This window comes from Chinchilla lanigera, unplaced genomic scaffold (genome assembly GCF_000276665.1).
Source record: "Chinchilla lanigera isolate Chin_1 unplaced genomic scaffold, ChiLan1.0 scaffold00016, whole genome shotgun sequence".
Classification (NCBI taxonomy): domain Eukaryota; kingdom Metazoa; phylum Chordata; class Mammalia; order Rodentia; family Chinchillidae; genus Chinchilla; species Chinchilla lanigera.
The window spans coordinates 31,011,812-31,081,561 of record NW_004955417.1 but is presented as its reverse complement, the minus strand read 5'-3'; the positions used below and the strand labels follow the sequence as shown (position 1 = coordinate 31,081,561).

The following is a 69,750-nucleotide window of genomic DNA, read 5'->3' as shown; positions in this document are numbered from 1 at the left end:
GCCACTGAGCTACATCCCTGGCTCAATCTTTTAAAAGACATTTAAGAATACAATTGAATGCCAAATGATAGACTTTAAGGAAAGGAGCCATCTTTTTTCTTTCAGGTATCAGCTACATCGAAACTTCTCAGTAAAATATCTTTACAGGCGACTTTAAAATCCTTAGAGAAAGTGAGGACAGTGAGAGCTGTTTAACTTCAGTCCTACATAATAAGGTGGCTCACTCTCAAAGACAAACACGGCCTTCCCTTGCTGTGACAGCCACACCCGCGGTGACGCCCAGTCACTCCCGGAGCCTCCGCCAGCAGGACGGCAAAGCCACCAGGAAACCTCTCCGTTTGGTCGCTGTGTCTGTCCAGCGCAGTGGATGTTATTTTCGTGATTGTGTTGTGTCTTATTGTATTGATTTCCAAGCCTGATGCAACAATGTGCCACAAATTTGGCTGCTTAAATTTATTTCCTCAAAGTCCTACAGCATCGCAGTCTGAAATCCAGGTGTCTGCAGGCCGTGCTCTCTCTGTGAGCTCGCTGAAGGAGCACGCCCTGCCTTGTCCCAGCAGTCTTTGGTGTTCCCTGGCCCGCAGGAGCCCCGCCGCAAGCTCTGCCTCCACTGCGTGTGGCTGTCTTCCCTGTGTGTGTCGTGTGTCTGCTCCCCTCCTGGGAAGGCCTCCAGCCCTTGGCTTAGGGCCTCCCTGCCACACTGCATTTTACCCTGACTGCCTCTGTAAAGACTGGATTTCCAATTATGGTCGCACTACGACATGAAGGTGGGGGACTGTGGATGCAACTCCGTGCAGTCCTGTGGGGTTCTGCTCGTGCGGACAGAAGGGAAGGGCTCTCCTTGTTGGGTCTGGAGGCACGAAGTCCCAGGGTTGGAGAGGCTTGTGAGTGGACTGGAGAGCAAGGAACTGCAGGCAACTCGGTACCAAGAGCAGGCTTGTGCTGCAGTCACAGGAAACACATTCTGCCAACAAGCTGAGCCTGAAAAAGGAGAAGGAGCAGACAGCAGAAATAAATACATAATCATAACACAGCACACATAGTGAACCCCCAAAATGTGAAGCTGGGGGAGGGGCTGGGGAGGGGAGGAATGATTAAAGTATGCTGTGTGCGTGCATTAATCTGCTGAAATGGAGTCCGTAAATCTGCATAACTACATGCACTAATTAAAAAAATGAGGGAAACCAGAAGTGCATGCAGCCCACTGATACCTTGAGTGTAGCCAGTGAACTCCAAGGGGGGATCAGACTAAACCACAGCTGGGCCTCCCGACCCACAGAAACCATGAGAAAAGAAGTATGTGACCTTCGCGCTGCACAGTTTGTGGTTGTTTGCTGCACAGCGGTAGAAAATTAATGCGACTGGCGTCAGGTTCTAAGGTTCATCTGCTCCACCTCGTTTATGCTTGCCAAAGCCAAGCGCACAAGTGCCCCTTCAGCCCTGAGCCCCAGGCCACGAATGGCTACTCATGGTATCTCCACGGATCCCCGGTGATGACCTAGAAAGAGGAGTGTGGTAGGATCGCAGAACCTTCTTGCTCAGAAGAACCTCCCTGGTCAGACAGCCCGCCTCCCGGTCACACAGATGAAGAAGCAGAGCCCAGGACAGTCGCTGAGTCTGCGCACAGACACAGCGGTGGAAGAGGCCACGCAGTCTTCCACGTGTCTGTCAGTGTTGTAGGCCTTCACTGACACACCGGAACCCTTGAGAGCCCAAATATAAAACAAGCCCTTCAAATAAATCACTTTTAGGAACTGCATATAAGTTACAAGCTCCATAAATGTCAAAGTTCACAATTAACAGTAATGATCTCCTAGAAAATTTCTGGTTCTGCCTAATTTACCAGCTAAATATTTGATAAATAAGAAATTGCTGTCATGCTTTCAGATGCAGTCATGGTCAGGAAACAGAAGACAAAGCCCTTTCCACACGTTCCACGTGTACCTGAGGGCCAGAGCGGGGCTGTGGATCCAGGTGCACCCGAACGTGAGTGTGGACTCAGCTGTGGGACCTCTCCTCAGACTCGCAGCCAGTCTCCCCGTCCGCACGGTCAGGTGGCAGCAGTGACCTCTTCCCGACCTGGTACAGACAGAATGAAAAATGTACAAGGTCTCTCACTCACAGGATGCTCCATAGATATTAGTCCACCTCATTTTCTGATGAATTTGCTTTTAAATGGAAAACAGTGTTTCCACTAGTCAGATGCTTTCCTAAACTGTAATCCTTTCAGAGACACTTGTACAAATATGTTTTAATTCTACCTTTAGCAACATGTTCTTTAAAAACTATTTTCTTTTGTAAGGATTTATTTTCCCTTGGTTTCAACCACTCATCCTTCCTGGCAAAATCAGGATTAAATAAAGACCAGGAAAGAAAGACTTTGTTTGCCTGGGCTGAATTTATTGACACTTAAGAACCAACCAAATAAATAAATAAGCAAGCAACAGCTCAAAGAGTCTCAAATGAATCATGATTAGGGGTTTGCATAAGACAGATATAGTAATCCCAGACTTATTCAAAATAGATGAGAGCAGAAAAGTGATGTGAAAGTCATTACTGTTAAGGTGGTATTCTTCTGATTGCCTATTTATCAGGTAGTATTTCAGATAATTAAATAGAGCTCTGAGTAACATGAAAGATTATACTTGTGAGTCATTTTTGCACAGGTCTCTATTGGGACTTAGAAATCATATGTACGATGAATTGGACAAACTCCAACCTGGACCATGTGAAGGAACCAACAGCTGATGAAAGGGTTTAGTTTACGGGCACTCTCCCGACCACTAGAGAAAAGTGATACATGGGCCTTGCTAAACACGACATCAAAAACTAGCTGTAAACTAATTACAAGTTAATTCAAAATTACTGTCTCGATTCCAAAGCTTGAACAGTCTTCCTGGGGCCATTTTAAGACCACTGTGCAGTTCTTTAATCTCTGCTCAGTATAATTTATTTTCTAGCAGATGTGTCTTATAGCTAAAAAAGCAGACATAACCTAAAATCATTTCCACGAGTTTCAAGCACTTCCACATGTCTTACAAAACAGTCATTTCAATGCTGTTGCAAACCAGGGAAAGGTCACAGGGAGAGGAAGCTGTGAAAACCTTAATCCTGCAAATCTCACCACACACGGCGTGATGCAATGAGGTTGGGAGTCAGAGGCCATGAGTTCAAGCCTCTGCTCTACTAATTACTGACTGGGAGGTTAGGGCAGGGTTTACTCTCCTTTCCAAAGTTCAGGCACCTTCTCCAACTGCAAGTTATGACACCTACTTCCCAGACTGTTGAAAGTGTGTAAGGCCTAAGCCAGTGGTGGTGAGCCTACAGCATGCGTGCTGCAGCAGGCTGCTTGTATCATTGAACACTTTAAAAGGTTCACCATAGCTGCCCTAGCTGATGGCCCACAAGTCCCCGAGGCACCAGGGCCCTGCAGCACATTCACAGGGTGCTACAGCGTGTTTAAAGTACTGAGGGAAACACAGCAGCGTGTGCAGTGGGTCAGCCAGGGCGTGAACTGCTACTCAAGGTAGTTCACAGATTCAGTGTAAGACCACCGGCAGTCCCTCACATCTTCACCGTTCGTTGCTCTTGAATGAAAAGCACGAAAGCACTGAAAATCAGTGTGGAACAGGTATCGAGGACAGTGCTGTCCAGTCTGATTCCAGAGTCGAGGTGCACAGCCGGAGAGGCCCGCACCCCTCATCAGTAACTGTGTAAGCAGTTGTTTTCCTTCCACGTCTGTGTGTGATGTTTTCCAACAGCTGAGAGTGTTAGGATGCAAACACGCTTGATATTGCCTGGACCTGATGTGTTTTAGCCCAGGAGCCTATGCAAACATGCTGAGATGCCAAAGTGCCGTGAGTCGTAGAGATTGGGAGCCGGGCAGGGTGGAGCACGTCTATAATCTGGCTATTTGGAAGCTGCGGAGGGTAGACTGCAAACTAAAGGTCACTATGGGAGGCTTAGCAATGCCCTGTCTCAAAATAAAAACTGACAAGGCCTTGTAAGGTAGCTCGGTGGTAGAGAACCCCTGGGTTTGATCCTCAGTACTGAAAATTTTAAAAAAGGAGCTTCTGCAGAAGGTATTCAATCAACATTGGTTTCCTCCCATGTTTTCTTTCAAGCCTCTGCTCTACTGATTCCCAACCAGGAGGTCAGGGCAGAGTTTACTCTCCTTTTCAAAGTTCAGCTTCCTCACCCAGCTAGCGCAGTTTGAAAGGATTGCATGCTTTCCTCAAAATGTAGATGAATCCCATCTTCTTGTTGGCACTGCCACTACTATTTCAGCCTTTACAGCTGGCAGAGCATGAGATCAGCTCCAGCCACAGGCTCCGAACAGGTTACAAACTCTCCATGCGCTCTGTCCCTCATCCAAAGCGTTCTCAGGAGGAGCCTTGTGGTCACACTGCAGAGGAGAAAAACTCCCGTGGAGTCACCAGACCTCTGAGTTCAGCCAAAGCGGGGGGCTTGCTATGGAGAAAGCACAGGCTCAGCTAAGCTTGACTAATATTTGAATTCGTTCCTTCCCATTGTACTGTCCACCACTCTCAGGACAGTGTCCTCACTACTGCTGTGGCCAGCTCTAAACGATAATTGAATGACAATCAGTACTGTGGAGAATGAGGCTTGAATAACAGGAGTGTGAAGGTAGAAAACTCAAAGAATAATTTTTGCAGCATTAACAAAAACAGCCCAATCACAGTGTGGTGTCCTATATCACAAATCAGGGTCAAGAACACATGCATTCATGTTAAGGGGTGGTACACACTATCTTAAGAGTCAAAAATAAAACTGTAAATATTTTAATAGCATGATGTCTTTTAGTTACAAGGATATATATGTATGGTGACACCATTTTCATAGAAAATGTTGAAACTAAGAGTGTTCAACAAGATATTGGCTGTATTCATAGAAATTTGGCCTTATATCCTAAATGCAAACACAATTCCAACATGTACACATTTCCACATGAGGGAAATGCCTTATTGGACTAGAGGTATGGCAAAAGTCAACCTTCCAGTGTTTGTAATTTTATTTTATTTTATTTTATTTATTTTTGTCTTTTTGAGACAGGGTCTTGCTATGCAGTTCAGGCTGGCCTTGACTCACTTTGTAGCCCAGGCTGGTCTCAAACTAGCAATAATCCTCCTGCCTCAGCCTCCTGAGTGCTGGGATTATAAGCATGTGCCACCATGCCCGGCTTTATAATTTTAAACAAGACCAGAAGGGGCATGATTTAAAAACAAACAAACAAAAAGGAGATATGATTTGAAAGGAAAAAAATGTAAACTTCCTCAACCATTCAGATCTTAAAAGATTAGACCAAGTATGAGAAAATTAGGAAATGAAGGAGAGTTACATTCACTCATTTGTCGATGTCTTTGAGTACCTTTGGATGCATTCCACAAATGGGACAACGCCACTGCACCTAGCATCAGGTGAGCGAGTTGCAGTTGCTGCCGATTCGCAGGTGCAGGCACGAGCAGTTCTGCCCTTTCCCTCTTGGCACTGCAGTCACGAAGGAAAACACAACAAATGCTTTAACCACAGTGGCTTTGACACCGCTTCCCTCCCACAGGGAAGAGACAGACCGGACCGGCTCAGTGTGTGCTGGAATAGCCTCCTACCTGGTCTTCATCTAGTCTTGGCTTCTAAAAATTCTGCCTCTGGATTGTAGATATATATTTTAACAATACAAATCCTATCACGCAATTCCAAGTCAATGAATACATGTTTCTTCTTGCAACTTAAAATGGTTTTTCCCTGTCTGGTTCTACCCCCGCGCCCCTGCATGCCCGCCTGTCCTTCCTCTGTCTCATCACCGCCCTCCACCTGTCTCTGGGCTCCACTCTCCACGTTCCTGACCACTGAGCCCTAGCGTTCAGTCTCAGTGGACAGTGAGTTATTCTTATTCCCCTGGAGCGACACACTGTTCTCTGTGCAACACAAAAGCTCCAAGACCCGTAACTGGAAAGGAATTTATATCTCTTATCACACCAAGAAACAGGCCGTGCGTTTCTCAAACCTCCTTGAACAGCGTCTTGGCTTGATGCAAACAGAAGCGCACACAGGCAGCAGCGGCTTTCCGGCAGTTTCTCCAGGCCAGGCTGCTAACCCTCGCGTAGGACGTGTAAGGCCTTTCTCTGATAACTCCGAACCGCGGTCAGAAAAGAACGTGGACACATTGGCAACATGAACATCCGTTCCTCATCACATCTACCAGTCACACCGACTACGTGTCCTTGGGAAAAGCTTCAGCTTTCTGTGCTTTAATTTTATCGACCATAAAATGGGAGTTGAACTTCGCCTGTCTAGCTCTGACAGATAACTCGCTAAGCACGCTCTCCTTGGTGTTCATCTTAACTTGATTCTAATTGTGTACGCAATTGAAGCGAAAGACATCTTTCCTCTAGGTTGTACAAAGCCCTAGAAAGGAATGACTGTTATCCATTACTTGCTTCCCCTTATCTACCACCTCCAACCTCTAGCTTACACTATTCTGCATTCACATCAGCTACTTCTCAGCTGCTACATCTGAAAAAGAACATGTGGTATTTGTCTTTCTGTAACTTTTTATTGCACTTAAGATGATGGCCCTCAGTTCCATCCATTTTACTGACAGTTGCAGGACTCCACTTTTACAGCTAAGTAATATTCCATTGTGTATATGTACCACACTTTCTTTGTCCATTCATCCATAGGCCCCTGTACGCTAAGTTCTGGTGTTCATAGCACGGTGAGATGACTGTCACTCAGATGAACCTATTCTATATTTTGTGAGGCTCCAGAATCATGAAGCCTCCAAACATAAAAATGGAAATGCCAGTTACCCAAATTGATCAGTGCATGCTATATGCATATACTGAAATAACACATGAACCCCTGTATATACAATTAGCACATATTTATTAATATGCAAATAAATGAGATGGCTAAAAGTAGCCAGCAAGTGGTACAGAAAGACAAGGAAAGGCATGCAGTCATGTACAGTCAAACCCACAGGCCAAACCTAGATGGCTCAAGTGTCTCATGAATTTTAGTGCGTAGGTGACACTCAGGAGGCGTAGTGTGGGTATGCGCACAAACTTCCTACAAAGACAGTCCCCCAAAGTGCAGACAGTCTCCCTGTTTTGCAGAAGGCCTGGCTGGATCAATGCTACAAGAGACAGATTTGACCACAAGCTGCGGGTAGGGGACCCCATGAGGCGGACAGACCCCAGTACTCCCGACACACCACACTAAAATCGCGTTGGAACAGGCATTCACAGCAGGAAAATAACACCAAGGTAGACAGGGAACTCTCCCTCATAATCTTTCTTGCTAGTCTTTCTGATTTTACGGTTTGATATGCTCTGACCCTTTTAGTGAAATGGAGGTTTCTCGTTTTGGCCTGACTGCCGCTAATCTGTTCCAAATGTGAGCACTGCAAGACGGTCTGGTGCTCATTGCTGGTCTGAGCTGATAATAGGAGCAGAGCTGATCACCATCTGGTTCAGTTCAGGGTGCAACCTGCTGCCTCCTGTTGCAGAACTGAAGCTGGAAGTCCCCTGCATTTCATGAATGCCACACACACAAAAAGGAATTTAAACAGCACTCTCCAACGGGCATGCGTCCTTATTTATTGCTGTATAGGTTTGTTAAATATGGACTATCACATTACTGCTTTTGGCAAACTCCAGGGTACATAAACAGGCCAAAACCTCTTAACGTAAATTATACCAGAGCTTCCCAGTGATAATTTACAAAGTCCAGGGTGCTGGCTTTCTAGCATTATGCCGGAAACCATTTTAGAAACAAGAAGCAAAATGTGAGATTGTTTCTTGTGTGCCTGCTGTCCTAGCGCTGCTGCTGCTGTGGATCTATGAAAGTTATTCTACCACATTAGGAGTAAAGTGGAAAATCTGATTTACCTAGAACTACTATTGATTTTTAAAATGGATTCTGGAGTCAAAAAAAAATGTTTCACAAGTCCTTTCCAGTTCCAAAATTCTCTGTTGTACGTTATTACAATAATTCTGGAAACAATCTAGCCTTACACAAAGGACACTTGCTTCTCATTATATTATTAAATTATCACCAGATAGACTGTTGCCCAAGCAGTCTGAGGGTCCCAAAATGTGTGCTTAATGCTAAGGCTGTGCCCGTATTTTCACGGCACTGCCGATGCTCTGAACTGGCCCTGGCACACAGTAGGCGCCTACTTGGTGGAGGAAACCCAGAGGTCTACACGGGAAGTGACAAGGCTTTGGGTAACAACTTCCCACTTGCCTGAAGGTTCTGCTCTTTAGCCAGGGGTGTCATAGAAGGGCATGAAGACGATGTAGTCTCCACACTCACAGCAGGAGTGTGGGAAGCCTTGCCCTGGCTGCATATCCCAACTTCCCCAAGAGTGGGTGCTCATTTCTTTAGGGACCCATGGGCAAAATACAAAAGCGAGGGGACGGCATAATCAAAGAGACTCCCTCCTGACAGACCCCTTCTCTCCCGGTGGGGTTAGTACACAGTTTCCCAAAGCTCCCCCAGACTGCCAGAAAATGAGATTTCTCACTGTATGTCTTTCTCAATTACCAAATGCTTCAGGAATTCTCTTTGAAACATTTACCCTAAAATTCTGATTTTAACTATATTAATGTCTGGGGAACTATGTTTTGACAAGTTAGAGTAACGTGCTGCTGTTAAATACCTGTAGATACCAAAAGGCCAGTTCCCCTGGTTAAATGACCTGAAGCACAGACTCACAGGGCTGGAGTAGAAGTCCTCCCACTCTGCTCTGTGTCCCTTTACAGGCAGATCTCTGCGGAAAGGCATCAAAGAAGACATCAGTTCATCACTCCTATTCCAGAAACCTCCTGACTAATTTTTAAGGGCATCCTCGGAGTTGCCGTCCAAAATCCTTAGACCTGAGCAGCTCTTCAAACTTCATTTCCTATGCTTCCGGCCCGCTTGCCTGCACAGCCAGCAAGACGACGTCTGAACCACGGCTGCCTCCTCCTGGTGTGAGTTCCACGAGAGCTCAGCTGGAGGCCGGAGACTGCACTTCTCTCCTTGTGTTCCTTCCTTTCCCACTTGACCCTCCCTTCTTCTCGGGTTCACTAGTCGGGCCCCCAAGCCCACTGTGCATCTGCTTTGTCACCCATGGGCGCAGCTGCAGAGAGCGCGGGCTGCTTCTTGGCACACGACCACCTGTGCCAGTGAGTCCCCCACAGGAGCAAGCCTCTGTCCCGCGGGGGAGGGCCCGCAGTGCAGCACATGCGCACCTCAGCAGCGACTTCCTGTGCCTCAGGAGCTGAGCAGACGCTGGGCAGGACACAGAGGAGGCGCAGGGCAGGGCTTCCTCTCCCGCCCCCGCGGCCCTCGCCTCACCTTCCAGACGGCCGTCGGCGACCTAAGAGCTTCCCGTGAACTACAAACCCTCACGGGCACGAGTCTCAGGACAGATTTAAGTCTCTTCCAGCTCTAGAAGTCTAAAAGAAGTTTTTGTAATGAAAGTCTGTGTGCACGATGATTGAAAATGGGGCATAAAGCAGGTTACTCTATTCTGCTTAAAGAAGTCAAGCTGAGTGTGTGCATCGCTGGAAATACCCAGAACTCATGTTCTGCATTTTTCTTCCATTATTTTGCCTTCCTGCTCTCCAGTCTGATTGTGTTTTCCCTCCATGCTACCTAAGCAGGTGCTATTTCCTTCTCACAGCTTCACCCGGGTCTAACATTCTTCTGCTTGAAGCCTAATTACTGCAAGCTCACGGAATTATCTCCTGAACATTACACCACACTCCCTACTAGTTAGTTCTGGGCTTAATTTTCCCCGTCTTTCCCCCATGTGTCGGTCCCACCATCCTTGCAAAGACAAAAAGTTTCGAGGTGCAGCACCGGTGCACCTCTCCCACGCCTTACTAGCTGTGAGATTCTTGAACTTTACTGCACCTGAGTCCCCCAACATCAAGCTAACCGCAACACGCTAACCTCTTGTTGGGACACCACAGGTAAAAATACTCACGGGTGGATCAATACTTCCTTAATGGTTTAGAGAGTACTGTTGAGTACTTCAAGATTATTTCTACAAAAATGAGCTCCTGGTGACCAGTATTTTCAAACCTAAATGGAGGACGATCGGGTGACGTGGTGCTGAGCTGAGCCTCAATCTTCCTTTAGATGCTGCTGCTTTAAAGATCCCTTTTAATAGCTGTCCTTGCCTTTTCTCTGCCCTTCTCAAATAAAAGAAAACCAAAGAGAAATATGTCTGGGCTTTCTTGATTCTTTCAAAATAAATCTATCATGCCCCCATTTGTCATGGAATGTATCTGCTGGGAGTCTGTAAGTGACGAGGCAGCTTTCTATGTTTGCCACACGATGGTCACTTTACACAGATCACAGCTCTCTGGATCCTCACAGAAACCCCAGGAGATGGAGACAGCTGTTGCTTTGTGATTAGCATCTCTGGATACAGGACGCAGTCCTGGCATTGGGAGCCCTGCCCGAGCAATCTCACAGGAAGTTGTAGAGGCAAAGTTTGCATCCAGCTCCATAAGCCTCCAACGCCCTGCCCTAGCCCACAAGGAACAACAGGCCCAAGGGTCCAAGGATCATGACGGCCCTTGCGTCAAGTCAGACTTCACTCCATAACAAATACAAAGCAATCAGAGTTATCTAAAGATATTCAGAGCACCAGGAGAAACTGGAGACCAGTTAGGAGCGTAATTCCAAGGCTTAGCAAAGCTGAGTCAAAACACAAAACGTGACAAAATGAGAAATGCACGAGGCCACTCAGGCCCGAAAACGTGGAGTGGGTCGCCGAAGACAGGGCTGCTGCCTTGGCATCTCCACCCGACTTGCTACCTGTCTCCCCGGGGCCTTAAATCTGGCTCAGGTTCCAGCTTGCCCGTGCGGTGGGGCCTGTTAACCACTTGCTCACTTGTTTACCAGCCTTAACTTGACCTAACTTGTCTTACCGCGGTCAAGACTGAGGCTGCCGCGGTAAGAGTAATATTCTGCCAGGTTTGCAGGGGCAGTCACCTGCCAGCTTTCACGACATCCTGCTCAGACCCCGGAGCAGTACCTGGCAGTCCTCAGTCCCTGCCCCCAAGCTGCAATCGCTTTGTGTCTCGGTTGCTTCCCTGTGGCTGAGACACAGTACCCGACACCCAAAGTCAGAGGAGGACAGGTTGATTAGGCTCACAGTTTGTAGCGGTTTCAGTTCACGATAGGCTGGCTCCAAGGCAGGGTGGTGTGGCAGAGGGTCCTGGTGGAGGAGAGTGGCTCAGGGCATGGAGGCAGGGAATCAGAGCGCACAGAGGACCACACCCAGCCTTAGGACCAGACCCCACCGCGTACCAGCCTGTCAGCTAGGAGCCCTGAATCCCGTCACCTCCAAAGCCCCACCTATGAGCACATCAAGGCTCTTGGAGGACATAACCATAACACCTTGGATTCCAGCAACAGGACAGCCCTGCAGAGGTCACCCCAGAATGAGCCCCATCCAGCCTGTGACAAGAATTCAGGCAGTCCCCACTAGGCCATAGCAGTTGTCTCCAGACCGACCACCGCTCAAGCCTTGAGGGCTTCTCTGGAGCCACTCACAGACCAGCCCTAAGATCGTGTCAACAAACCCTGTCGCAGCCCGGCAACCGAGCACAGCCGCCACCCTCATTAACGAGCTGTCCAGCTTTCCCAAGCTGTGGCCCCTTTAGCTCTTTTTCTCAAGCTGAAGTCCTTTACCCATTTTCTCTTCCTTCTCAGTCAAAAGCTTCTCCTGTGACCTTATACTTCTTGGCCTGAATTATAATTTCTCTTATCACTGGATCATTAGGAGACACTGTATAGCGTAGCAGAGGCCTTCCAAAGATACAACTACCAAACTTACTAACCATGAAGAGAGAGGAGTCCAAGGGACATGTTTCAGTAACTAAAATAATAAGTCAATTCACCCACAATGAAACGCAGTTCAGGGGAGAAAAGGTCAGTGTGCTCAGAATGACCTTAGGGTGTGAGCAGCGCACTCCCGTGAACGTGCGTGGCAGGTGCTCGTAGAACAGCATCAGCAAGTGTGGAAAAGGAGGCACACACCGAACCGTGAGCGGGCACCAGGCCGGGAGCAAGAGTGCTGGAGTGCAGCTGAGAACTCACGGTGCCCCGAAGCACAAGCCAAGGACAGCCACACTGAGGGGACAGCAAGAGCCCCTCACTCTACCCACCCACGCTCCCTCAAGCTGGCCCCAGCTCACTGGGCCTTGGTGTCTCCCTCAAGGAGATTATTTCAAATTTTAAAATAAGACCAATGTTTGAGCAATTAAAATAACCCCATGTTCCCCCACTATCGCTAAAGTTTAAGCAAAAAATTAGCTCAACTAAGAAGGGGAGAGATTCAGTTTTTCTCCATCTGCAATGATGGTCATTTTTCACTTGAGATTTCCAAAAAGTCAGAAAGGATAGAAATATCAGTTGAATGACTTCAGATGCCTTTTGTGTATGTCAAGAGAAAAAATGCCTGATGGTCCTCCCCAACTCTTTATGGGTCAGCCACAATTAGTGGTAAGAACAGACTCATTAGGGGTGGTTGATTTGGGGCTCCAGTCCTGCTGTCCCGGGTACTCCTCCCCTCCCCTCCCCTCCCCTCCCCTCTCTCTTCTCTCCATCTCTCCCCACCCCTGCCCACCCTTCCCTTCCCCTCCCCTCTCCTCCCCTCCCCTCCTTTTCTCTACCTTTTCTCCTTTTTTCTGGACACAAGGTTCTTTCTTGGCTCCCCTAAGTCACCCCTCTTTAACACATTATTTCCGAAAGCAACACCAGGCAGAATTTCTTTTTTTTTTTTCAGGTAGAATTTCGAAAACAGCACCCTTGAACATTTAAGAGTCAAGACTATGTTCTCACAAACTTTATGCACCATTTGGAGATGAATTTTCTTTCTTCCGTTACTTACTCTAGTCACTTAGGATCTAGACCAACTAATATAATAATGTCATTTGGCATCTATCATTCATGGCATCGAATTAAGCCATGGCGCTATTATAAAATAATACTATCCAGAAAAAAGTACAAGGTATGGGAAGTAACTACTTCACGTGGCACTGTGAAGCCTTTGAATTCACTGAAGAGACAAGAGGAATGCGTATAGCGCAGTCATCAAGGCCAGGCTGTGGCAGACCTGTGAGTGGAGCCTTGTGTTGGTTAAGGGCTTATTTTGCAAGGGGAACAACATAATACAGGACACAAACTTTATATGATTTTTTTTTGTTTTGTTTTTTTTGTTTGTTTGTTTTTCTCTGGTACCGGGAACCAAACTCATGACCTTGCACTTGCCAGGCAGGAGCTTTGCCACTGAGCTAAATCCCCAGCCCCCTATATGATTATTTATAAGTCACCCAAAGAACAGTATACAGAAGAGTGCAGGGAATCTGTCCACACACTAAGACCAAAGAATCCAGCTGAGGGCCTGGATCCAACAACAATGTCCTACATGAGTTGAGCTGAATACCCCGAGCTCATAACAGTGCCTCCCATGAATCCAACTGGAGGCCCAGAGCCCTTGACAATGTCTCGTGCAGATCTGTTTCACGGATTTGCTGGGAAGGCCCAAAGGTCAGTAGTGGAACCTACAAAGTCTGTGCCAGCAGGAAGAAGGACCTATGCTAGCAGGCTAAGGGATCTGCACTGGAGCCAGGAAGTGATGCACAGAAGAACCAGAGCTCCCCCAAAAGGTACTGCAGCCATCCTCGACAACAGTGAGGTCCCGAGCTCCTCCGATGATCAGGATGGCCGAGTTCCCATCAGGGAAGCCAATGCAGCAAGCTTTTCCTGGAGGCCGGCAGTACACCATCTTCCCCTCCAGGACCAGGAAGCGATGCTCAAAGTGAGGACCAGAGCTCCCCAAAGTGAACTGAAGCCATTCTCAGTGCCAGCGAGGTCCCGAGCTCCTCAGAAGATGAAAACAGCCAAGTTCGTCAGGAAAGCCAGCTCCCCACAGTCTCTCTCAGCTCCCAACAGCCTCTCTCAGTTCCCAACAGCCCGCTTCTTCTCCTCCAGGTCTGCCTCTTATGCTGCTGGCAACAGTCCTCAGGTGGGCCTCCCACACCAGCACCACGCCTACTCAGTTCAGCTGGGGGTTACAAGTTGACCACCAGTTATCAATCCACTACAAGCCTGTACTATGGACTATCAGCAACCCTGACGGGGAGGACTAAATATTCTCCCTGGGGAAGAACGTTTACAGGAGGGGAACAATCGCCACAAAAAAAACAGTCGAAAGAGTTCTTGTGAAAGGTTGTGCAGTGGAGAGAAAACTTTCTCCACTTTTTTTTACCTCACTGGAAACCTCTGAGGAGCTCAGATGGAGCGACTGCGCAAACGAAGTGCGTGTGGAACTTGACACAAAGAAAATGGCCAGCCAGGCTCCACAGGCCACAGTGGGGACCTGAGAAGACTCACAGTCCTGTTCTGAGCCCGAGAGGAACGCTCTGCTGGCCTTGCAGAAGGAACACGAAAGGGGGCCGGGAGGTTGAGTGGAATTCCACTGCCCTCAGCTAGAGGGCAGACAAGGAAGATGTGAGCCAGCTAGTGTCCCTAGGCCCCAGAGAGAAAGCAACATTTAGAACTGCAGAATCATCGTAAGGACTGGAGGCCGCTGGATGTAGATTGCAGGGAGGCTGTGGGGCAACTTGAGGGCCGCTTCAGATGATTTTGGGGTTTGGGATCTGGTTCACCTGGTGAGGCTGCTCTCTGGAAGAACAGAGTAAGTTCCTTTTGGAACAAGTTGAGTTTGCCCATTTCCCCACTGGCTAGTTTTCCTCCTAATTTATAAGAAATATATATTATATTTAAACTTATTAGAATTTGTAGAGTTCTATCTATTTTATGTATGAATATATAAAATTATACATACTTATTCTGGAGAGATAATAGAGTTATTTATCACTTGCTGGTTATGTATATATTGCAAGTACCTTTCAGTGGTTTATTTTTTATGACGGGCATGTGTGTGTGTGTGTGTGTGTGTGTGTGTGTGTGTGTGTGTAAGCGATTTTGCTTTGTTCTTTTATAATACTAGGGATTGAACCTAGGACCTTGTGCATGCTAGGCAAACGCCACTCTGCACAACATGCCCAGTCATGCGGTGACTTCTGACGAAGAGGAGTTCTTCACGCAATATTGGGATTTGCTGGCTCCCCGACCCGAGGGTTGACGTCTCAAGGCAGTTCCGGGCATCCCTCCTGAGGCGGCTGTGCTGGATCCATACGTCTCCAGGGTGCGGTGAGCTCCCCGCCCAGCTCCCCAGGCTGTCCGCCTTCCTGCCAGTCTTCTCTTGTCTCTCGGCCTGTGTTGTGGATGATTTCTTCAGAAGTTACTTCACCAGTTTTCTCTTCTCTGGCGAGTTTGCCAGTTAAATTTCCTGACTTTTACACTTTAGTCGCTTTTCACTTTTAGGTGCTCTCTCGAGTTATTTTGAAAGCCCACTTGCTACCTGTTTTCGGAGTTCTATTTGATCCCCTCAGACTTATTAAGTCCTCGTACACGCTGTCTGACAACTCCACAGCCCAGTTTTGGGGTCTCCTGTGGGTCTGAGGTCGATGTGACCTCTGTCTGGAGCGCTCACTCCCTGCAGCCCCTCTGCAGAATGCAGACTGAAGCTGAGTCCTCCAGTGATCTCTGCCTCCGCAGTCCGCCTGCAGGTGCTCACAGCCAAGGCCATCCTCAGCTAAACTCTGCATGGGAAGTTGCTTTCAGACTCCTGGAGGGTTGACTTGCGCTTGTGTATTTTCAAGGAAGTCCTTGCTTTACCCCTCCTGACCTCCCATTAGCACTGACGCAGGCGAGTGTGTCGGTCAGCTTGGCAAAGCACCTAAGAACAAGGGGGAGAGGTTTGCTTTCGCTCATGGTTTCAGAGGTTCAGTTCATGGTCGCTCAGTTCTGCTGCTTGTGGGTGTGGTTGAGGCAGGACAATGAGTGGGGGGTACTGGGGAGCACAGTTGCCCACCTCCTGGCAGCTGAGAAGCAGAAAGGAGGAGGAAGGGGCTGGGGACAACACAAAGCCTTCAGGAGCACAGCCCCAGGGCCAGCTTCCTCCAGCCAGGATACCTCCTGCACTCCCACCACCCCCCTACCCACTGAGGACAGAGCCCCAGGATCCTAAGGTCCTGCCTCCGAATGTGGCATCATGGAGACCAAGACAGAGCAGGAGCTTGGGGGACACTCAGGCCCCAGCCATGCCTTTCTTGTGTTTTCTTTTCCATTTCAGTCAGACACATCTCCGGATGTCCCGTTACACTTCCTGCTCTGGGTGCACCCAGAGCTTGAGTAGCTCCACTTCCCAAGGGGCTGCCACAGATTTCAGGACTTAGCAGAAAGACTCGGAGAAAAAGCTAGATTTGGTGCTTATTTTTACAGTTAGTGTTTTCCATTTTATTTTTTTGTATGTGGGGGATTTTTTTGTCAGTTCATCAATGCATTTAATTCTTTTTTCTTTCTTTTTTGGTACCGGGATTTGAACTCAGGAGCTTGTATTTGCCAGGCAGGCACTGTGCCACTGAGCTATATCCCCAACCCCATCGATGCATTTAAAAATACAAACATAATTTATTTACGTTTGGTACTGGGGATGAAACCCAGGGCCTCATGCATGGCAGACAAGTGCTCTGCCACCAAGCTGCAGCCCCAGCCTTTTTTAAAAAATTGAGACAAGGCCTTGCTAAATTGTCCAAGCTGTCCTTGAACTTCTGATCTTCCTGCCTCAGCCTCCAGAGTATCTGGAATAACAGGTGTATGCCAGTATGCTAAGCTTAAGAATATTTTACTTTATCCAATTTTCCAAGTCTCTTCAAAGGGCTGTGACGTATGTGATGAATGACTACCTGTAGTCCTCTCTGTTCCTTTAGGGGTCAGCTCTGCCTTGCACTCCCTACCTGTGGTAGACCTGTCTCACCTCTGTGCTGGGGTTGGTCCTTGTGACATCTATGGTGCTGAGCTGTGATGCTTCTCTACCGTGAAAGGCTAGCCTGACTGAGCTGACTAGCCTGGCTTTACACATTACAGGGACATCGTCGCAGGTCTCAGAAAAATACATAGGACATAGATCCGAACAGCTAAGCGTTGCTGCATCAAGTTGGAACAAAGGTTTTCAGGGATCTCTCGGGTATGCACTGCTTTTTTCCATTTTCCACACCTGTGCTTTTGCCTAAGGTTGATGTTGTTGGAAAGCTAGTTGTTGGACAAAAAAAATATTTCTTTGTGTATAAGAAACAGTTCAATAGGGGCTGGGATTTAGCTCAGTGGCAAAGCGCCTGCCTGGCAAGTGCAAGGTCATGAGTTCGATTCCTGGTACTGGAAGAAAAGACAAAAAAAAAAAAAGAAACAGGTCAATAAACTATTGTTTTGCATACGGTTGCAAAAAGGTTTATTTATTTGAAATCACATTAGTTGAAGTCACACGTATAGGTTTAATCATGGTGACTGATACACGTGGCGAACATGTAATATGTCCTCAGATTGTGTGGCTTTCTGGTGACTCTTACTTCACTAAAGGAAGTAAGTTCTGGCAGTGAACATACTGTTGGTTCCTGCAGTTAAGATGGAGATGGAGGGACACACTGCCAGACACACTAAAACCGGAGGGTGAGGAGAGACGGGTGCGGCTTCGTGTCTCACGAGCAGCAGGGATTCAACGTAGATAACTCTGTCCATATGGATATGGAAAGCTTTACTTTGCGCAGGGTAAAGTTGGATTACTTTCCCAGGTGTGGAGCGTTACAATAAATAATTACTGTAAACTTCACTTTGATTCAGGTATGATTTCTGGCGAATTCCAAATATCAAAGAGGAACAATAATTTTCATGTCTGTCCTACAATTTCATGTCAGAAAATAGTTTGTTCTTATTCCAGCGAGCTAACAGACACATCTCTTTTATATTTTGGAATGAATAAAATGCTTGTGTGGCGTTAGGAACTAACTTTTAGGCTCAGTCAAGAGAATCACGCACAGGCCCTCTGATCGGCTAAGTGAGAGGATAAGCTTTTGTTGACTTTTGTTGATCAGCGAGGACTCCACTATTATTATTATTACTTACAGGCTGCATTTAAAGTATAGTTAGGATAGGCCAAGGATGTAGCTCAGCGGCACAGTGCCTGCCTGGCAAATGCAAGGCCCTGAGTTCAATTCCCAGTACCAGAAAAGAAAATAGTAAAAAAACAAACAAAAAAAAGTATAATTAAGATGACACAAGCTGGTAAAATCATAAAGAAATGAGATAAAAACGTTCTGAACACAATTCCATACTGCTCTTTTGCTCATCGTAAATCCACACTTACAGAGTTGAGCATTTTAGCATCACTGAACCGTGTCTTTGGCCCAAACTGTGGGTTAGATCATTGGTTTTTCCCTCCCAAATCAATTTTTCTCCATTAGTTAATCGTAAGAAAAAGAATGTGCAGAAGTTGGCAGATACCTCAATGGCGAAGGAAATTGCTTGGTGTAACCCAAACCAGCTTGGGGAAACCAGCTTGGACCATTTTAGCCCACACACAGGCTGCTACACGGAGGCTGACAATTTGGTGTGACAATTCCCAAGACGGCTACAGGCACCATGCAGTTCAGCAGGGAAGTCTACACATGGCGGCCTGTGGGCCTCCACCCCCTGACGGCCCTACCACGCAGTCCACAGCAGCCTCGGAACTGAGACGCCAGCTAAGGCGCACCGAGCCGAGAGGCCAGGCGAGCACCTGGTGGAGAGAGCTCAGAGCTGAGTGAGAAGCCTCGGTGTTAGAGGCCAGAAGCAGCTGCTGACTCGGCCGAGGGAAGGCTGGCCTGCGGTAAGTCTCCATCTGATAAACAGCAAGTGCAGGTCCTAAAACTGCAGTGCCATAGCAAAGCAGAGCCACGCTTAGCGACTTGGGAGAAAAGGACTCAGCGACCATCAAAACGGGAAGCTAAGAACGTCATCTTTCGGCACAGGTAAAATCTGATTCTACCTCTTGTCTTACTTTCAAAGGATTTTGGGAGTTGAATTACTTCCTACTAATATCTTCATTGGAAATTAAAATTATTAATACTATAGTGATTTATGCTGTTGGATGTGTTTTTTCTTTCGAGAATTTTGTTTTCATTTTTTGCTTTTGTTTTTAAGACTGGCTCTCCCTAATTGTCCACACTGGTCTCAACCTTGCCATCCTCCTGCCTTAGCCTCCTGAGTAACAGGGATTTCAGGCATGTGCCACCACACCCAGGTTAGAACGTTTCCTATAATACCTACAATTTATGTTGCAGAACAATATATTTTGTTTTTGCCATTGGGAGAATAAGGTTTCCAGGATTTGAGTTTTTTACCCTACTTAGTAATTTATTCTGTAGTTCTAACCTACAAAACCTTTCTGCCTTGCTACTTTTTTTTTTTTTTCTGGTACCAGGAATCGAACTCACGACCTCGCACTTGCCAAGCAGGTGCTGTGCCGCTGAGCTACATCCCCAGCCCCTGCCTTGCTACTTTTAAAAGGAAAATACAAGGCTTTTGGCCTGTGTAAAGTGCAAAATTGGGATTTTTAAACATAGGACCTAAAAGGTGTTTATCTGCTCCAGATTCCTCCCGATGTAACTTGCTCCTTTAGACGAGTCTTTCAGAGTCTGTAACCGAAGGAGCCATCCTCGGCTCCGAGCAGCGGGACGAGCTGTCTTCTGCACGCCTCGGTGAGCCCAGACCTGGTTATCACCGCTGCTTTGGAAGTAAGGGCCTGAGAGTAGCGCAGCACCTATGAGCAGTGGGTGAGCTGCTTTTCTCACTTTCCAAAGTCAGTCTCTGCAGGGAGATTAGCGTCCTCCTTCCCGCCCCGCGCTGACCAGCTTGCGGCTCCCGAGGACCATGCTCATTGCGGGCCTGTGGCAGAGTGAGTGACCTTGCTCATTTCCTTCTTACCAAGCTCATCGCTTATGTTGAGCCATAGAAATGTTTTAAAATCAAAGCCTGAAATTGAGTGAAACTTGTGTCATCCTCTGCAGACGCGCCACCATTGAGTCTCTTTGCTTCTCTCTGAGGGGGATTGACAACTGGAGGTCAACTAGGAACGTCCAGCTGAACTAACTCAGCGAGGTTCCGGGTGTGGAGGGCCCGCCTGAGGACTGTTGCCAACACATAAAAAGAGAACTGAGAGGAAGATTTTGGCGCTCTTGATCTGCCTGGCGAAGCTTGCTGTGATGGCTTTTCTGATATGAACTCGGCTGTTCTCAGAGGAGCTTGGGACCTCGCTGTCACCGAGGATGGCTGTGGTTCTCTTCCAGGGAGCTGTGGTCCTCACTTTGAGCATCACTTCCTGGCTCCAGAGGGGAAGATGGTGTGCTGTGGATTTTCCTGAAGAAGCTTGTCACACTTGTTTTCCTGATATGAACTCAGCTGTTCACATCATCAAAGGAGCTCTGGTCCTTGCCATTGCTGAGGATGGCTTCGATTATGGGGGCAGCTCTGGCCTTACCTTGAGCATCGCTTCCTGGCTCCAGTGCAGATCCTTCATCCCACTGGCGCAGGCTTTCTAGCTTCCACTACTGACCTCGGGGCCTTCCCAATGCAGATCTTTGATACAGACTGGCATGAGACACTGTTGTGGGCTCTAGGCCTCCAGCTGCACTTGGAGAGGACATTGCCACGGGCTCTAGGTCTTTAGCTGGCCTCACGCAGTACATTGCCATGGGATCCAGGCCCTCAGCTGGATTCTTTGGGTCTCTAGTGTGTGGGTGGATCTCCTACACTCTTTTGCATTTGACCCTTTGGGTGAGCATTCTAAAATAATTCTATAAATTATGTGACTGTATTAAATTGTCTCCCCTGTAAACCCTGACTGCAACACTATCTTTTACTCAGTGTAATCTAGTTGGTACTCAAATCTGGATATCCACAAACAGAATTTCTATGAATTACCTTTCTTGGCAATGTCCAAGTAGAAGACATCATTCATTTCATTTCTCATATGTATTTTCAGGTTATTAAATAAATTTTTCATAATGTGTGTGCCTTTCTGAAAGAGCATTTCTACAAATCATAAAAACTAAACTCCAAAATTTTTTATATATAAAAAAATCTATATATCTGAAACAAGCTTCTTGGTTTTGTTGTTACTGTTTTATCTTGTCTTTGAGACAGGGTGTCACTATGTAGTTCAGGCTGACCTTGTCGTCCAGGCTGGAGGGAGCTCAGTGATCCTTCTGCCTCAGCCTCCCCAGTGCTAAGATCATAAGCATACACCACCGTGTATGGCACTTGAAATAAGCTTTCTTATCTGAATCTTTAAATCAAAAATTGTTTTCCAATACAAAGGAGGAATGCTGAATGAGATCTGTACCCTCCCAGGTTGTGTAAAGTTACTATAAGTCTCTTACTTTAAACTGACCACAACTGAATGTCATGCCCGCAATCTTAATAATAATTGTATTTTCAGTCATATTTGAGGGAAATACTATTTTTGCTATACATATATTAATAAACACCTACTCTTCCAAGCTATTTTTAAAATGTACCCAGATTTTACCTTGTTTGTGATTTCGATTGGAGGGAGGGTGGCAGCCCGGGTGCAGCTCCAGCCGCTCCAGCTCCGGAGGGGAAGCGCGCAGGATGAGCGAGCAGCTCCCCGGCCGGGCCTGCGCGGAGCGGGGCTGCTGTCCCCCTTCAGGCGGGGCCGCCCCTGCTTCCTCAAGGACTTACTTAGTGTTTAGAGTCTGTTGGGCCAAGTATCCCTGGCTTTGGGCTTCAGACGTTTTGTTCATTTCTCATTGATTTGTAAAAGTCACGAATCTGCACTGACTCTGCTTTTCATCACATTAAAGACGCCAGCGCCAGCACATTTTTGTGGGATAAATCCCGTAAGATGTGGACTTGTCATCAGTCGGCACAGAGGGCCACAGGACCCTGCGCTCGGTGCAGAAGGGGCCGCGCGGAGGACGGGGCGGGGGCGGGACCGGGCCGACAAGGCCCCCGCAGCCCGGAGCCGCCCCGCCGGCCTCGCAGCCCCGCAGCTGCCCCGAGCCCGCGTCGTCCGCTCCCCGCCCCAGGTTCCGCAGGCTCCGGGATGATTCCATTTCCCTAGTTCTTACTTCACCATTTCTTTCTTCTACACCCAAAATTTAACAGGCCTGAAACTCTACTTCCCATTCTATACTTTTTTGTCCAGTTCTGGGCAAACGCAGCGCCTGTGCGCCAAGCCACATCTTCAGCCCTCTTTATTTTTTATTTTGAGATGGGAGCACTGAGAGCGGCTCCGTCCTGACTAACTTTCGAGCCTCCTGCCTCAGCCTCCGCAGAGCACTGGCCACAGGAGCGCACCCACGCTCTGTTTAGCCCCTTTCCTCAGAAATTACTCGACGGCATTTTGTCCTCAGGGTCTTCGGCCTGTCCAAAGAGTACTTCAAGGTTCCTGGGGCCCTCCGGAATGTTGACGTTAAAGTTGCATGTGTCTAGTGTTTGGTAAAATACCCTTACAATACTCAAAGTGGGGCCTGCAAGTGCGCCCCCGAGGCTGGAGGGGAGGAGGGGGCGCGCTCCGGGTGAGCCTGCCCTTCCTGACCCCGGGCTCATCTGGCAGCGTTAACTGCTTCTTGGTTTTAAATTGTCTGCTTTAGGTCCATTACTGCGTAACTTATACCATAACCAGTCCATGGTTGGTGGAATATAACACAGGATGTTGAAATATATGCTACTGAGGAGCATAACTATGATAAATGTGCAAATTTAGCACAAAATGCTCTTTAAACCCCCTCATTTATTCTGTCCAATTATACTTCTTTAAAAGCACATCAGTATTCTTGCACCTCAATGAAGTAATGTTGCTAAAATAAACTTTAGTGTCAATTACGTTCAGTTTGACTTTATTATAGCTGGCAGTAAAGACCACATCTACTATGTATTTGTGGGGATATATTAATAAGTATCAAGCTTTTCTCTTATGTCATCATTTGAGAATAAAATACAACAATTCTGAAAATATGTTTGCTAAAATTTCTTGATTACATGCTACAGAACACTTGGAAATAATTTTTTTAAATTCTTGAGTTGGCAAGATCATACATTATTGTGAAAGAGACCATTCATCCAAAAAGCTGGGAAATAATTATCTATGTCAGTGGTTCCCTAAGAACACTCCTCAGAAGAGTAGCTGCCCAGAACTTTTCATCTCATGAATAACGTCTTTACGCGTTTTAGAAAAAAAAAATTACATGTTCTGTTTAAAAAGTACACCAAAGGGTAAGAACCCCAAAGGTCTAACAGTATTCCACCCGCCAAATGCAGCCATTGCCAGCTTTTATTGAGCATTTCTTTGAATGTAAATAGTTTTTATAAAAGAATACTTCAAATGACCAGATAGAAATAATTTAAGAAAAACTGCATAATCATGGTTATTTTTAAATACAATTCTTTTAAATAAATAGCAACACTGAAATGCAAACAAACTGCACCGCCACAGAAGCTATCGTTGCTATGTAAACCATGTCTTTAAGGGCAAAATAAAGCTTAAGAATTTGAAGAATTGATACTACTTTTGAAACTATGTATTTTAACTTGAGCTTGACCTATAATGTGTTCTAAATTTTTAAAAGAGAGTAATAATGATACTGCACAAGTGTTTAAAGGAAATGAAAAAGCATAGAAATACCTCATAAGTGATAAAATGCTTTAGAAATACTTGTTTTAATACGCAAATCCTGCACTTCCCACCTCTATCTGTATTTTAGTCTCCATTTTAGTGAGAAAACGGTCTCATACAGGTATTTTCTTTTCCTCTTTGTAAACTCAAAGCCTAAACTGCTCCCTTTCCTAGAACATCAGCCCTCTACCTAAAACTCTCCAACTTCCAGCATCAAGACCAAGCTCCCCGCCATGGCTGTGTCTAGATGTCTCCCTAACCCTCACGTGGTCACAGGTGGGGCTTTCTCAGAGGTGGTGCTGGGACTGATTCGTGGTGCAGTGCTAGGATCAAGGGCACTAGGATTAAGGGGTGAGCGCCACCTGCCTTAAGCAGCCTGGATGAGATATAAGGGACAAAAAGAGCTGTGGTCACCCTGTACTTGCTTTGCTACCTTCTGCCCACCATGAACTATTTTCTCCTCTGCGATGCCCCTCTGCCATGTGCCACAGGTGCGCCAAACAGCACTTCCCCCTCTCACTCCGGGTGTTGGGTATTTTGTCTCAACAATGAGAAGAATAACTAAGACAGCCCCCCTCCCTTGAGTCCCTGCCAAGTTCTCCAGCTTTGAGCCACATTTTCAGCTCAAAGCTGACCTCACAGGCCTGTTGATGTCCCCGCAAATGCAAGCTCATTTGACACTGACTGGCTGGAAAACTGGCTGCTTAGACTGGAACCATCTTCACTCAAACATTATATCCAAACTAAATCCAAGCTCCTTGGGGCCAGGAGCTAAGCATTCTCTCTGTCTGCACATGCCTTCTGCTTTGTATATAACTATACCTCCATGGTATTAAGTTTACAAGCTTCCAGAGACGAGGCACCACAACTGGGATGGACACCACTGTAAGCTAAGTAGATATTTAACCAAATGCTACCTCCAAGACTATCAGCATTCAAAACAGATTTTAAAGGTACACAAATCACAATGAACATAACCTACAAATCTGCAAGTTACAGGGAATATACTATTCCAATATTAGTTCTTTACAATAAGAAAGCATTTCTATGCTCCTAATATTTCAAAGGTACTTCTGGGGATGCTTGAATATGATCTTTAGAAACAGCAAATATTGCAGATGTGACAGGTACAGATGGCTTGCGCTAAAAACATGCTAAATCTCAAGTACATACTAGGACTCGTTTTTAAAAAGAAATAATGGATACTGAGCTCACTGTTAAATTCTCTTTTGTTTTTCTCATAGAACTTGAAATCAGAGTTTTAAAGATTAATGCATTTTAAGTAATGAAATGAAGTAAATGGAAGCTTACATAATGGTATTGATGAAAGCTTTTGACTAAAACAAAATTCAAGTATCACTAGACGCAGGCTAACGTCCCATATTAAAAGTTCCACTTTAAAAAGTGCCATGCCAACCAACGAGACACAATAACAAGACACAACATTTGCATTTTACTTTTGAGCTTGTGCACAACTGTGAGCCTAGCGCCCTGCTGATGGCGTGAGCTCCGTGGAGGCACCAGGGCCTCAGCTGCAGTCACCTCGCGCCCCCGGGGGAAGGATGCTGGCAACTAAGCCGCCGCTGCGCTGCCCAGAAGCCAGGTTCAGTTTGCTTTCTTTCCCCCTCTCTTCGGCTGGCCAAAACACAAGTTCCACTGTAGATGCAACAACCCACACACACACTTGTCGCCGCAAACACGGGGTGCGCCAAGCAGGGAACCCTGCATCGACAGCAACGCAGCTCCCCGTGGCAACCAGGGGTACTCTGGTAGCACGCTTAAAGGCTTGAGGCCGTCCTAACTAAAACGTATGCATGCTCTACACTGAGAAGGAGGGTTTCTATTTTCTAACATTGACGCTGACTGTAACTCAGTGAATAATTTTTCTGTCTGGTTCACATTCTTAGTGGAGTGGAGATTTTGTAAATGTTTCCTTTTGAATTTCTGCAATATGTAAATGTTACCAAGAAGTTCCTGCTGAACCTTAAATAAAATTTGCCACACTCAATTTCTTAACAAAACCCTAAATGACTTTCAAACTTTGCTAATATAATTCAGGGTCTGATAACCTAACTTGAGTGTTGAAGTCTAGTGGTTCTGTAACCCTCCGCACTGACATCACTTGGCATGGATACAAAGCATGAAATCAGCAAGTATTGGTGCCTATGCTCCACTGTGGGACCAGCATCGCATGTTAAGTGCTGTAAGGGGAGGAAGGGAATTAAGGACAGGATATCTGCTCTAAGGCCTTTCCCTCTAGTCTGTAGAAATCACCAACAGGACACTAGGAAGGCCGCATTTCATTAGGGGATCTGATCTCCCGCAGGCCATCTCATAAGAAACATCATTTGCTCTCAATTGTTTCCAAATCTAAAAATCCCGAAGTGAACATTTAAAGTATTACATATCAATACAAAAACCGTAACAGAAGATGATCTTTTAAAGCAGAGACGGGATTGAGGTTCTCAACCTCTGTAAATAGCTTCAATTTTAAATCCAAAAACATTTCGTTCTGATTTTATGACATTTTTCCCCATCACAGTCTTTATAAACTGTCAGATGCTTTGTGTGGGAGGTACTGGGACTGAGCCCCGAGGGGCTCTACTGAGGTACATCTCTGTTTTATTTTGAGGGAGAGTCCAACTAGCTGCCTAGGCTTGCCTTGACCTTGCAAGCCTCCTGCCTCGGTCTCCTGAGGAGCTGGCACTGCACGCGTCACCCCTGCCCTTTGCTGCCCTTTGCTGCCTGGCTGAAGCAGCCCAGGGAGGCAGCAACCCTCAGGAAAGATACTCAGGTCCATAGGTAAATTGTAAAGCCAGTTCTCTCTAGGTTTTTTCTTTTCCTTCCAAGATAAATCAGTGTATCATGTCTATCTCAGAAGTTATGAGGCCAAATAAAATATTCCTTACACTTTATAAACACTTGAAAGCTGTTACCTAGTGGTATGTATACAGATCGGATACTGGCAAATCTCTAGCATCAAAGCTTATTCAATGAAAAGTTAAAATCCAAAGCTAGTAAGCATTATACAGGTATGTTTTTTAGTTGGTAGGAATGGTAAAATAAGTCCTAGTGTTACTGAATAGGGCTTTCAAGGTTATAATTCCTGAACTTGATTGGCTATCTCTCTCCAGTGGGTACAGTAGATGGATTGCTTAATGTGCAACAATTAACAGAACATTCCATTTTATAAAGAACAACCTCAAGAAACATGAGAAAACCAAGAAAACATACACAGCAAAGTTCCCCAGTTATTGTAATGTCTGACATGATTTTAAAGTATGCCTATTTTTTATAGTTTAACATCAACTCAACCTGCAGGTTTTAAAATTTTAAATTTTTAGGACTCTAGATGGCGTACTTCCATAAGTTGTAGAAGAAAAATGACACCCTATCAAGCTTTTTATTTCTAATCAACGGCTGTTAAAATTATAAACTGAAAACCCAGTCCATGACAGGAAGATTTGTTGATAGAAAATTAACCATAAATTTAAAGCCACAAAGCACTCTGGGAAGGGGAATACTTCCTTGAGGAAACAATGCGGAACATGTAGAACAATGAAATACTCAGGCACTACTCACCACTAAATGAAAAGAAACGATACTGCATTCAACAGTTCTAAGTCTTTAACTTTCATATAGAAAAACTCCTTCTCTTCCTGAAGTCTGCAAGACTGTATTTCTGCAAGAATCGAAATAATTTCCCAGTATGTATCCCTCACTGCTCTTAGGACTGACAAACCATTCCGCACACTGGTTGCAGGGGCGCTGACCAGCGCCTCGGCTGCCACAGGGCCTGTTTCTTAGTGCACCTCTCCTACCGGCTGCCTCTGGCACAACCGTTTGCGTGCCAGCGTGTCCATTTCCTAGCTGGTACTGTTGCTCTTAACCCATCAACTGTGTCTACTTCCCAGCTGTACTGACATTCTTACCATCTAGGTGCCACCTGACATTCTTGTAGAGACACACTCGTAACTGGCGTTTCCTCAGCTATTTTACTTGCAACCACCCAACTATGATTCCCCTCACAAGAACCCCGGCTATATTCATCCCTGCATTTTCAGTCTTTGGGAAATTACCAACCGTCTTAGTTATTTTCTTGTCACTGCGACACAACACCTGACCGCACAACTTAAAGGAGGACAGTTTTCTTCTGGCTCAGTTTCAGAAGTTTCAGTTCATGGTCATTCACAGTGCAAGGGCCTGGGCTGGGCAGAGAAAGGCTGCTGGTGTCACGCTGGTCAGGAAGCAGAGAGGAGGGAGCAGCTGAGGACAGAGACACAGCCTCCAGTTCTGGTCGTCTTCCCACCAGGCACCACCCCCCCACCAAACGCAAGTCAGCTATGTGCCCCTATAACCCAACCACCTTCCACACACAAAGCTTTGGGGCCGTTCAGATCAAGACCATAGTACCAGTCCATGGGCTGTACTATCTCTGATCTCCTCTGTCTTACCAGGTATGACAGGTAGACTGTTAAGAGTGAAACTGGATACAAAATCAGCTGTCACTTGAGCCCAACCTTGGAAACCACTGTAGTCACTACTCTGGAGACCTTCAACTTGATTTTAAATAGATGTGATGTTGGCAGCGAACACTGTTACCTGTTTTCAAACTATGATACACTCATCTTTTCACATAATTCCTATCTATGCTGTCGCGTAATATTTAAGTTGCCCAGAAAGGAACTGAATTCACAATTACAGGAAATTCTTAGTGGTGTTCTTGAAATTCTCTCAAGTTAGGCTTTAGTAGAGATTTCAAATTTCAAATCCATTCTCTATTTGAAAATTCATCATTACTTGAACTAGCAGGTAGATGTTTCCCCAACAGTGACTTGCAAAGATCAATGTTCCCAAGCTTACTGTTGGTGGCAGCAGCTTAAGGTAGAATTTTCCTGGGACTGAGACTTAAAAATAAATTGTATATTCTTATAACATTTAAGTTATATTGAGTAGTAAGTATGTAAATAAATTGTATATTCTTATAACGTTTAAGTTATATTGAGTAAGTATGTAATTTACTCTATTGGGATTTATTCGTTTGTGAGTAAAACTGTTTGTTGCAATATGCTTCTAATGTCATTTTTGAGCATCTGAATCTAATCATTAATCAGTTTGTTTATACTAAGAATCCATAAGAAGTCTTGATGTTATTCTTGATAGGATCACTGTAATATAAAGTTTATATTTCTACGCTCTTATGATTACAGTGGGGTGTACAAAATACAAATACACATGTATTTTATGCATGGAGTTACACAGATGAACATATATGTATAATAGGTATGATTTCTCTTCATCTTCACCACCTTCCTTTTAAAATATGAGCAACTAATATGAAAATAAGCCTAACTTCTGAGAAATAAAATAGTAATAATTTTATACATGCACAAACTTTTAAATTATAAACAGAAAAATAGTCCATTCAAAAGCTCAGGTGAACTGCAGAAATAAATTAAAGGGAAAAGGGAAAAAAATGCAAGCAGAAGACACCATAACACAAAGAATGCCACGAACTCCATGGAGAGATTGCACCACCAGAGCCAAGCCATCCTGATTTGTACCCTGATGCTTTTAACTCCCACTCATGTGGACCAGCTTAGGAGCAACGGACATGGTCTGCACATTAAGTCTTCTAGTCAATAAAAGTGCTATGTTCCTCTGCTTTTCCTTTATTAGCATGTGTAGTTCTCAGCAAATAGATCCTGTTTTGTTAAACTTACACAATATCATATTTCAGTAATTATAAAATATTGCAGATACAAATATAATTTTTGTTTACCCTGCATTCTATGATCTTACTAAACCCATTTAATAATTTCAGTAAGCTCTTGGGAAACGTCTTGGGACTTTCTACGTAGGCAATCACGTTCTCTACAGATGGGGCAGTTCTACTTCTTTTGCAATGTGTATGCGGTTTCTTTTTCTTACGCTACCATGATGAACAGCGGTGAGTACACGCCCCTCCTGTTCCCAAGCTTCGAATACAGTCTGTCACCACTGAGTTGTGTAGATGGTACTCATCAAGTTCAGAAGTTAATGAAGCTTTTTATTTTAATTCTAAGTGGGTACTGAATTTTGTCAAATACCTCTTTTGATTTATATCTTCCACATTTCTTCCAAAGATAGGATGCACTGATTTTCAAACGTTGAGACATGGATCTCTGTAACAGACCCGACGTGGTGTGGTACAGCACCCTTTTCACGCATCGCTAATATTTTGTGTCTGTGTTCATGAAAGCACTGGTCTCTAGTTCTCTTTTCTGGGTTTCTTATTTTGGTACCAGGGTAGTGCTAGCTTCATCTAATGGGTTGGGAAGCGTTCCCCTCTCCTGGATTTTCAGGAAGAGATCATGTAAACCTGCTGTCATCTATATATTCTTTAAATGTCTGGCAGTTTACAGTGAAGTTACTCATGCGTTTACCACACAATCCAGCAATCACATTTCAGGCATTTATTCTAGAAAAATAAAACCCTCATACCCATACAAGACTCACTAAGTGTAAGGGGCTTTATTTGCAACAGACAAAACCTGGAAAACACTCCAATGTGAAGAGTTCAACAAGTTATAGCACATTCATAAAACAGAATATCTATTAGCAATAAAAAGGAACACAGTGCTAACACAATAGCATCCAGGATGTACAGGACAATGACTGAAAAAGTCTCAAAGGCTTACAAATTGTGTAATCACATTTACATAGCGTTACTAGAGCTACAAATTACGGCCATGTAGGTCGGTGAGTGCTACACATTAGGACTCGATGAGGGCGTGACGAAGACGTAGGACGAGGGAGCTCATCCGCAGTGACGTGAAACCTGCGTCCTGACCGTGCTGACAGTAACAGGACTCCACTCGAACATTTCACAGATGGGAAAAGCGTGCCGAAACTGTAAGGTCCCAGGACGGACGGTATCTGAGCCAACAGTACGGTGGCAGTATCCATTTCCTGGCCTGACAAAGTACTGTGTTTAGACATAACAGGGAGAAGCTATATAACAAGAAGAATTTATGTAATCTATTTTTGCAAATTCTTGTAAATCTTAAAAAGTATTTCAAGATTAAACATGAAAAAATTATAGGGAAAAAAGCAGTGTATGGCACAAGGGTCAGAAGGAGTCAAAAAAAAAGGCTTTGTTCAACCTGAATGTAGTGGTGCATGCCTGTAATCCTAGGATGACAGGAGGCTGAGGCAGGATGATCACTGAGCCCAGCCAGGGAAAGTCAACAACTTAGCAAGATGCTGTCTCAAAATGAAGTTAAAGGAGTGGGGCTGAGGATATAGTTCAGAGTAAAGGCCCTGGGTTCAATCCTCAGAATGCTAATAAGAGTAATAATGATAATAATCACCATCGTAATCACAATCATACTAAATAAAAAGGAAGGCTTTGTTCTATATGGAATGAAAGCATGTTTGCGGAAGGAAGGCGTGAACACGACCTCTCCGCAGAAGCAGGCCCCAACAAGAGGCCTCCTGTCCAGGAGGGAGACAGCACGCTGATGTCTGCAGGTCAAAGAGGCGGAAAGCGGTCCCAGCTACTCTGGGAGTTCTCCTACTGACTTTTAACACGTTAACATTTTAAGGAGCTACCTTAAATTCACTTCAAATTAAATTTGTTACTACTATTCAAAGCCTGTTTTCCAGTCAGCACATTCTAATCCCTGTCTCCTAGCAAACGATGACCCTCGGGTGCACCCAGCTTCCATTCACTGTCACCCCAAGAAGTAGAGGGGCAAACGCATCTCAAGGCCTAGCATCAGGGCCTCTAGTCCACCCCCGCTGTCCCAGGCTGCTGGGTCCCACCCAGGCCTCAGCCCTTTCCACAGGGCGACACCTGGCTGCTCCAGAGCCACCTCGCCAACTCTGAGGCACTGCAGGGGTGGAGGGGCTGCCGTCTCCAAGGGTTCTCTCAAACATTTGCCAATCAAGGTCGAGGCACACACCTTCAGCACCACGAGACACTGGTCTGTTTCTCTTTTTCCATTTCTTCCGCTGCCCCTAAATCCAAACACTACATTAAGACGAAAGCTATGTCAACAGGGCTTTTTCACCTCTGTGGGCTCAGAATGCTAGAGGATGAACTGCAATACTCCTTCTTCCGCTGTAACTGTACATTTGCCTCAGACGACTATATTCTGGAAGAGCATTCCTGATCTGGAAGTTCTACCTACTTAAAAGAAATGCGAGTGGCGGATACATCAGTGAGAGAAATGCACGGTTGAAACTGGAACAAGTGCGGTGCTGAAGAGCAGCTCTGACAGCTCTGACCCTGGCCTTCCTTGGGGCATCTAAGCAGAGCACACCCAACAGCCCCACTCAACCTCACATGCGGTTCCGCCTCCGAAACGCTACTCTCATCACACACCTGCGGCTTCCTGGCTTGTGAAAGGGTGGCAGTACCCGTCGGTATCGTGCTGGCAAAGCACGGAAAACGCAGTGAAGCAGCCATCTAGCCAGGCTTCAGCTGTGACACAAAGGCTGTGTCTCCTGGCAGGCGTCAGATCACTGCTGAGCTCGGCAGGTTCCACAGCTCAGGCCGATGGAGTCCACAGCACAGACACATACATCCACAGCCGCCGGAACTGAAAACGCAAGAATGCAACTGCCAGGTGCACCAGGAGCGCAAGAGCATCTCAGTGCTGTGTGGCTGACGGGGACGGCAGCCGCCACGGGCCGCGCACACAGCTTCCCCCGCTGCAAAGCTGTGCTCTCCACTCAAGACTGACCTGAGGCAGTTCTGTCCACGTCAGTTCAAGATGGAGCAACATTCTGGTCTCTCTGAGGAAAGGGGATCTGCCCACTCTCTGAACGAAGTTAGGGTACTATTTCGAAAGAAGCAGCAGCTAACAGCAGTCATGCAGGCATTCTCTGCTGCAATGGGGTTCTCTACAGAAGCTGATTTTTATAATTATTACTATGAGCAATGTACCAGCAAGTACAAGATCTGAAAGAAGTTATGTAAAATTCCATTTATCAGAAAACTAAAGCGAAAACAAGGCGGAGGACCAGACGAGGCACTCCGTTAGCCAGAAACACAAGCACCGCTGCTAAGTGCAGATCTCAGGAAGCTGTGAGGGGGTCAGACGGGGCAGGCAGGGGCGGTGTGCAATACTGGCATCCCGCGGCCAACCCAAGTGTGAAACGGCTGCCAGCGCTGACCACCGGGCCGCCGGCTTCGCGCGCACAATGGGGTCCGGGCTGATGCAGCCGGGCGGGAAGGAGAACCCTCACGCAGGAGACACGCACGGAGGAGCCGCCACGCCCACCCAGCACCCACGGCCGCTCGGCGCTCACAGCGGCTCAGTGCTCACGGCGGGGCGCGGGAAGGAACACCGCCCAGGCTCGGCGAGAACGCTGCACCAAGGCTGAGAACCGTGCCCGCGTGAGCCGAGCCCACACGCGACCCTGCAACAGGCTTCCTCCCGGACACTCCAGGCAGCCCGCTTCTCACAAGCCCTGCTTGCCGGTCCAGCCAGGAGGGCCTGCAGGAGCTGCTGCCCATGCTTGCTACAAACAAGGTTAGACTCACATGTGACGTTAACAGTACACACCGGTCCTGCGTGAACAAAGACCTTTTTAAAAACTGATGTGCTAAGTGTTTTTCAGTCTTTCTAGCTTACCGAAACATGCAAAATACCCTTGAAAGTATTTTATTAGGTATTAAGAAAGTACTTTATTAAGTTGATTATAAGGAGTAAGAAATTGTATTTATAACTAAGAAGTGAAAGGATTTTGAGAATTGTAATTTTTTTCTAAAAATAGTTTACACTTTCTCATTATTTCCAAAACTAAACAGAACTCACACACTACTCCCATTCTTAAATATCATTTTATGTAATTTACAGTTAAATTGCAACAAACGTAACTTGTGGGGATGTTAAGTGTTACAGCACATATTAGTCTTAAGGTATTTTATAGATGAACATCTTTACATCAAAACAAAAATTTCTCAAACTGAACTTTGGACAATGACTCATTTTTGGCAAGATTTATCACAATACAGCAGATACAAACAATTGCAACGGCCCACTGCGATGCACAGAAAACCCACCCGACACTTTAAGCAAAGTCAAAATGATTTGTTCCTGCAAGTTACCTGGCCGTGTGCCCCGCCCTCAGGCAGAGCGAAACTGAAAACCGAACTCACAAGCAAGGTACCGGTTATAACAGAAAAGAAGCTTAAATCTCTACGCGCAGGTTCAGGAAATCAGTGGTTTATTGAACAAGGTGGAGAGCAGTTACGATTTTCTGCGTTATGAAGAGACAAGTGTACAATCGTAGGTCTCATATCTTCCTCAGAGTCCCCCAACTTCTTGCTTAGCAGTAAAAGGCATTTTAGGTTTATATAAACACATTCTTTACAACCGCCATCTTCACAGAAATTAGAGTATAAATAGCACTTGGCATTTAGTAAATAAGTCACAGGTCAGGAAGTTCCGCTGCGCAGCTGTGACACTGATGTCGAAGTCTGTGACGCCTAAGACTGGGTGATCTGCAAAGTTTCCAACATGTCTTCAACCGCCTTCAGAGAGTATTTGGTTTCCTTCTTACTCCGACCTGCAAACTAATTTTAAAAAGTGCTCAATTAGGTTCAGTTCCAGTGGCAGGTTAAAGATCAGAACCTTACTTCCACACTGCTGAAGAAAGTTAACATTAAGTATTTTAGCACTAGCATAAAGTCAAGTACATTCTTCAGTAGGTTTCCTCTCAGCTGAAGTGTAAAAATATCTGTGTACTCTTCATCAGCCTGAATGTTTAAGTAATATGGTAGCTTATAACATCATATTCTGACTCTAAAGCTAATCTCAGATGCCAAAACATTTATGAAATAAAAGTACTCAGTTAACAATGGAATTTAGTACATATACATTTATGTAGGAATAGGGCTTATTTCTATTTGTCCCCCCTCTAAACAGATTTTTCAGAGTTTCAAACAAAGATAATATATAAGTAAAAGTACATTTTTTAAAACATTTTAAGGTTGCAAGTATTCTCAAAAATTATTTAAAGTAGGTCTCATTTTTGACTTTGCATTTACTAGTTAAATGGTATGGTGTTTTTGCTCTATACTACATATTAAAATGATGTAAAATGCTTTAGAATACCCATTTCTACTTTATTAAGTTGCAATTTACACTATAAAACTAACTTATAAGAAAACAAAACATAAGGCGCCAAGTACCATCTGTTTGTGGATTCCACCCGCATATGGAATCTGATTTACTGTACATGCGACACCGTCCGGGGCCCCTGCTGATTTCAAAATGGGTTTCTCACCCGCCAGACAACCCCGCCATTTATCAGTCTGACTTAACACCACACAATTACCAGATAAATAAGCATTCTCTGTGTGAGCGGAGCAAAGTTTATTACACACATATTGCCTGTTTTACCTGGACTAATTAAAATGTGGTATTAGCAACACGCAGTATTGTCCAATTAACATATTCTAAGTGCCTGATCATTCTTCCAAACAGCAGCGCAGTCTCGGGTACTTAATACATGATTTATGGAGGGCCTCCTCTCTTCTGCAGTGAAACTAACTTGGCAAACTTCTCTTGACCTGCTCAGAAAGATGAAGTGATCCAGCGCAGGTAACACAGACGCCTGGCTTCGGGCGCCGGTGACCGGCCTCTGACCCTCGCAGCTACAGCTTAACGTTTTAATTTCTCTGCTTCCTCAACATCAACTTCTGTGGCTGAAGCTTTATTTGACAGAGCAAATACAGGGGTTTTTTAAAACAAATGCCAGGGAGAGAGAAAAGCCTGTAAAAACCGAGATTGCTTTGCCTTTCATCCAGCACCACTAAAAGAATGAAATGTTAAAAGTAAGTCACAATTACAGAACACGGTCACAGCAGCACATTTAAAACACTGCTTTTAACAGGAATTATTTCCCTTGGTAAATGAATCTGAGGGTGTGAGGCATGCTTCTTCTGTTATCTAGTTAATAAACTCACTTTCCAAGGATTTACACAGAACAGAAAGCCTTTTTTTACCACTGCCTTCCCAAGTAAATGGGAGGGTCTGGTCAGACACTTAGAGGACCAACTTCGGCAACACACTCTGATGCCCCGGGGGGATACAACACAGAACTCTGAACAGTAACATTTATCACAAATGTTTTAAACAGCAAAGAGAAAATTTCAACATTTTGTAAAGCTAAAGTCCTAACCTAAATTTTAATACATAGCATTTCTGTTTGTACTTAAAACATAATCATAAGTGTTATTATCAAGAATTAGCAAAACTTTTAAAAATCACCTAAGATAGTGTCAACACTACTGACAACTACTGCAATTTAGAATAAATGAAGTAACTTATTTGTGTCAGAATAAAAGAAAGTTGGAAAAATGAAGCTATCACTTCAAATTGTGCCTGACATGCAATTATTTTGTCTCTTCCAGAATTATATGGCAATTTAAATGATTAAGCTGGAATAGTATTTTTCCTCAAATCCTGATTTAACTCTCTGTTTCCCAAAAGGACAGTAACAGAGTCACCTCTGCAATCATAAATAACATCTGGATCACCAGCACAGACGAGTTTAGCAGTACACCGAAGAAACATTTATTTGAAAGATTATCATTAGTAGGTTCACATTAAACTTTTCATTAGCATTGATCAAATGTGGACGCCTCTTCTGAACACGCTAGACCAGTGACCTCCCTGAAGCACAAGTAGCAGTCATATTCTGTTTTCATTAAGTGCAAAGAAAGCGAAGCAATTCGTACACCCTATTTGCCCTCACTTTTAAATATCTAGAAACACACTACAATAACAAACATTTATTGTGTACTTTATTCTGGTTTAAACATCTAGATTTGAGTCCCTCAGTTCTCAGTAAGATCCCAGAGATTTATCTAATAATAAAAATGTCAATCTTTGAAAGTTATACTTTTCCACATTATTCATAAATTTTGTATTTTTTTCTTACAGTTATATTTGAGTAAACTCTTTTTTCATAGTCAATAAGAAAATTCATCATAAAAAACACAAAAACTAAAAAACAAAAAATTGCTTATCCAATTCAGAGATCAACGATTCATCCATTGTAGAAACGGGGCTCTATTGTATAAAGGGCTAAAACTTATTTTACACAATTTGTGGGATATGGACAAAGTAATAGGATAAGTGAAATGGAACGCCAGAGGGCTAAATCTTAAGGAACGAAGAAGTCAGACACAAGAGTGAGTGCATGACCTGTGACCTCAATTACAGGAAGCTCTAGTGCAGGCGAGGCTAATTCTGGGCGATGAAAGCGCATCAGCCTGCTGTGTGGCCGTGAGGCTGGGTGCGAAGGAGCGCTGGGGCCCGGCCGTGGCGGTGAAAGGACGGTGCGCACGCTGATGAAGCGCACGCTGGAAATAGGTGCGCCGGGCCACACTCGAGGGGATAAAAGGACCACAGAACTAAGCAAAAGGGTGGGACTGAAAGCTGGGCAACAGGGTCGTGAAGAGCCCAGGGCCGCAGCTTCCTCCCCCCGCCCGAGGTGCCGCGGGTCGGGCTCACTGTGTGCCGTCTTAGCGAGGTGCGACACCATCAGCAGCTCAAGCACACCGGAGTTGGCCTGCCGCCGCTCTGAAACCCGGAGCGCAGGCAAGCGAGCCCACGGCAGCCCCGGGCGGGAGACACAGGCAGGCACAGCCTCTCCAGGCGACACGCTGCTGGCTGTGCACGGAGGCCACTGGGCGGCTCGCGCTGAATGGGAATGAGCCGGGCCAGGCCAGCAGCGACTCTCCACAGAACTCCCGTCTACTGCTCACCGGGGGAGACAGCTCTGAGCAAGTAAGTCAGCAAGAGCTAATGGGTGAAAACTCTTACGGACTTGGATTCACAGAATACACAGGGCCTCCGCAGAGAAAGCACAGAATATGAAAGTTTCAAAGGCCCAAGGAATTTATTTAAACTCTGCTACTGGTGTCAAGGTAAAATTAAATTTTATATAAGAGGAGATTCCCAGGTAAGGAGCACTGGAAGCTGCTATACTGAAACCTAAAAGGACCGCGAGAAGTGCGTTATCTTCCGGGGTGGCACCCGAGGCTCGGTGAGGAACTAACAAGAAAACTCCTGCACATCCTATCCCGTTAAGACGGACAGAGGTCTCTGGGTACCACCGCGGTGACTGCGTGACACTCAGAGCCTGAGGCGCACGAGGCGTGCTCGCAGAGCTCCTGACGGAGCAAGGAGAGGAGCAGGACAGCAAGGAAAGAGGACCGGTAGGATGACCCGCCCTGAGGGTGGGGCGAGGAGGGGAGCAGAAGGAGGGACGGGGGAGAGAAAACTGCAGTGGGGGGCGTTGTACCAGGAACAGCATCTGGTTCTGTGTCAGTCTACAGAACTGAGACATGGGCCCACGCCTGGTGGGGCCATGCCTCTCGCAGCAGGAAGGGCCATTTGCCTGTGGATTCAATCAAGGAGGTTTCCTACACTGAAGAGGTGGGGGTGGGGCTTAACTACTACTGAGAGTGTTAGGGCTGAAATGAAGAGAGAAACAAGCAGGGATGGGATATCGATAACCTACAGGAGAAAATGACCGAGGAGGCCGTTAGGAACCCTAACGATGCTCTGACGCTTCTACTCCGACATCATCACAGAGGCTGACTTTGAACCCCAGGGCACCAGCTCAAGTGTTGGCCTTTCTGCTTCTGAAAACAGTGCCACTACTCGGCTGGGCCACCTTGGGAAAGTTACTGAGTCTTTCTGTGCTTGCATTCCTCGTCTGTAAAGCAGGAGGGCTGGATGCAGCTCACGATAGGGTGCTTGCCCAGAGAGTGGGAGCCCTGGGCCCACGCCCTGCTGGTAACAAGCTCTCCAACAGCTTGCTGTTTTCAGTGGGCACAGTGGGGTAACACGTTGAACTTGGAGATGTCACTAATACACACAAGGAAACATATGCACCACTGAGAGTCAGTGGAAGTTATGTTTGAACTCCTCAGAATACTTCTATGTCCATCTTAGAGAAGAAAAGCTAGGTCCAGAGATATCATTTCATGTATCTAATACTGCATCGCCAGAGCCAAGTTCTGAACCAAGACAAGAGAAGTCTATACTCCATGACCTTCACCACTCAGAACTTGCTTCCACAGCGAGGCAGAGAAGCTGACCCACCTCATACAATGCATGAAAATTAACTCTGATGGACAGTGAATTTAAGTGTGGAATGTGAAAGAATAGGAATTCTGAAGAAACGCAAGATTACTTTTTTTGACCATGAAGTACTGAAAGATTTCTTAAACAGAACACAAAAAAGCACAAACCAGAAAGGAAATGACTGATATATTTGAACATTTACCTTCAAAACTTCTAGGAGTCAAACTCTGAGTGAAAGGAGACATCTGCTACACGTATAACTAAAACAAAAATCGTATGAACCAGTAAGAGAAAGACTTCCCAAGACCGAGATTCAAATGGCCAAAACACGTGGAAGTGTTAGACTGTCAGGACCTGCAAACAGAGCCAGGGCGCACGAACGAGTGCTGACCCCCGGGAACCCACACGGACCGGCAGGGTTTGGGCTGTCACATCTGCTGCTGGGAGCGGACAGCTAACTTGGCAAACTGTGCTTTCCTCCTACAGTGAAACAGACACACTCTCCGGACCCAGAGCTTCCGCTGCGGGACTGCATGTACCCCTCGAAGTACAGGCACACGTAGGTCAGACAGCACAAAAAGGCCAGAGCCCCGACATTCAGAACAGTACCAAAGCACAACAGTCCGGCTGCCTGTCGACTACGGGCCAACCTGAGATGCCTTCACACCATGGGCTGCAGTTCTGTGAGAAGCAGACCAACTACAGACATCTGACAGCCATCTCAGAGACCTAGCAGCAAGTGAACCAGGCCAGGCAAAAGTGAATCCACCCCACCTGGCTCCAGGAACTGTGAGCTGGAGGTGAGGACTCCTGAGGGCAGGGAGAAAGGGAAAGGAAAGGACCACCAAAGAGGTCATGTTTATTTACTGGCTTGGGTGCATTTTCCTTGTATTTTTAGCTGAAATGTTGATTTATGACTTCAGTTCTTGTTGTATGTACTATATTACAAACTAAAGTTGTATTTAAAAGTCATGCTTTGTCCAAGAAAAACATTTTCTTGAGTAGCTAGTTGTTTTTCACAAATATCTTAAAAACAATAACAGTGTAATTAGCGTTAGTTTTGCATTATGCAAGACTTATTGTCTTATTTACTTTTCTCTCCTTGCTGAGACAAAATACCCAACACCCAAAATTAAGGAAGGAAAGGTTCATTTAGCTCACAGTTTGTGGAGTCCACAATCAGCTGGCTCCAAGGCAAGGTAGCATGGCTGAGGGGCAACAGTTCACAGAGGCAGAAGAAAGCAAAAGCAGCAAGAGCAAAAGGGCAGAGCAAGCCTCTTTTCCTCCCTTGTACTGTAAGCAGGCTACCTGCCCCAGGGAAGATATAGCACTCACACCGTCTTACTGCCTCTCTTGCACAGGTTCAGGACGTTTACAAAGTGAGGACCCAGCCAGCCCCCGCACCCAATGACTTAGTTAAACTTCTAAACTTGTCAAGCTGACACAATGAACAACATCCTAGAGTGGTAAGGGCATGTCCTTTTCACCCCAGGATGTAGAACTGCTGAGGTACTTAGTTAAGCTTCTAGACTCCTCAAGTTGACACAATGTATCAACCATCACACTTATTTTAAACCCCCCCCCCCTCAGGCACACACTCCAGGCCTAATCTACTCTGAAAGGAGCCCACCACAGACCTGAATAACCCCAAATGCATCTGATGATCAGCGACCCCTCTGGGAAAGCCAGAAAGAGCCACTAGCCCACCTCCTCCAGGAAGAGCCCCTGCTCTGGGACTTGTTTCCCTATTTGATCCCATTTAATTGGTATTACCTGAGCGGTTATGCTCATGGTCTTATGGGTTGACCATGGTTTTGTCCCACCTCAGGTCCACCTTGTGATTTCCCATTTTTCCCACCTTGGACCCGCCTCAACTCACAGTTTTGCTGTACAAAAATCCCTAGAAAAAGCAGGGTCCTTGGCAACCCGCACGGGACCCCTTCTGTCTCTTTCTCTCGGTCAGAAACTTTCTTTCCCCAATATATATATTCTGCTCTTAACCTCTGTTGTTCATAAAATTCATTCTTAAATTTGAGAGAACACAAACTTGAAAAGGACATCTAGCAGGGTGAGAGTTTCTTTCCCCTGTATTATTAAGATCATAACTAAAAACTCCTAAAAATGCAAATTAATTTTATACAATTAGCACATGTCTGTATAATCAAGGTCCAAAGGCAAAGAAGGCCAACAACAGACAATAGCTCTGTAGTTTACTAGGAAATACGTAAACCCACACAGGAGCAAATTCACCCAACTGACCTGGTAAGCTCTGTTGATCTGATTAGCTGCCCAACTCGCATACTTCATGTTGTCCTTCTTCATTTTTGCGCTTGCTTTTGGATTAGACGCAATGTGACTTGCAGACTAGAAACAGAGAAGAGAAAAAACATGCTTTTTTCTAGTCAAAGTTATAGATGCAGTGAGTTGGTAACAAAGAATTTAACAAACTGTAACACAACAATTTTTAAAGTTGAATGAAATTAGTGTTTAAAAATAAAAATACATTTTAAAAATGTAGTATAATACAAATAAGACTAGAAAGAGTATTTTAAATAATATTTAAAACTATTTAATGATGTGTCTGCCTTATCTCTTAAAGGTAAAATCCCTAGCTCTTCAATAAAGAAGTCATGGAAATACACTTTATAACCCCAAAGCACTGCACCATTAGGGTGTTACTACTGTTATTTCTTGTTACTGTTACATTAACTTTCCAAAGTCAGAATTACTGAACAGAAATGGAAAGAATCTTAATTTTGATTTCTTTAACAAATGAAAAAAAATTCAGTCCAACAGGAGTGGTTTGACTTGACAGAAGCAAGTTAATAGAGTCTTTGCAACAATCTCCTTTATTCTTCTTCTTCTTTTTTTTTTTTTTTTAAAGTACCAGGAATCGAACTCAGGACCTTGAGCTTCCCAGGCAGGCCCTTGCGCCACTGAGCTATATCTCCTTTATTCTTGTTTCTAATTCATTCTCTTTTCACTAACTGTGTTCTAACTGATTGTCACAACTTGATGCACCTTCACCTTTTTAAAGAAGTATTTAAATGAAGAATTTGTAACCTGAAACCATGAAATCTATAGACCCTCAAAAATCACATGGTAATTTTTAAACACATGCTTCTATTTCTCGGGAGGAAAAGGTGTAACTCTAGCCTTACTCTTAAAAGGCTCTGTTCCCAGAAGAGTTCAACCTTCCGTTTATGCCTAGTCGTGCTGCAGGCTCTTTGACCTTGTTCCTCTCTGCCAGTGAGGTATCCACACGCTAACATCAACATTTTACTCCTCTGCGTCTTCAACGTCACCTTTTGATGTGTCAGTAAATGCAGTGATTAAAGGAAAGACTCCAGTGTAGAACCTGGAACAGAATCCCAGCTCCGTCCCTCGGGAGTCCTGAGCCCAGAGTACAGGAATCGTGCCTGTATATGAGTTCTGCCATCTTAAAAACGGCAGCAGCAAGAGCAACACTCAGATGATGAGGACTGAAGGACTTAACCAAACAAAAAGAGAGCTCAGCGAAGTGCCTGGCACAGAAACTGCTATGTACAAATGCTTGTTAGTAACAATTTATCATTATAAATTTCAAAAAGACATTGTACTTGGTAGAGACATACTGCTAACTACACTGTATCTCCACTGTACATGGTTTCAGTGTAATTGAGGTAAATGCTGGGCATGGTGGCAAAGGACTATAATCCCAGCACTAAGGAGGCTGAGGCAGGAGGATCACTGTGAGTTCAAGGCCAGCCTCTGAACTGCATAGTGAGATCCTGTCTCAAAAAAAAAAATCCAGATAAATTTTTAATTCCTTTAATTTCTTTGAACCATCCTCTAACTATATTTGCTATTCTCTTCTAAAAATTTTCATCTTTCTTCTCATTCTCCTTTTCAATCACTACTTTTTCATTGAATTCCAACAAGAGGGTACTTGCTTTAAAAAAATCTGTGGAAGGACTACCGTAAATCAATGTTCCAAAGAACTGAGCGACCCCTAACCTTCCACGTCTGCACCGTGCACTGGACACTGCTCGAGGAGCCCAGCAGCGCCTCTGCCCGCAGCGCTCACTGACGCTCTGCTCTGAGCGCTTCACTCGGCACACAAACCTGAACACTTCCACAAATTGTTTTCAGACTGTTTTCTGTGCCAGAAGTGTTTTCATTAGACATACCAGGGAATTTATTTTCTAATGCTGTTTATTGGTATAGTTTAAAAATATCTCATACAAGTATAACCAGGTAAAAAAAATACAATACAGTTGGACATAGAACCAATACCATCATAACAATTTAAAAAACATAGAATATACTCGTATTTATTATTATTTAATTTCTTATATGGCGATTTCAACTCAGATAAGACACCTCGCAACTGAATATCTATCAACTAGGACGTATTGACATTCAGCAGTAAAGCTGCCTTGTCAACTACTGCTCATAATTAATTAAAATCACATGCTCATCAATAAATTTAAAAAACAAGCAAGGAATGACTAGAAAGGACAGCTAACTGGATTGTGAATGACAGACTTTGTAAAATAACATTAAGCATGCACCTCCACTCACCATGTAAAGCCCAAACAAAGCTCTCATGTTCCTGTTGTTCAGTTTCAATGCCTGTGCAAAATACTTCCTTGAAAGTTCGAGGTTTTCAAGTCCGCCTTGGGTATATTTAACCTGTTAGAAGTTGCAGACTGCTGAAATCTGTTTATTTTACTACTCTGAAATACAGCATGTATCATCATACCACAGGCATTAAGTAAGAGAAACAGATATTCTACGAACACAGGCAAGATGTGAAAAGAATTCACCTTAAGGTTATGAAACCCACCTAAAAATTAAAATACAACCTCTCCCACAAAGCTATTCTACTGTATGACAATTAAGATCATGGAGTAGTTTTTCAAACAAAAACGCTACTATAATAAAAAGGTCAGTACAATTTCTGATTAAACTGCCTTGCAAATGCTTTGTAAAGATGTATTTCCTGTTAATAGATTTACTGATCTAAACTTCTCTGAACTATCCTTTACAGCTGTACTTTAAAAGTGATGGTAATAATTGTCTTTTTACACTCTTTGTACCAATATTCTTAATAATACTATATACACACTCTTACATACTAAAATAGTAACTTTAATATGAATTTCTTAGAATTTGGATTTAAAAAGCAAAATCACTGTCTTAGAAGCAACTGTTAACAACTGTGTCATAATTACCCTACAGTTAGGAAAGAGAAAAGCATTCCAGTACTACATAAAAATATAAAGCATTTCTCTGTTTAAATAGGATTTTTAACTGAAAAGTCAGTATTTCCAATACAATATTAAAAATTTCAAACATTTCCACAAGTCAACATTCATCGTATATTTCAAACACTTATATACTTGCCTAGCATGAAGAAAATATTCTGTGTCATCATAATGCCCAACAGCAGCAAAACTCAAATCCCACGTGTGTTGCATGTGAACACACTCACCTCTGCGTACTGCCGGCAGCGCAGGTGGCTCTGGGGATTGTGCTACGTGTGAACACACGCTCACCTCTGTACTGCCGGCAGCGCAGGTGGCTGTGGGGATCGAGCTGCGTGTGAACACACGCTCACCTCTGCGTGCTGCCGGCAGCGCAGGTGGCTGTGGGGATCGAGCTGCGTGTGAACACACTCACCTCTGCGTACTGCTGGCTGTACAGGTGGTTGTGGGGATTTGTCATCATGAGCTCCTCCAGGCAGAAGGCTGCTTTTGCGTAACTGAAACCACCAGAGCAGTGAGTAATTTTAAAAGTCATAAATTTTATCTCAGATACGCCTTAAATAATTTAAAAACAATTTAGTGACATTAGATATTTTATTGCCAAAACAATTTAAATAGCTTACAATAAAGATCTTATCCTGAATCCATACATACCAGGAACATCAAGGTGTTTAGTGGAATGAATAAACAGGTGTGTGTAAATCTTACAGCGGTCTAAGAGCAATCAAGAGATACTACATTTTAAAACTATACACAGAATAGCTTCTGTAAGTCCTCTGACTGCTTAATAAAATGTTCAAAAAGAAGGAACATACTTCATCAAAACCCTCCACAGACACGTACTTACTAAAATACCCTATTATAAAGAATTCTTGTTACTTTTCTGTCCAATAGCGGATAATAAACTTTTCTGAGTAACAACTGCAGTTAACTCTGATTTTCCCTCCAGTGCCACTGAACACGTAGTGGTGAGACAAGAACTCCACTGAAACCACGGACAGAACCGGTAGAAAGGGCTCTGGAGACAGCTGTGACTACACTTCCCCTGAATGTGTCCCCAGGTTCCAGGACAGCTGCAGACACAGGGGCAAGGGCTCTCTGGCCACCTGGAAGGCCACTGAGTTTTTTGCGCATTTGTTGCCCAAATGTAAAGGCCCCTATTTCACACTACTGCCCGAGGCACTCACTTTCACGGGTGCACACACTCCAGGCTCACCCATGTGCCATGATTAATAGCTAACTTTTATGAAGATTTTATGTCTCATTTTATGTCACGCACACCTTTTGAAGTATCCTTAGTGTGTTAACTCATTCTATCCCACCCAAACTCTAAAAAGTAGAAAATGATTGCCACTATTCCATGGAGAGACTGCTGAGGCATAGCCATAACTGAACCTCGGGCTAGGCGCTCCCGAGTCTGCACCCTGAACTGCTCCACATACTGCCTGGACCCAGCCCATCGCACTGAAAAGCGGTCGGGCCCAGTGATGTTGTCACCGGTGCCAGAGAGCATGGGGCAGCAGTCACAACGTAGCACGGGCATGGACGCCAAGGACTCTGCATCCCACCTCACTCCACGCAGGCTCTCACACGTGCACCCCAGATCACAGCTGTGTCCTGCCACTCCACCCTGCACAACTCTGCACTGGTTCTTCACGTGCGGCGGGCACTGGGTAAGCGACCGCACCTGTGGCTGAAGAGCTCTGACCTATCTAGTACTTAGACTTCAAAGGGAAGGGTGTCTGCACCATAAATACCCAACTTCATTACCCAGCAGTGTCTTGTAAATGTGTTCTTTTAACTAAGATGATGCCAAAATTTCCCATTCAAGCTAAAAACACATATTCCTAGAGAGCTAAGTGGGTTGAGGACTGCACGGTTCTGCCAGAGCATGAAGCAGGGTAACACAGGCAAGGAGGACTCTGGTTAACGGAGGGCGACGGAATTACAAACAACTTTTGACTCCGTCTTTACAGTCTACTGGGCTTTTCAAATTTTCTACTTTGGGTATTTCTTTAACTTAAAAGTATCCTTGATTACTTGAAATGTTTTAAAATGCTCTTAGTTACATCATTTTCAAAAACAAATTTTAAATGACTGCCACTTTAAGAAACAAAAGTTAAATTGATTTTTTTATTACACTCTGAAAATTGTCTCATGTTGTTTAAATGTAAGCACTATATACCGTCTCACACGCGTAAGAGAATGAGTGTGTGTACTCGTATGTATGTACAAGCAGGCACACATTCACACGAAACACAGCACACAGCTTCCTGACCAGACTCTGACAGCCCCAAGATGGCAGAGAATAGAGGAATGGTTCCCAGAATATAGCACATATTTCACTGTATGACACCTAGTACTTACTTTTATCTTGCTTCCACCTTTATTAAAACTGTAGAAGTAACTACCTCAATGTTTTTTATTTCATGTTACACACACACACGCACACACAGACTTGATCAAGGGCAACACAAAAATATCTTTATCCTATTTTATTTCCTGTGTCCGCTATTTGTAGCATGAGAACAAGGTTAACTATTCATGCAAAAAAAGAAAACACGCGTGAGAATCTGATTCTAGTCTTTCAAAAAGAGGGAAAGAAACAATGTGACAGACTCAGACTCAAGAACTAAGGGAGAACAGAAAACAGTGCGCCTCCGGGTGGAGCTGGCGCTAATGCTGTGATATTAGAAAATGCGCACTAAGACTGCACTAATCCTCTCACACTGGGATTTCCTCCTGCCACTACCGCAATAAGAGGCCAACAAAAACATTAAACATCCAATAAGCAAGTTCCTAGAGCATTCAACATTCTTGATTATTCTTGGTTTTTAACCCAGGCAACAGAACGCCTTTACTCTGGAAGGGCCGATTCTCTTAGCACTAAGGCTAATAAATGCATACAATTGACAGAATTTTTAAACAGCAGGGAGTACAATACTCTTTGTGTACAAGAGCAACTGAACTCTAAAAATTCACTATTTTGAATCATCAAAAATAACCTTAGCTTAACAAATACAGGCTTTCAAATTCTAAAGAATGCCACCTGTATTTAAAGAAAAACTTTTCTCCCAAAGGAAAACCATTTAGCAAAGCCCAAATGACCGAGCTAACGCCATTCACATACTGCAACTGGCAAATTATTGATTTCTTTCACTTGTTGCTCTATTCCGGTCCTCATTTAAAAGGACAGGCGAGGCGCCCTTCTTGACACTCTGGAAGCCACTCTGTTTTCTCATTTTCTACTGAAGCAACTGCGCTCTGCGCAGTTCCCTGCGTGTCTAACAACTTACTCGTGCTCGTTGATATAGAGCTCTGCAAGTTCATGCCAGGCTTCTTGGTCACCAACAAACCTGGCAGGCGGAAGGAAAGCAAAGTAAGTGTGCAGGATTCCGTAAGTGAACAGCATGAAGACAAACAGGAAAATGAAATGCAAATTCCATTTTAATTAAAAAGCTGTATTAGAATGACAAAACACAATCTCCGTGTAAACACTCACTGCTCCAGATACTCATTCAGCTCCCGAATGGCCTCCACATTCTTCCCCTGGGCTTTACGAATGGCAATCTTACGCTTTCTTGCAGCCTACGGGTTGACATTAATAAAGGATTAGCCCACACGATTGCCTGGGTTTTTGTAAGGGAGGTAATCTGACTGTGCAAATTATTATCTCAATGCCAGTGAAATCCCATTGTAGAATGCCTGCTTAGTGAGAGTTTATAAACACACTCCACGACATCCCACTGGGGAATTCAACACTCCCAACTGTCACGTACGCTGCACTTTTGATGCATACAATACACGCATCGTTTCATCCAAACAAATAAGCACCCGATTCTGATGATTACAAGCCAGCAGGGAACCCTAATCTTTATCCACCTACAGTCCTTTCTATGGCCTGATTCTCAAGGTCTGTATCTTGAGAGCCAGAGGACCAGTAAAGCTTGGAAAAAAAGAAGCTCACCAAGGCCACTGGATATAAATCACACAAAGGCAGCTCCTGCAAACTTTTCATGATTTTAAGAGTAAGATCTACCTATGTCTTTCCAAAGAAAAAAAATAGGTCTTTATTTTATAATAAATTCTTAAAATTTGCATTTTAAAGTTTAAAAAACGGTTGACATAAAAATCCACGCTATTCACTTATGCATTCAAATATGTACGAGATATCTATCATTTGTCAGTTGCTGTGCCGGACTACGACAATACAAAGATAGACGATTTCTCGTAGGAAAAAGACAGGTTGGGTAGAGCACATGAGGTGCTGCACACCGTGATGAAGCTGTCGGGCTGTCACCACCGAGGAGCAGCTAACAGCTGCAGCGGAGAGCGTGCCAAGGACGAACAGGGAGTGGAGGCTCCCGATGCCCCCGCTACGCTGAGACACAGATGCTGCGAAGAGCAGGATACCACGCAGCAGTGCAGGAGGCCAGCGTGGCGGCGCACACTGGAAGAAGCGTAAGCACGGGGCTGGGAGTGCAAGCGTGAGCCACACACACGCCCTTGGCCTATCCGACTCAGACATGGAAGGACAGACACCACGAGAGCCATGGAAGGTTGTGACCTGTAACAGCTTCCTGTTGCTTTCTGTCATGCAGAGAGAAGTAAGGGCCACGGCCTCTCCGGAGGGGCAGGAGACACACATCTCCGGGTGGTGGCCCGGAGGTTCTGCTCTGAAACCAAGAAACTAACAAGGCCGAGAACAGTGTTCACAGTGCTGGTGATACTTTGGTGATAAATGACGCATCTTAAGATGTATGTGTCTGGATTCTAAGATTCAGGCCAAAGGCCTAGCACAATGCCTACCATGCGGGCTTACGCAGATATTTTTGGGATAATTTTATTATATACAACAATGGATGCGCCACAACAAATGTAAAGTTGGGAAAGTTTCAAGAATCCGCAAGTTAAGTAAAAGTTGAAGCTCTGAAATCTTGGCACCATCAGGAAGAATATGACTTGAAATGAGAACCACAGCTGGGAGACAGGGCACGGTCCTCTGATCTCAGCACTCAGGAAGGCTGAGGCAGGAGGATCAAAGTTCAAGCTCAGACTGGGCAACTTAGTGATTTAGTGGGAATCTGTCTCAAAATAAAACACAAAAGAAGGGCTGGGGCTGTAGCTCAGTGGAATCAATCCCCAGTGCCAAAATAAAGGAAATTTTTCTCAAGTCTTCCTGAAAATAAGAGGAATATTTTTTGAGGAAGAAACTGATGTCTTCTGGGAGATGTAACAGCTGACCTCACTAATCCCGAATCATTTGAAACAGTTTATTCCTTTTATTTTTTACACCATGTCTTTCACAGGCAGTGTGGAGAACAATAAGAGTCTAGGCTTTGAAATGAAAAAGACAGGAGCCTGTTGGGCGTGGTGGTACAGGCGTGAGGATGTTATGAGACCCCATCTCAAAAGGAAAACCTGTTAAGGGCTGGGAGGTGGCTCAGTGTGAGCGCCTGCCTGTCCAGTGCGAGCGTGGGGTTCAGTCTCCAGCACACAGAAAAATGAAGACAGGAATCAGAACCCCAGCCCTTGCCATTCACCACTATGGTCACCGCCAGTGCCAACACAAAGGGACCAAGCAAGCAGCAAGCACACAGTGGGTTAAGCAAGGGTACCTCCTTTTCCTCTGACCTTTAGTTTATGCTTACTGTTAGCGTGTAAGCCATGAGGCCTGTAAAGGACTGGCAGATTTGGCGATGCTTAATTATTTATATTTTGCCACAATCCTTATGGAATTTGCAGTAACGAATACATGACACTGTATAAATGCTGGGAAAACTTGTAAAAACACTGCATTCAAACGCCGCAAATCAAACAAAAAGCCAGAGAACAAACACAAACAGCAACTAACACAGCCACAACCCAAGGGGGGCCACAGCTGGGAGCCCTCGTAGCAGTCACCGCCAAGTCCTGTGTGATGTGCAGGAGGGGTGCTGGGACCGCCTGCTTCCCAGTCCTGGCCCTGGCCTGCGAGGGGCCTGGGAGCTCAGCCCCGATGACGTCCAAGCCTTCTGCAGGACACAGGCTGCACAGCACTGCGCTCCAGCGCTGTGGACAAACAGTCCTTAAGCAAATGCCAGGCAATAAAGGTGTACACGAACGACTGCAACGCACTTACGAGGAGAGTCAGCCTCTGGAGCTTCAGATTCCTACCCTAGATTCTCCCGTTCACCTTGCAAGAAGCCGGAAACGCTCCCCCTAAACAGTTTATTACTGTTACATTAAATGATGTGTACTTACGGTGAGCGGAGTAACTTAACTTTGTAAGAAAAAGGTAAAAACAGAAATTTAAGATTTACTTTGTAATAGCCAATTTTACAAACTAAGGGTTTTTCCACTGACCATACTTTAGTGAAGTACAGGAAAAGATTTAAATACAAGGCTTTATTAACTAAAGAGCATGACCTCACAACTCCACCATATGAGCATTACATTGCTTGATCACGTAACACCTATGACACTATTTTATCTCTTAATATTCCAAAGTTTAAAGGTTACTTCTTACCTGTAACTAACTATACAGTCTTCCCAGTGAAAATGCGTATGTCCACTTAAAGAAAAATCTACTTGCTAATCACTGTCATATGGGCAAAGGCATATTTTTCTATGTCATGAACTTTTTTATTAAATGACAACCCTTCCCAGGCAATATCTTCAAAAAGAAAAGTACATTCTGGCATAAGAACCAATCTCTATCGGACCTGACTGACTGACTGACTTGGTGGTACTAGGAAGTGAACTCAGGACCTTCACTCTGAGCTACATCTCTAGCCTTTTTTATTTATGTCTTTTTATTTTGAGACAGGGTCACACTAAGTAGCTAAACTGGCCAGGCTGGGCTTGAACTTGTGATCCTCCTGCCTCAGCCTCCAAGGGTGCTGGGATCACAGGTGTGCACACCATACTCAGCTTCATGATTGTCTGAAATTGGCATTAAGCAGGGACCTTCTCTCTAGCCAAAATGGAGTGACAAGGCTTTTTTTTTTTTTTTTGTCTTTTCGAGGCAGGGTCTCACTATGCAGTTCAGGCTGGCCCTGAGATCACTTTGTAGCCCAGGCTGGTCTGGAACTTGCAATGATCCTCCTGCCTTAGCCTCCCGAGTGCTGGGATTACAGATGTGTGTCACCACGCCTGGCAGACAGGGCTTTATTACAATGGGTTTGCCACAAGAAAGCACACCTGTCATGCAAACCACCACTGAACAAACCAAAGCCAACACAGGAACAAAAGGACTCACATCAATATTGTCATTATTGGACAGGTCCAATGGATTTGGGCAGGTCCACCACTACGAGCCATCTGATCTACAAATGTGGTGGCATGAATGAAAGAACCACTGGAAAACCTGAGAAGGAGGCTGCTGGGACGGGGCAGGGTTCCTTCAAGCACACCTGCGTCTTGGATAAACGGAAAGCTGAGCATAAGAGTGGTGTCACCGTGGGTATCTCCCTGTGGAAATCTGAGACTGGCAACTGTTATGTGGCTTCCACTGATGCCACGGGACACACAGAACTTATCACAAACATGGTTACAGGCACATCTCAGGCTGACTGTGCTGTCCTATTTGTTGCTACTGGTGTTGGTGAATTCCAAACTGCTATCTCCAAGGATGGGCAGACCCGTGAGCGTGCCCCTCTGGTTTACACACTGGGTGTGAAAGAACTCGTTGATGTTAACAAAATGGACTCCATGGGGCCACCGTACAGCCAGAAGAGACAGGAGGAAGTGGTTAAGGAAGTCAGCGCTACATTAAGGAAATTGGCTAAAACCCTGATACGGTAGCTTTAGTGCCAATTTCTGGTTGGAATGGTGACAACGCACTGGAGCCATGTCTTAGTGCTAGCATGTCTTAGTTCAAGGGATGGAAAGTCACTCGTAAACATGGCGATGCTAGCGGAAATCTAAGGCCAGGTCCTGTAAGGGTGCAACTGCCGAGCATGAAGGGACCTCTGACTACGGGAAAAACTCATACTCCCTGTGCTCAGGTCAAGATGACACCACAGCTGAGGCAGCAGAAGACATGGGCTGCTGACACCCCCTATTCCAGAGCAATACAGTTGCCAACCTCAGACACCAAACAGTCCCTTAGTTAGCAAAATGTACTGCCTTTCTCAGGGCCCTGGTCACTTTCACAGGCTTTTTGCCTCTGATGTGCCCTCCTCTTTCTGCACCCCAAATTTGTGAAAACCCAATAAACACAGTGATCCAGCAGAGTCCGTGTCTCTGCTCCCAGAGAGTTCTGACCTTCCTGGATGCCCCCGAAAACCATTCCACTCAGCAGTTTTTATTTAAGCCTTCGCTGTAACTCATTCCAGGAGACTGGGGCTAGGCCAAGTCCAGCGTAAGTGGAGCCATTGCACTGGAAGCTTTGGATTGCATCCTTCTGCCCACTCGCCCAACTGACAAGCCTCAGGATGTCTAACGAGGTGGTGGTACTGTGCCATCCCTGAGGGCCGAGTGGAGATGGCGTTCTCAGTCGTGGCACGGTGGCCACCTCCGCTCCAGCGGGTTCACAGCTAAAGTCAAGTCTGCTGAAATGCACCAGGAAGCTTCGAGTGAAGTTCTCCCTGGGCACACTGCGGGCTTCAATGCCAAGAACGTGTCTGTGAAAGACGTTCATTATGGCCACACTGCTGGTGACAGCAAAAATGACCCAGCGATGGAAGCAGCTGTCTCCCTGCTCAGGCGATGACCCCGAACCAGCCCGGCTGGCTCGGTCCTGGCCGTGAGTTGGCTGTCAGCTGACTCATTTGCAAGTCTGCTGAGCTGAAATAAAACACTGATTGCAGGGATGGCGAAAAGCTGCAAGAGGGCCCCAAATTCATGAAATCTGGCAGTGCTGCCCTCCCTGACAGGTTCTGGTGAGCCTGTGTGCATCAAGAGCTTCTCTGACCCTCCTCCTTTGGGCGGTCGTGCTGTTCTCGATATCAGACAGACAGCTGCTGTCCTGTCAGCGGAGCAGTGGACAAGGAAGCTGCTGGAGTCAGCAAGGTCACCAAGTCCGCCCAGAAGCTCAGAAGGCTAGAAGAATCTTAACCCCAACACCTGCCACTCCAGCCTGAATCAGAGGCGGAAGACGGGTCTCAGACCATTTCACAGAGAAAGACCGCTTAGGGAGAAAAATGCGTCATTAAAGAAGGAAAGGAGAATGTTCTGTGGACCTGTGTGCGTGTGTGTGTGTGTGTGTGTGTGTGTGTGTGTGTGTGTGTAGCAGTTTTAAGCCATCAGTTTTTAAAATCAATGCTTTTTAATGGAAATAACATGACCAAAATCTGTCACAGAATTCTGAGACCCACTAAAGCAAAGTTTAATGACACAAGAAAAACGGGAGTGACACAGACGTGATTTACCCTCCTGCCTGAGACACCAAAGACGACTAAATAAATTATTTAAGGTACAGGACACCAGCGCCTGAGGCCAGCAGTCACTGAGCTCCACTTTTACTGCTGTGGCTCGCTACCCTGGGACAATCGACCCTGCAGGGCAGAGGGAAGAAGGCCTGACGAGTCCCCAGGTCCAGGGGAAGGCGCCTCAGCGGGCCGGGGAGACTGAGCTTGCGGAGGCTCTGAGCAGTCAGCACTGCAGATGGGAGAGCAGCAAGCACTGAGGAGGCTACAGGATGAAGAGCCTATGACGGGCCGGCGGCCAGACCCAGCCGGGGCAGAACGCGCAGACAGCGTTCGGGGAGACGGCGGCCAGCACTGACGGAGGCTGGACTAAATACAGTCTGACATATCCACCAACTTTCATTCTGCGTTTCTTGTATTTTTTTCTTGTAATCTGTACGGATAATCTGAATTTCTGTGAATTTTTTTGCTTGGATCAGTCTTTTCAAAAGTTAATTTAAATCTTAAAAATGAAAACTGTTCTATGTTTTATGAGTGGTTTTAATTTAAGCCTTCTGCATAACAGAATATTGTTTTAATGTATGAATTAAAATTTCCATTATAAAATATGAAACCTTAGAAAGTACTTGATACAGAATTACTATAAAAGACATTTAAAATCTTAAGTCTTGCTGTTTACTTTAAAGTGTGTAAATTTTAAAATCAACACAGGATATACAATGTGTCATACATAAAATAACAATGTCGGCCATGGAAATGGCAACACACACAAACACACACACACACACCCCGGCACCAGAGGCCCAGTCCCCGGTCCTTCACCTCACAATGTGAGCAGGAAGGAGGGATGCGATGCAATGCGGGAGAGTGCAGGGGTGAGTCCACCTTCTCGCTCTGCAGACGACCAAGGCCTCATCTGAGCAGCGAGTCCTAGGCTCCCACACAAGGCACAACTCTTTTCTGCCAGTTTCTTACTCGTAGAACGTCTAACCCACAGTTCTGAAGCACATCTCCCAAAAGCCACACAGAACCCCAGGTTTCCAATAATTACTAAGAAACCAGAAAATGGTTCACAAAGGCTTCCCTTGGTTTTTGGACCTTACCCAGATCATACAAAAAGCGTTTCTGACAAAGACCAATTTCCTTCTATCACAGCTTCCCTAGCAAAACATTCTATAAGCAATGCTGCTCAGGAGATGTGAAAAGACAGACAAGTCGCATGTCTTCACACACAGTGACAAAGGCAGCACAGTCTACTCAACGACTAAGTTTAAATAACGCACTTCCTGCAAAAGGCGGCGGGCTGGAGTTTGAAAGTCAAGAGTCTTCCCATCAGAAATATACACACTAGTTCGAAGCAATCAACAAGGGCCCGTGTAACTTGTCTCAAGCTTTCACAGACCATAATGCTCATCTACTGGCTCTGTTTCTTCCACATTACATAAAACTAGGCTAGTCAGCAATTTTCCCTGAAACATAATGGAACACGTTTGAAAACAGAAAGACGCTCCCTAGAAAGGACTGAAGGACTGAGGACTGAGGCCTCCCTGCAAAACATGACCAAACCCCCCACCTCTAGACTTGAGAACCCAGAAAGCAGTGGACAGGTGCTCAGCAAAGGAAGGCAGCAGGGCTCAGCTTCTGTCTGGAGAAAGTGGCATTTTTACAGCATTCACTCTTGGCACAGAGCCCCTCACCTCCACACAAACCAAGACGTCAAACACCGGACTTATCACACCAGAAAGCTAACTCACGGCAACACCTAATCTTTCTGAGATACGAAATCAAGGCGAGAGACAGAGATTATCAACTCTTTCTGAACGCATTTGTTCAACAAGCATTCGCCAAAGGACTACAATAAGCATCATTCCATGTAACAGGCATGATTTTTTCTTCAAAAAGCATTCAAAAAATGAAAGGCACCTCTCGTTCAAAAGCAGGAAAATAAAACAAACCAACTAGCATCAGGGTTATTTAAGAAGTAAAAGTTCACAGGGAGCCCCGACCAGGACTTGTTTCTGACAGTTGAGTGACTATAATTTTCACACTCAAGAGCTCCTCTTCTCATACAGCGAGGCTCTGATTATGTATTATTACGACAAAACACACTTCATGCACCCCCTACTCCCACAAATGCCACTCGTCCCAGTCTTAGGTCCCCATAACCTTCGGCCTGAAACAGAAAAGGCTCCAAACCACCAGCTTCTCTTCACCTCCTCACATTAGGTGCCCTGCTGCTGACAAGGAATCTCTAAAAATAGTTCATGGGGAAACTCGGTTTCCCTCTCCACCTTAAGAACAAAGACAGAAGCTCAGAAGTTCACAGCCCAGGTGCTGGCAGACGCAGGCCTCCTGCTTCGAGGCTCCGCATAAACAAAATCAGGGCGAGGAGAGGTCGGCCAGGCTCAGCGCATGACCTCAGAAGAGACACAGAATTTTACTTGAAAAAGATGTAAAAGGAAGCAGTTCAAAAGGAGAAATGCAAACAGCTTTTGGAGCATATTAGAAACGTTCAATAGTACTCACAATGCAAATTACAACAAGATAACATTTTTAACCAATTAGACTGGCATGAATTAAAATTGAAAAGCTGATACTATACAATGTGGGACGATACAGGGAAAGAGGTGCTCTCCTACACCATGCTGAGTAGTACAGGCAAGCCGAAGGCCTTTTTGGAGACAAATGTGGTAATATGTATCAAAATTTAAAATGCCTGGGCCTCCACACCCAGATATTCCACTTGTAAGCACACACCCCACAGAGGACACCCATGTGCACAGCACTTGCTTCTGAGAGGAGGCAGCTCACCGAGGAGACTCGGAGCTGTACACCGTCAGGACAGCGCTACAGGGCCAGCAGCTCAACACAACGCCATGCGGCTTCTCCACAGGATGAGGCAAAGGCCGAGCTGCCCTGTGTGGCCTCTAAGATATACCGTCGCATGGAGAATGCTACCTCATGCATTTCTAATCGCTCTCCCTGCCTAGATGGTGACAGAAACACACACACAACTCCTTGTGTGTGAAAAAAAAATCTGTGAAAGAATATAAAAAAAATGTAATAATTCTTTACTTAGGTAAAGAGGATCTGAGCTCAGGGGTAAAAAGACTTTTTTTTTTTACCACGAATCACTTTATATTATCTGTAATCTTTAACAGATTATACCTTATTTTTCAAAATAATATCTCACCTAACTTTTAAAAACTGAAGGGAATAGGCATCCCAGCTTACCACTTCTTCTGGGAACCCCTCTGCCCTCACGCTCCTCTCCCTAAGCTAAGGCTGCATGCCAGCTGTTCACGGAGAGTCTGATGTTCCCCCACAACCTGTTTCCTTTAAGCCATATTCATTCTTCAGGGCCTGCAAGGCTCAAAACTCCTGCAGCAATCACCAAAGAATCAGAATTGAATAAACCTTTGCAAGCCCACAACACGTTAGTGACATCGCACCACTCCTCAAGGCAAAGGCCAGACGGTACAACCTCCACTCCAGGGTCCGTCTTTCCACTCCAGCAGCAAGCGGAGTGGAAACTCAACACCCATCTGAGAAGACGACATCCACGTGTGAGGAGGAAGGAGAGCCTGTCGGAGCTGGAAGGACAACTGCCCTGCTACACCAGATACCTGGACAGACAGAGGCACACGACAAGTACGACAGCCCCACGCTCCTTCCAGGCAACCGGAGGACAGCGACAGCAGCATCTTCAGCAAGGCCTGAACTGTTCATTATTTACATGACACCTTCTCCTGTGCTTTATCCGTTCTAACTCTCATGAAGCTTTGTCTTCTCCCTCAATCCAATCCAAGTGCTCTCAAGGGATCGGGACCAGAACTGGTATCTTTGCTCAGGAACACAAATACTTTGGTGGCTCACCAAAAAGATTGTCAATGTTTACAGAAAGAAAGAAGACTCGGCAAGGATTAGATAATATCTGACAAAAAAATACATCTGGCAAATACAATTATTTATCTTATTCAAAAATGTTTACCTAACCACTAAAGGATTTAGTTACTACCACCTCACACCTATTCCATGAAAGAAATCATTTTGATTTCTCCTTCAGCCAGACTTAAAAGTCATGAAAATTCATAAACTATGGAAAATACCACGAAGATGGAACAACGTTCAATTATATATCATCTTGCATCTTGAAGAAGTGAAATACTTCACGAAAAATATCCCCACCTTCTAAAATGTAAGTAAAATGTTCTCCCAATTCCAAGAAAATTTCTAGTTAGTAATATAAACCTGATATGAGAAAAATACATGAAACTCAAAAACTCCTTTCAGAAACTTAATTTCACTTTTCTCAATACACTGTATGGCTAAGTGGAAAGTGAAACAGGATACAGAGCTGTAAGTGCAGTAAGTACATGAGAGGTTCTTTAGGAAAGGACAAAGACATGTTTTACGAGTCTTATTTAACTTAGGATATTAACTCTTTTTCATTAAGTCAACAAAAGGGTAACCACACAAATTGTAAAGTTAGTATTTCTTAACCTTCAAAGGACTGTGAAAACACTAAGCTATGCTGGGGTTTTACGCAAGCCCACAGTCTATTCTTTTTTAATTTCAATTAACTTCTTTTGTAGTAAGACAGCTTCTAGAAGTTCAACTTTACTGCGGAGTCTTACATTTATATAAAACACAATGTGGCCCACCATGAGCTACTGACGCTAAGAGCATGAAGCCTAGCTCCACATGTATCTTTGCATCATTTTCTCAGGGAATTAATTCCACCTTTTAAATTAAACAGATCATTTCCACAACAATCTACAAACTTACAGTATTAGTTGGATCTTCTTGCAAAATTCGATCATACAGCTGTATAGCATCATCGTACCTATTTAAAAATAAAAAGCAAAATTCATTACCTTAAAAATGTAGTGATAAACAGTGAAGACCGGAAAAGATTAAACTGGCAGGGCTTTAACTGCATTCAAATTGCTACTCAAGTCTTCCCATCTCCATTTACCGGCAGATGCTAACTACGTTCTGAATTTTTTAGGGAAACCCATCACATCAAGTACTCACAGAAGAACTTATCTCAAAGAATACTGGTTCAACTGGGCCTAAATACAAAGGCAGAAACTAGCAACCCAGGTTAGTAAGGCAGAGCACACACCAGAACTAGACACACACGGCAGACACTCAGACACTACAGCCTGGAAGGGTGCACACCCATGTATGCTAGGCTTGAGTGGAGAAAGTGGCAGAGAGATGAGCAGTGGAAACGGACAGAAGGAGACTCACTTCTTCCCGTATTCCTGAGTATGAGAAAGTCTCAAATCACTGGCAATGCCGAACAGTATGTGAATGTTCACCACTCGTGATGCACAGCTTGTACTCCACGCCACTCTCACTGCCTCGGATCAGTGACCTTGCTATCCTACCAACACAAGCATAGATCTACTCTCTCGTTCCCATTTCTTTGTCCTTACAATATATACTCCACTTCCTCCTTATGTTTTGCAGCTAGATATCCATGATAGTACCTCAAACTTGGTACGGTTTTCCACTCAAACCTCCACTTTCCTCATCCTGTTTGTGCTCTGTTTGCTGATGACAATACAGATGCAACACAGAAAACCGAAAGTCATATTTGCTCATTTCCCTTTGACTCTAAAATGGAACTGGTAGGGGCTGGGAATTTAGCTCAGCGGCAAAAGCACCTGCCTGGCAAGCGCAAGGTCGTGAGTTCGGTTCCCGGTACCAGAGAAAAACCAAAAAAAAAAAAAAAAATGGAACTGGTGACCCTTTTCGTACCTCTCCATTCCTCTCATCCATCCTCACCGGCCACACTTTGCACAGTTCACAACGCTGGTAAAGCAGTCTTGAAGGCTGCCTTCTTTCTGAGACTGCTGACTACACACCCTTGTTAAAACGTTCTAACGGTCAAATCCAACTGCTACTTTTCCTCACAGTCTTAGAATGGATTCCCCGCGCCTTTCTGAAATTCCTTAGCAGGACATGTGAGGTCCTACACCATCTGGCACTCCTCCGCATCTCCAGCCGCAACCCCAGCCAAACCCTGCCGCACTTCACAGTCTAACCACGGTGAACACTTAATTCTCCTGCAGTTCCACACAGGTGTTTTGGGAATTACCATGGAGGAGGAGGGACAGGCCAAACAGCACTCTATGCACGCTGCAAACAGGACAGACCATCATTTCTCCTCTTCCTTTCCGTGTGAAATGCATCCTTGGAAATGGGGTGGTTTTTGAAGAAGGCTGAAAACTCCAGGCTAGACGAAGATGACGCCTTCTATTGATTTTGTTTTCAATGTGTCTTTGTGTGTATTTCCCAAAACAACACTAAGAAGTTGGCAAAATCCTTACTTCAAAGAATTGAAGCTAAAAAGGCTTAAAAGAAGTTAAATAATTTGTCGAGCATTTTCAAAAGCTAGAAAATGCTAGAACTAGGATTTGAAGCCAGTTCTTACTCCAAAGCATGATCCAATTTCATTGGGCCAGAGATGGGAAATGGATCAGACTTCATGTCAAATCCCATTTCCTGGGAGTATCCGGCAAGATCTGTGCTGAAAAGCACTCTGACAACTACTTTAGTGCTGGGCAACAGAAGACCGTGGACAACTGCGGGTGCGTCCTGGTGTCGGAAAACCTAAACAGAGGCTCTGCATTTGCCATTTTTTAAATAAAAATCGCACTGTTCACAAGATTAGGTTACCTTTCCATGGCTTCGAATCTCATGCCTGTTAATCGCTTGACTCTATGGCTGCCAGGGAACTGTCTTCTCAACTCCTGAAGACAAAACTAAAAGAAATAACAGGCAAAAAAAGAGTTGAAGACTCGTCATTACAATCTACATCCTAAATGATCCATAAAGAATGGTCTATACGGTTTTTACTGTGCCCTGAGGTTACTAATTAGTCCCATCCACTGTTTTTGATGGTTTTCACGTTTTGTTTTGTTTTTGCCCCCGTGGTGGGGACTGAGTCAGGGCCTCATGTATGTTAGGCAAGTGTTCTGCCACTGAACTGTACCCCACTCTCCACTTAAGGTTAAAACTACATTCAAAACTTATCATGGAAAGCATTTAACACAAGGCTGCACCAGCTCTTAACCACGTACATATATTCTGTAAACCAAATGAAATATAAAATGTAACACCTACCAACGCCAGGTCATCCCGACCATAGTCCAGAGCTGCAATCATCACCTGCTCATATATGATCCAAACTAGATAGAGAAAGAGAATGCACTGAATTTAACATTAAAAATCCCCCAAATTAATAAAGCTTCTACTTTCTAATATTTTAGAGAACATTACTTATAATTGAAAATTGATTTATTGTATTATTTCTGGAATTAAGAAAAAAGCATACTTCCAGCTCTCAGCAATAGAAAATGTTCTAATGTCTTATAAGGTAAGAACTGCCAATTAACACCTTTACCATTCTAAAAACTTCTTTATGAAATACATTTTGGTAGATCAGATGAAACACACTTTGGCGACACATTTGGCAGCCTTGTGAGCTTTAAAACAAAAACGCTCCTTTGATAGCTTCCCTACCAGCAATTATAAATTCTCAAAATAAAGTTATCATTAAATTTCCTGAGACAAAATCACACATGATTTGAACAGTAGAGAAAACATGAAGACAGGTCTAAAAAAATCAATGAAGAACCATAAATGAGACGAGTGTTCAGCCTGAATATAATAAAGTAACTCAGAAACTTACTATCATCTCCAAGCTTAGAAGCATACTCATTAATTAACTCTTCCCCAACCTCTACAATTTGTTCGCTATTTCTAGAGTTTTCTTCTCTCCATTTTCTCATTTTATCTCTCATTTCTGAAAAAAATTAAATAGGCAAGTTATTTATATATGTGGACACATACACATACATGACAAATGTCAAAATATGACAACACATAAACTTCTGATCAGTGAGTTTATTTATATAAATAGCCAATTTCATTTTGTAACATGATATTCTGACAAAATTGATCAAGTAGAAAATCAACTGAACAAGAGCAGCAGACCCTTTATGACCCAAACGGCCCCCAGCCAGTGTCACTACTGCCCTTTGAAGAAGCAGTGCAGGGACTGGTCTGCAACAGACGCTGTGCCCCATGGGCAGTGCCAGCTCTTGACTTTCTTTTCTGTTTGGGGGATACAGGCTATTTTTAGAGTTTGATAAAAGCTGGGGACTGTTTCCTCAGAATCTAGCCATGCATACAATTATATTTAGATATGTTAAAGTATTCACAGTGCTCCTGAAGTTCATTCACTGATCCAAGAACATAAAATTTTTATAATCAGAATATCACATTCAGGCAATCAGCACTAAAAGGATTCATCACAAACTTCATGATGCAGTGCTATGCAAAGAAAGGATGGGCAAAAGAACTGAACAAAGGAAGTCTTTTTACTCTACTGAAAAAAACAAGAAATAATGTGAGTAATGTAAAATAAGGTCAAGATCACTGACAACATAAGTGAGCTACCACAGAACAGGGAATCTTGGAAGTTTTAAGGACAACACTGCTATGGATTGAAACCATCTGCAACAATGCACGAGCTAGGAGCCTTAATGCCCAACATGACCATGCTGAGAGGTCTTAGCTCCAAGAGGTAACAGGCTTGTTCTCACGAATGAATCAACGCCACCACCAGCAGTTGGGACAAGAATGGGCTCCTGGAAACAGAGGAGCTCAGTGTCCTTCCCTCTCCCTGCACCCGTCTCTGCCTTCCAGCATGGGACAACACAGCCAGGAGCTCCCTACCAGACGCAGCCCCAAGCTTGGCCTCCGGCCTCCAGACCATGAGCCAGATGAACGTTCATTAGAGGATGCACACCTTGAGGTTCTGTGTTTTAGCAGTAAAAATGGGCTAAGAAAAGAATTAATAATTAATATTAATGAAACACTTAAAAATACCTAAGCTAGTCTTTTCTTTCATAGTGTTATGGACTGAATTGTCTAGGTCTCCTCTAAAACTCCTGTGTTAAATTCCCTAGCCTCCAGAACTTTGTTGCTTAAAACCAATTTATGGTGTATTGCTACGGCAGCATGAACTGACACACATAGTTAAGGCAGGATTAACTGTCCCACTCCCCACACGTATGCTTTCTTATTTTCAACCATCTGAAAATCTTGAAGTACAACCTTCATTCTTCTAGCTGAATTAAATATTTGTTGAATAGATGAGTTAAATGACCTAGGAGTCTAAGAAAACTTGTAAGAGAAGCATATGAGATTTTCAGTACTTCTATATCCACTGAGTTCCTACAATTTGAAGCCTACAAGAGAAAACAAATTCATAATAAGGTGAAAATGGATCCTGCGGGGCAAAAATGACAGAAGAATTTGTAAAAATTCATTACAAATTAACCACTTACCAGTGCAATTATTTAAATACACGATGACCAAAAATTGCATATTTTTTCATTAACTGTTACAAGATAAAATAACAGGGAATATACAAATGACCATTTTATCAAATGTATTCAATACAAGAATTGACTGGTTGAAATGACACTTGCCTGAGCAACCCTTGGGACAGTCAGCACATAAACTGTGGTTAAGTGGTTCACATTCAGTTCTTTCTTCTGGGGAACCCTGGATATCGGCCACAGAGCCCTGAACTAAATCTTAAAGGGGGGCATTCAGAAAAGCCAGTAAGAAAGTAAGTTACTCCACCAGAAAGAACTCTTGGTAACTTAAAATTTAAGAAATATAGTGGGACCAAAACTGAGAAGATAGGAAATGAGAAAAGTAAGTTTCTTAGATGCCTTTTGTTTCATAATAATGAATCTTAAATTTGTTTTTAAAGATGCAGGAGAATAAAAATTTTGGAGCAAAAGAAAAGTAACATGATTAAAGCTATATGCTAGAAAAATTGTGGGGCAAACAAAAACCCACAAAATGAACTGGAAAGGAGTAAAAGCCAAATGAAAAGCAACCAGCACGGAGCATGCAACAGTGATAAAAAGAGGAGGCCTTGGTAGATCTGGTTTGAATCTAAACTTTTACCTGAGCACAAACGACCTACTGAACCCGTGTCTAATCTTCCACACCTGTGAACAGAGGGCAGGAGGCCTGCAGCTCCGGCACGCGCAGCTGGGGTGCCCGGGTTACCTGCGCGAGGACTCCGCCCGCCAGGGCACAGCCAGCTTCTGTCCTGTCTGCCCTGCTCGCCCCACAGCCACGGCTGTGCTGCAGAGAAAAAGGCCCGAGTGGACTCCGACACCCCAGCACCAGCCCTGCCCCTGGCGTTCCTGAGATGCCTCTGTCCACCCTTTCTACCCTCCTGCTTCGGGCCAAACTGGGATCCACCTGGTCTCACTGCCCCACAGGACAGACTCCAGTAACTGCCGCCCAGGCAGCTCTATGAGCCGCTGCAGAGGCGAGCAGCAGCTCCCGAGTAACCTGCACAGCGGGGCCTCGACCACGTCACCCCTCCGCGCTACTGAAGTCTAAGTGAAACACAGGAATCAAGCAAAGGCGAGAGAGACAGATAACAGAAGAAATTCGGTACAAAAGATCATGGGTGAGCTACTTAGAGAAACAGACGGGAAAGACAGAAAGGACAGGGCAGCTAGGACAGCAGTCCCAGCCACGAGCCGTGCACAGCGCAGCATCACGCGAAAAAGGCTAAGGCAGCAGCAAACGGCCTGGGACACCTTCGCAGCAGGGGACGCTGTGGTAACCGGCACCTGGCCCACGGAGAGCACAAGGAGGCCCGAATCAGGCCGCTGGCCCGGAGCAGCCTCTGAATTCCCACAGCTGAGCGCTCCAGACCCTTCCGGAGAAAGGGTCCACGCTGGGGTGAGTTCTCAAGCCCAGCAGCCCAGGCCAAGGGGTCTCAGGCTGTAAGATGCTACCCAAGAACCACCGAAAAGCAAGCTCTCTGCGCTCAAAACACTACCAAATGCCACACCTACTGTACAATTTCAGGAAGGCTAGTTCCACATAAAAACAAGCAACAGAAAAACAGCCAGGTCAAACATGGAGTTTCCTGTCCATCTCTCCTACTTGTTCACAGCAAGGCGTATCATAGGCAAATCCTAAATCCAAGCTGCTCCCTTTCACCTGCGGACACCGCCGATGTGTCTCACCCAGGCCCTCAAACGTGCTCGTGCCTTATTTCTATGGCGTGGGCTAGAAACAAATGAAAGGCAACCACCCCTTGTGAGTGACAGAAGAACTTTAACCTGCAAAATCACCCAAAGGGCCCAAGAGTTCTACCATGTTTCACAGCTGTTTCTCCCTCCAGTCTTCTCTTCACCCCAGAAAGCAGCTGTAGTGTGTTGTGCTTAGGAGAAGGGCTGCCCTCAAACTGTGCCAGCTCAAGTGCCGGCTCTGCTACTTTCCAGCTGCGTGATGTCAGCTATGTGAATCACTTTGCACTGTCATGCCTCACACACAGTGGTGCGCACCTTTAATCCCAGCACTCTGGGAGGCTGAGGCAGGAGCATAGTAAGTTCTAACTCATAGTAAGTTCCTGGGCATCTAAGTGACTCAGGGTGGCTGTGTCGCTGTGTCTCTAAATAATTTTACAACGGCTGGGACATAGCTCTGTGCAAAGGCCCTGGGTTTAATCCCCAGGGCCATAGGGGCATGCACACACACACAAGATGAAAGTAGTAACATCTGGACCATCTGGTTATTATGGTGAGCACTACGAGTTAGTGATGTGTTGAAGACAGTAGCTGGCACATGAATGCAGAAAAAATTTAGCTGCTATTAATATTTTACCGTTTTCATGCACACTGTTAATCCTTTTGGGTTTCCGAATCAAGAAGTGCTGAAGGGTCTCCCTAAGTCAGTGGTACATTCTACGCTAGCAAACGCTACTCACCTTGTTCTGATTCCACCCTTTCTGGATTTGCTCTTTTTAGACCAGGGGATTTAAACATGGGTCAAGAAATCACAGCACCCAGAACAAATCCTGCAGCCGCCTGCTGTATCAGAACTCACCCGTCCCTACTCACACAGGGACATCTGCAGCTGCCTGTGTGTACGATGGCAGAGGAAGAGTAGGGACAAACCTCACGGCACACAGAGCCATGGATAACCACCAGCCAGTCCTTCCCATGAAACAGGTATTTCCATACCAGGGCACAATGCGCAAGAAAGGGCAGGAGTGCGGGCACCCGGGCAGCACCTCCGCTAGGAGCATGGGCTCCGCGCAGGCCGACTGGGCTCCAGTCAGACAGAAGCGAAGTCCGGCCACACTCTCAGTGCGGCCGGCCCAACAGGCAGGGCTTCCGCTTCGTGCTGGAGCCAGTCTTGGTGACTGTCAGGGCCATGCCTTGCCATTCCGCCTTCCCTTCTCTTTCACCCAGCTTCACATTTCCCTCCTCCGTGGGGACCCCAACGCCAGGTCTCCTCCTCTTAGATAATTTATGAACGGCACTTCACAAAACGTAAGCTGCTACAAAAATCTGAATTACTTTCAAGGAAAATAACTGATAACTGTTTCAGCCCCTGGCTAGAGAGAAAAGCTTTTCTGGTACTTCTTTCTCAAAGTTTAAAATTTTTCATTTCACCCTAAATCCCCCATAAAGGCGTACCTCTCAAAGCTACATCCACTTTGTTACACCTGTGAGGGGGTTGCTCGGTGCCGGCCTGTGCCCCTTCCTGCAGCTGTGTGGGCTCTGCGACGCCCTGAAGTTCCAAGGGCAAGCCGTGGCTGGGCATTGTGGGTATTCCTCCCCAGGGACCAGGGCTCACTGTGAGGGCCAGCTGTGGGGTTGCAAGCTACCACCCACTCGGCTGACCCCTTCAGCCCAAACACCTTGCTTCCTCTGCGCCTACAGCTCTCCACCTCACTGTCCTGTGTGTGCTGAAGTACCACCTTGCGTCACTCACCTCAACCAACACACTCCCGTGACCTGTGGGATAACACACTATAAATGACTCACAGACCCACGGACTTTTCTAGTTAGATTGGTTGAAGGGTGCTGAAAACAGTCATTCCAGAAAAGGCCACTTAATTTGGAAAAGTATTACTTTAATGTACAGACAACTCCAGCACAAGTGTTTTTTGAACTATATATTGCAGCCCATTAGCAGAAATGAATTTAGTGTATTTCTTCCAGCAGTTGGGGGAAAAACAAAACCGAGTAAGTAAAATAAAATGCACTGTTCATACTAACGCTTTTAAAGTAAAACTCTGGTTTTAACTTACCACACACTACAATAGTCATGTACATGTATGAATACTTGAGTATGAGTTAATTTGTAAAACATATATTTCCTACTGTGGATTATGGATATACACTGTTTTAGGAAAGCGAATACAGTGGTGCCTCGGTCTATGAACTTAATTTGTTTTACACTTTTGGGGAAGATGTGTTTGTGCGGGGAAGATGGCCACGGTTGTGCTTGTCACCTGATGTGGAATTTGCGAACAAAAGCAATATTTTGTCCAATGAATTTGTTTGTAAACTGAATTGCTTGCAAACAGATGCATTCATGAACCAAGGTATTACAGCTGTACATTTTTAAGCATAATTTATAAGAACAGGTCTGTATCTTACAGGGTAAGCAGGAGATGTCTTGTGAGCGGGGAGAGATAAAGGATGCCACTGATCTGTCTAGCACAGTGGCAGTGAGCCTTCAGCGCGTGTGCTGCAGTGGGCGTTTGTATCTTCGAAAGCTCTAAAAGGTCTGCCACTGCAGGTCTCGGGTGTAAGAGGAACAAGTAGTACCCGTGGTGTGTCGGATGCAGCAGGCAGAAGGACAATGAAGAGTTAAGTTTGGAGTTTTTCTGTGGAACATCCTGGACGTGTGTCCTGCCGAAAACTGTAAATAAGGATCTTCCATTTGGAACCGAAACCTTAGGGTCTGTTCCATGAAATACATATGGGACCATGGCTGTCTTGTTCAACACTGTATCCTCAAGAACTGTAATAGTATCTAGTGCGAAGTACACAACTGTATGTTTAACTAGTGTGCTGTTTAGTATACAGGCCAGTATTTAAACCTGGATGTGGATAAAATTAAAGAGATTCTTAACCTGTTTTTAGACTTCTTTGAAGCTGATGAGATATGTGAATCATCTTCTCCAACACAGGTACTTTGAAAATGCAATCAAGTTTGCACATCATTTCACAGACCACATAACACTTATGCCTGCGTAAGTCAGAAAACTACTACTTTCAAGTTTAATAATCACTGATAATATATTAAAAAGAGAGATAAAGAAATCATAGAAAACAATTATACAAAACTGTAAAGAGCAAATGGATGTAGAGAACTCAGCAAAGACAAGAACCTGAAACAATGCTATTAAGAAACCAAGGAAAGAACTTTTCCTAGAGGGAGTAACCTACACTAATGAATTAACAAGATGTACAAAACACAACCACTGTCATTGGCTTTAGGTTTCCCTGAGAGTTAGGACATCTTTAAGTAAGCAAGTTGTGGTTGCTGGAAGAACTAAAAAGAATAAGCAGGCCAGTGAGCAAAAACGAAATTCTCCCAAACATTATGTTAATTAAAAAAAGTTAGCACCTATTATGTCAGGTATTGTGCTAGGCATCCTACCCATATCCTGCCTAAATACGTATCCTCAAAAAACTTGATTATTCTCTTCTACCTGACAGATGCTTTCAATTGGCTGAATAAACAAACATATATTTTACTTCTTCTGTAGAACCTGTCAGGGTAGAGTGTCAGACTTACTAGATAGGACTCTTGTAAATAGGTGATGAATTTTCCCATCCCAAGAATTATAGCACTCTTTCAGATAACCAATTCCTGACCTTATTTAATGGAATCCTTCAGGACACAGCTTTGACAATGCCCCTCCCAAACCTAAATGCAGCACCAGCTAGGTACTCCTGTGCCCTCTTCACCCTAAACTAGAAGATGATTCTAGGAGAATCTAGAATACTCTTAAAATAGAATTTTGATTCTAGGAATGTCTAAATATTTTACAAATAAGCAATCTAGTCGATTAGTTATCTAAGTTCACCTAAGTGACCGAAGAAATATTTCAAAACTAAAACTAGAAAACTGATTCAGACTTGTAACCTTCTTCTGACAACTTGCTAGTGTTTACTATGAATTCTATGAACAATTCACTCAGTTCCTCCCGTATGTCAGGCACCTGTGGTGTGATGTGAACAAAACAAGCTTCTTCCCTGTCATTCTAAGAGAGACAAAATTGTACAACAGGATTGCGTAGTGTTTCAGTAGTACAAGAACACAAAATCCACGGGTTGGTGCTGATTTGGGTTTTTGGGGTTTTTTTAATTCTTTTGTTTCTTTTAAAATTTTGGTGATGGGATAGAGAATGAACGGTGGGGAGGACAACTCGGAAGAATGGTGAAGTTTAATGGGGACAGAGTGAGGCCAAAGGAAACAGCACCGCAGGAGAAGAAACACCAGGTCCCCAGACCAGTTTAGAGAATGAAAAGGCCAGCACAGCCAGCAGGACAGTGGAGGGGGGCAGCTCAGGGAGAGCAAGAGCCAGGTCAGACAGGGCAGGGGCCTAACCTTTCACCTAGCACTTAGCACCTTACCAAGCACTTCAACAGGGTTTCTCTCGTTCCTCCACAAAGCTGTGAAGCAGTTTTTACTATTCCAAACCTAATGACCTTGTCTTCTTTAGAATGACCACTGGGTAGATCCAAGTCACTTAGCTAAATCACTTTGTCTGCTGGCAGTTACACCCCTGCCTGTGCTACTATCACCTTGAAAAGGTGTATAAACGTTCACTTTCATAATGCCACTTTCGAAAGGTGAGATATTTACTAAAAAGTACAACTATGTACCTACGGTCCGGCTAAAGACATATACTCTGACACAGCCTTCAAAACTATGGTTATAGGTTTGTCTTCTTCGCTAGGGCGCGACCTCTTTGACGGTGGGTGATCTTACTTCACCCGATACATGACTGATTTAGCACTAAGCACTTAAGACTTCTGTTTAACAAGACGGATTCCCCAATAAAAGCAGAAGTATTTGTATGTGTGGCACACTAGAGGCCTCAGGACCAACATTATTAACGAACTCAGTGTAAGTACAAAGGAATTTTGTCTTTCATATGCCAGCAAGTTTATGACACTGTGCAAACTTGACTTATTCACGAAGAAACTGTAAATACAACTTGCAGTCCACGTGGTATCGGGCTGTCATTTGTAAACATCCTAGCAAGGCGCTCCCTTTGGCAGTACGTCAGCTACTGAGGTCTACGGCCCTGTGCCGAACGCGGGCAACGCGGATTGAAGCACACGGGTTTCAGGCTTCCCTGAAAACGAAGCCCCATCTCGAGGGCGCGAGTTCTCTCTCCCACAGAACAGGTCCAGCTGCGGCTGCAGGGCTGAAGAACACACTCCCTCGGGACTCACGCGCGGAGGGGAGACCCTCGGGTGACACGTGTGCCCTCCAGGAAGGGGCGCAGGAGGCCGGGGGCGCAGGGCTGCGCGCCGCTCCCCGACTCCCGCGGACAGAGGCGCCGTCGCGGCGGC

At 44.9% G+C, this 69,750-nt stretch overlaps 1 protein-coding gene across 3 annotated transcripts; it reads right to left on the bottom strand.

Moving 5' to 3' along the window:
• Positions 1-33,418: 33,418 nt before the first annotated feature.
• Positions 33,419-62,173, bottom strand: Emc2 (ER membrane protein complex subunit 2). Of its 3 annotated transcripts, XM_005381969.2 has the most exons (12): positions 62,054-62,173; positions 61,005-61,118; positions 60,437-60,501; positions 59,990-60,075; positions 58,088-58,145; positions 47,452-47,537; positions 47,246-47,305; positions 44,365-44,446; positions 43,264-43,374; positions 41,862-42,005; positions 40,960-41,064; positions 33,419-34,172 (listed from the first exon to the last, which is right to left on the bottom strand). In XM_005381969.2, exons 1-12 carry the CDS (start codon positions 62,091-62,093, stop codon positions 34,086-34,088), a joined length of 1,038 nt encoding a protein of 345 aa, XP_005382026.1. In that variant the 5' UTR covers positions 62,094-62,173; the 3' UTR covers positions 33,419-34,085. The 3 variants fall into 3 exon arrangements, with proteins under 3 accessions (XP_005382026.1, XP_005382028.1, XP_005382027.1); XM_005381970.2 differs by lacking the exon at positions 41,862-42,005 and having other exon boundaries at positions 34,086-34,172; positions 62,054-62,159; XM_005381971.2 differs by lacking the exons at positions 59,990-60,075; positions 60,437-60,501; positions 61,005-61,118; positions 62,054-62,173 and adding an exon at positions 59,069-59,175.
• Between the last annotated feature and the right edge of the window lie 7,577 nt (positions 62,174-69,750).

What these genes read in the sequence shown, in the direction of transcription:
- Emc2 (XM_005381969.2), bottom strand. Translation starts at nt 62,093, where the DNA reads ATGGTCTGGAGGCCGGAGGCCAAGCTTGGGGCTGCGTCTG. An exon ending in GTCGGGATGACCTGGCGTTG is followed by an intron (nt 60,076 to 60,436) that starts GTAGGTGTTACA and finishes TATTTCTTTTAG; the next exon opens with TTTTGTCTTCAGGAGTTGAG. An exon ending in AAGAAGATCCAACTAATACT is followed by an intron (nt 47,538 to 58,087) that starts GTAAGTTTGTAG and finishes GTCAACCCGTAG; the next exon opens with GCTGCAAGAAAGCGTAAGAT.